The following is a 66,435-nucleotide window of genomic DNA, read 5'->3' on the forward strand; positions in this document are numbered from 1 at the left end:
CAATAAAGTAATTATATTCTATTCTATATTATTATGATACAACTAAGCTGCTGATGGTCGTAGAATAATCGACATGTTTGTGCTATTTTATAAAGATCCTTAACTTATCTGGTTAGAATTTGTTGTTTTCTTTTTAAAGGATAAATTCGCAACAAACAACGACAACGCACATACTTTTGTGTTGAGCGACATCTGATTTTGTTTTGAAGGCTAATCTTCATACTTCCGGTTTTGGACCAACTCATTGTGAGAGTTTTGACGCTTTTTCGTCTCTCCATCATTTCGCCTGCCGCCTGGATGACTGAAGGCTGAAGAAACGCCCCCGGGCATCAGCCATTGGTGGGATTCTTTTGTCACTACCAGATTGTTTACAGATTCATGAGGGATTTCTGGGTTTTTAACACATTAGGTTAGATCGAAAAATATTGAATCCTTGACTTTAATTGTGTAAAAAGGCTTGATGGCATTTGCCCTGAAATGATTTCTGCTTCATATGATCTATTTGCTCAAATATCCATTTGTTGTGTATGATTTCCCCAGAGAACACATTTTTTGGCTGAATGATGAATTATTTAATGGCAAGTTGACTTTTATCAATAGCACTTTAATTGGGTAAGACTTTCTTAAATCCAACAGCAGCCTATAGCAAAGTCATGTCAAAGATTTTGGATGAAAACACATCACACAACACATAGATCACAACACATAGATCAATCAGGACATCAGAGATTAAAAACTCCTCCTCTCAGGTTAGTGCTAATGAGCATGCAACTTCCTTTTCCTGCTCCTGTCACATTAATAAGTGAGTGTTAACCTTGTAGCCCTGCATGCCAGGGGGTCTTTTTCACATGTTAAGTGTAAATAAACCACCTATCCACTCAACAGAAATCAATATCCCTCCTCTCAACATACACAGCACACACACATAGCCACACATCCCTCACTGCCTGGATGTGACCACAGGCTTGTAAATGCATAGCAGGCAGGGGAAGCAGGAGGAAAGGCGCCAGCACTGCAAGGGAATACAATATGAAGCAGATTAATTTAATCTAAAAAACAAAAGATAGGGGCCTAATAACAGGAAATGGATTTCTCATCCTTTTATATGTTGCTTCAGGATATATGTATGCTGCAAGAGGGATGGTAGATTTGATTTTGTTTTCCATTTTTTGAAGGGGCTGGATGGTAGAGAGTCTGAAAACATCAGATAGATGGAGCAGAATATAATATATATATATATATATATATATATATATAATCTATAATATTTAAATAATATTAAATAATATATAATAATATAAATAATATTATATAAAATAAGGACCACTACTGAGCTCTACTGATTCTTTATGTTATTTACATACATTCACCCAGGAGTCAAATTTGCTCTTTTGGTGACCACAGAGATTTTAGTGGATATGATTGCACCTTTAAACATCCACAACACTGAACAATGAAAAATGAGCTTTGTGATTTGGATGGTTTTGCATTTTAGTCACAGAAAGAATGTTGACATTTTTGTTGTCCTGATGTAAAATAATGCCAACTTTAAAATTTCAAGGAAAGTTCCTCATCCAATTCTGACATTTGTAAATTGAAGTTGTATTTTTTTATTTTAATGTTATCAATAATTATCCCCAATTTAACAAAATTAGAAATATATGTTATGCTGTATGTTTTTTTAGGTCAACTATTAATTTCTATTAAACATTCAAAACACAAAGCAGTATTTCAGACCCGCTGTCATTCAATCATTTGTTAACTGAGAAAATTTGAGGGTTTAGGGTCAGAGCCGCTTTGACAGCAGGGGGCCTTCTGATCCTGCTGCACTGTGTTGCCTGTTTACATTTTATTCTGACAGATTACGGCAAATCCCCCTCCATGCGTAGAGGAATGCTTTGATGTGACAAATGACCCTGTGCTAAATGACGCTTTGTGTGTCTGCCCACATGTCAGCAAGGGCCTCATTTCATACATAACACAGGAGGGAGGACAGGGCTCGCTGCTGGTGTGTGTCTGCATCAAAGGAAGAGTGCATTAAAAAAAGACAGTGAGAGTAAGATGCAAAGGTCAAGTGGAGTCCTGTTTGCACACATCCTTCCTTTTTTTGTGCCTGATTCCTGAAAACACAAATGATCTACATCCCTCGTTCCAAAATGGCAATTTCCATTTTTATGCAGCTTTAATAGTTAAACTGTTGGGGAAAAAAACAGAGAAGGCAGATCCTCATAATCTCTCACAGCAAAAGCGATTTCATCCCTTAATCACTCTAACAACTTTAATGCTGCACAAGGGAATGGTTTCATTTGCAAACACATTCCTCTCAGTCTAAATCACAAAGCGGGGCTGCAGTAGAGTAGAGCGCTATCCCCCCAACTGAGATGTGCCCTATTTGGCCCAAATAAATTCTGGCTCTGGATACTGTTAGTTCTCAAGTCAGAGGAAATGATGAATTTGAAACTGACAGTGACTGTTGATAAACGATTACTTGATACATTGCAGTTCAAAAAGAGAAAAGTTTCAGCTCTTGATTTAAGTGTTTGTTTAGCTACACAAATTATTAAGTTATCCATGCAAAAAGACCATCTGCTCCTGCTACAAAACGCTTATTGCTTCCATTATTCTATGAATCACATTATCTGTGTTGCCCCATTGCACAATTTCTCAGTAGCAGCAGACTAATTTAAGGCTCCATATTGATCGTACAGTAATAATGTCTCCAACCCGCTGCACAGGGAGGGTGGAAGTTTCACACCTAACTTCACTCTCTGCTTCCCTTTGTTGAGAGCCAACAAAAATACATCCTCCTCCAGGATCTGAGCCAGCTCTTCAAGCACAGAGACTGTGGCGTTTGGTGTTAGACCACTTGAAAAGAGCTGTTAACAAAGCAGAGTTCTTTAGATATAAGCCAAGTGAGTCTGAGCCACTTCAGTGGAGCACAGATAGCCAAAAGTATCAACGCTGACAGCACTGCTGGAGCACTCCTTTTTTTACTTTACTGCTTTCTGTCTGCTGGAATGTATTGTGATTGATGCACTCTTACCTTCTCTTTAAGCTCCTCTGTGACTTGGTATTGTTCTCAAGAAATGCACCCTAATATCTAATAATTATGCAGTTGTATTGGGAAAGATGGGAAGTACATATATGTGCTGAAACTGACCCCTATTTATGGCAAGAAGTACACAAAATCAATCAGGCTTTAGGACAAACTAAGACACTTTAATTCACTAGAACGTCAAATGTGTATTCATTCACAGCTACAACACAACACAGTGCCAAGTTCTCTGGAAATCATTGAATCTTCCAAATAGGGGAAATCAGGACAATCTGTACATTTTAGTAGAAAGACTAGTGCCATGTTGGTTTTGGGCTGATTAAAAAGATTTCTGACTTAAACATTGTCACAAGGATTGCCAGACATGTTGTGACTGGAAATGATGCTCTAATGTTTGTTAAAGTAAAAGGTAGTGTTAGTGATTACGAAGAGAGGAGAACCCTTCATGTTTATCCCCCATCTATCATCTAGTCAAACCCATACACAAACCTGAACATCACTGACTGTATTCTAGCCCATGCATCAGACCATACTCTCCTCCTTCTTTATTGTGCTCGTCTCCCTGTGGAGATGTGAGTGCCATGCCTGCAGTGCACGATAAGCATCTTCTGCTTTGAACTGTTCCCACCCTGACTCACGGCAGATTGTCTGCTGGTATCTGCTGCTCGCCGCTCAGTTACAGGAAGTCTTGTGTTTCCGGGTGGATGACTGGACTTAAAGATGGATGAAGGGTATGGTGCTTTCCTCTTGGATTGCTGCCATCAAAGCAACAACTGGGTACAATATGGGTTTAATTGATATGCTATTTGGTATAAAAAAAAAAAAAGGACTGGATTGTATAATCTGAACACCCTCTTTAAAAAAAGTTGTAATACTAAATAAGGCTTGTTTTTCTCACAGTGTGAGTTCCATTAAAAGCTACAATGATAAGATGATCAAGAGTGTTTAAGTGGTGTGTCAAGCAAATAATTGACGTTCTCAGGTTTTGGATGTTTTGAATTTGTTGAGGGACAAAGTAAAACATTTAAAGATGTTTTGTTAAGCTTTGGGAAGTAACAGCTTTCTGGTTATAGATAAATGGAACCAAACAAAAAAAATCAATGGTTGCTGCCTAAATTCCATTTAAGGCTTCCTTGCTGAAAAAAAAAAGTAGTTTTTGGGTTCGATGACAAAGAAAAAACTTTTATAGCTCCAAAACATAAACAATAATTGCTAGATTTGTTTGTGTCAGTTCCTCACAATCAAATAGTGAAGGGTTCTTTCTAGAGGAGCCAATTGAAATGAACACACAGTACTCATAAATCCACCAGTTGTAGTAACATGCCAAACGCCCATTTTGTTCTTAGAGTAACAAAAAAACAGAAAGTTTCTCAACTGTGGTAAGCAAAAGTTTGGAAGAAAATAAAAGAGAACAGAAAAAATGGGAATTCTAACATATCTTATAACGTAGTTACTCTTGCAAAAAATGATGATATCCCATATGGATATTTGATGCATGAAAGTGGATCAGAGGAAGATTTTGCAATGAAAGAAAAAAGAAATGGAAGACACAATGCCTGTACTGGAGTTTGGAGACACTTTGAACTCAGTCGAAAATCTTGACAGTGTTACACCACTGCATTCCAAGCACCCCAATCTCCTATATCACTCTGCAATTAGAATTTAATTAATCGATTTCACCTCTGCTGCCGAGCAATGGCTTTTCGGGGAGGGAAAATTACCCACTTACATGCGTCTGGGCTGTTATCAGACCCTCTTCTGTGTGAAATTAAACCCACATTGAACCAGGGTGAGGGTCTGCACTGTGCACAAACTGAGCAATGATGCCTGATTTGAAGAATCACTTTCCCTGTCGAGAAACATGCTGCTGATTACATACAGCCTGCTAGCTGCTGATAGTGAGGGCCAATACATCACACTCCCATTTTTTATGCTGACGTGAGAGCGATACATATATGAAGGGGCCAGTATTGCTACCCAAAGATTACAAAATAAATGTTTACTCAAGCGGTCATGGTTTAAAATCCCATCATGTGCTGCGGGAGCAGGGGATCTGAATTATTTGAACACCTTTGGCACCAATTTTTTATTTAATCCAGAGCAATTCATGCATTCTATTCATTCATCACATTAATCTGTTGTTTTCTTAATATATGAGCACAAAACAACACGCTGGATGAACATGCTATCTTAAACTTGGTTAAAATCATGTTTGATCTAGTTTGAGGTTATACATTAAAGTTGGATATTTGCTTAACGTTTTTGAAATGTTTAAGCATCAGTGATTTTCCGTCAAAAAAAAAAATCATGATTTATCTGCCGTTGGAAGCCATCCACACTGTCTGTTATGAAATATGAGCCAGAAACATGCCTAAAATATGAACATAAATGTGTGAATTCACAGCAGTGTATCGCTGCCCTGTTAACCTCCCCTTGTTGGAAATGAAGAGAGAGAGAGACATAAAGGGAATGACCCAGAGAGATGTCACTGGATCAGCACACTGCTGCGAGATCATTAGCGAACAAGCGTCAGCCAGTATCAGCTCGGTGAATGAACAGCGAGAGTCTAGCAGACAAATCACTCTCCAGTTACTCTCCCCAAGAGAGAGAGAGAGAGAGAGAGAGAGAGAGAGAGAGAGAGCTTCACTTCCATTCACACATCCTGAACAAAGGATAAATTAGTCCCTGGATGGCTGTTTCTGGGCTTTTTGGGAGCCCAGTCAGGCGGGTCGGGTGCAGAATGACTTCCTCGTGAGCTCCAGCACCAGCAGCCTGGTTGAGACAGTTCCGCCTGCCTTTTTAAAAAGCCTGTTAATTAGCAGCAGGGTGGCTGGATGTAGTCATTAAGTGCTTCACTGCAGGAAGTAATTCATCAACACCACAGGGCATGTTTAATATGCTCAAATCAATACAGCCCTCTCTGCTCTCTGCTTGCCCTTATTGGTTTACTTCTTGTGGAACAAGAGCGGATCTGCCGCACTATTTCAGGCACGCTTTGAATGTTCTACCACTGAAAAAGTTTTGTCCATCAGGCTGAAATATCTCACCACTTCATCCAAATGACATCAACGGGTGGACATTTCGTTTGGTCAAAATCTTTGGGTTGTGATCAAATACCGCCAAACAAATCACATCCCTAGCAGCCTCAATTGTGCTATTTATATAGTCATGATTACAAGATTAACTTGAGTATGGTATCCATTACCCTGATTAAAATCAGCATCTTAGAGGTGACATTGTGAGCATGCTGATTTTAGCATTTAGCCAACAACAGCTTTACAGAGAGACCAAAGCCTGGCTGTTACCTGTTATTCTGAACACATGACTGTCCACTTCTCTATGAGTATATGAATTTAAGCTTACACACTAAAACTGCAAGAACTGGTACCAGAATGAGGAAACAGCCAGCACAGTAAAAGAGGGACATTCAGTTTGTATGGACAAACAAATGTTGAGAAAAATGTTAGCAGGACAGCCTGAAAATCCAACTGGGGAAGAAAGAAGCACTGATCAGTTCTGGGAATAGAGTCATCAGAGTGATGATAAATGAGCTATCTCCTATTAAACAAAAAATGAAAGTACTTCTATGGTGCTTAATATGTCGAAAAAGAAAGCTGATTGTATTTTTTTTTTTTTTTACATTTTTTCTAGAAGGTTTTCTCTTTTTGGGAGCCTTTTTGCTTTTATTGGATAGAACAGCTGAAGAGGGACAGGCAACATTGGGAGGAGAGAGTAGGAGATGACATGCAGCAAAGGACTGAGCGTGCAACATAACCGCTAGGTAGGCCATCGGCGCTCCAGCAGAAGGTATTTTAAAGATGTTTGCTAAGATGGTGTTAAGTGTTCAGAGGAAAACCGACACCTTTATGAAGACGTGTGTGAGCCTCTATACACAGATAAAATGTGACTTTATGACCACTTTTTTATGCTAATGTAAGATGCTACAGAGATATACGACTAACGTGGAAGGTAAATCCACTCTTCACTCATTTTTTAATACTTAATGGGTTTGTTTGGAGTCCTCTACCATCCATCAATGAGCTCCTGTGTGGGAGGTCTGGTGGCCTTTTTTAAAGAGGGAAATAAAAAGAACATTTAAGAGGGTAAAAGCTTTACACTACAAATATCAAGCATTCACGTCAGCTATTAGGGGCTAATCAGAAAATACATCCAGATGTGAAGGCCCTGCCTGACACTACAAGGCTTTCAGTGCTTGTTAATGGTCTCTTGTCTTTAACTACTGACTGAGTTAAATGACTGAGTACGTGGAGCATTCATATAGCACCATGTGGGGGTCTTTGATAGTGGTGGTTATGGGAGGGAAGAGCGTGCTATTCATGCTAGGTTTCAAGAAAGAGGAAATGATACTGGCCTTACTTTCGCTACCCAGATTTCTACAGATTTGGGAACTGGCCTATTTTTGTCTATTCCTCCCTTTCCCCTTAGTGTAAACGCAAGTATATATAGTATTAAAGGTTTAAGTCAGAGGTGTTCACGTGCTTATCCTCCTGAGTATGTTTATCATTTAGGTTTGACACAGCGAGGTGAGAGCCTGCAGCAGATGGTTGCTGGATTAGGTGAGACAGAGTTTAAAGACCTCACAAGAGTCTCTGAGGTTCACAACAGAGCAGCAGAGGTGAGAAACACAAGAATCAGATGTCAGCTCTGTGTATTTATTGCTTGGATGTCAAGCTCAGCGCAGGTGGCTGTGAATTCCCAAATTTCTCTCCAGCGCCATCAAGGAGAAAACATCTCCTGTCTGTGAAGCATCGGCTATAAAGTATTCCTCCAGGAGACAAGGAAGTAGACAGTGATTTATAACGTTCTGCTGAGGGAAAACAAATTGTGTCTGAGATAGAAGCGTCAAACCAAAAGAAAAAGATATGAACCAATAAATCTGAGCAAATCCCCCTTTTCCCTTGTTTCGTTTCACAACAGTTGTGAAATGTGTCAGCCTGAGGTTTGAGGAGCAGAGTATGTGAGGTCAGAAGTTCACATGTCAGACAGTTTCACTTCATGAATACACTTGAGTACGTTTATTACACTTTCACACTCTTTGTTTCTTTGTCATTTATGTAAAATGATTTGTAAAAAACAAAAAAGAATGGCAGTGTGGATGAGTAGAGCTCTGAGCAGGTCAAGTATAGTTAGTATTATTGTGTTACTCATTTAATCTCTTCTCTTCTCTTCTCTTTTTTATTCTTTAACTTTTGGTTTAGTTTTGCAATTTAGCTCGTCAGATTATTTTCTGGTGAAACAATCAAATGTATGATGCACAAGATGTCCATAATTCCAAAATGAGTGTCGCTTTACCTAATAGTACCAAACCCAGAAGATTATACACAATAAAGACATTTAGAAAATGATTGAAAAATGACTTTTTAAATGTATTTTGTAGTTTGTGTCAAAGAGTTGACGATTTTCTGTTTGTAAATCGAATCAAGTAAAGTTTTAATTACTCATTATTGTATAAAAAAACTGATACAAATATATAGCAAATCTTAAATACAAGAAGATGACTCAGCAGTCATGCTGATGAGAAACAATTAAAAAATATATAAAATATTTTATAATATCTAAGATAAGATAAGATAAACTTTACTGATCCCCATGGGGGAAATTTTTGCATTACAGCAGCTCAAGAAAACAGGAAACAGGAATATAATTATTAAAAATCAAAATAGAAGTTAAAAAAATGAGTCTGGTTGACTCATTAACACAGCTCTTGAAATCATGCTGATTTGTGCTTAGTCTGCAAAATCAGAAAGGTTGCTGAACTTCAGTGAAAAGCTTACACCCCTAACACACACACACACACACACACACACACACACACACACACACACACACAGAGAGAGAGAGAGAGAGAGAGAGCGAGAGAGCGAGAGAGAGATTGGCACAGGGGTAATTGATTTCTTCTGTAGTTTATTATCATGACTTTTTTGTTCCTTCCTGGCTGTCCAAACATATTGAAGGGAGGATCGAGGGCCAGACGACTTAATAGACTTGGCAGCATTCATGCCCAGAGAACAGGGAAGAGAAAAATATCAAGGCTTACTTAATGGCAAAAATGAAAGCACACATGGATTGGGCTGCACTCAATGTGGAGTCCCTTTAACTGTCAGAAAAAAATCAGAGAATCCATGCCAATCAAACACCCTTTGATGAGATCTTCTATAAAAAGTAATGGAATCAAACCAGCATGAAGTAAAGTTTGAGGAAGAAAAAAGGAGGATAAGCAGAGAAAGAGTGCATCTGTGGGAAGCCAAATATGCTCCTTTGTTGATCTTGCGAGCCCACTCATTGCTTGCAGGTGTAATAACACAGTCTGATCCAGCGCTCCTGCTGCTCACAGAGCAGATATTTCTACACCCCTCTCGTCCCTCTCCTCAGGAAAACAGCGGCTCAAAGTGATTCCAGCCAGCTCGGTGAGTAAAATTTCTCATATCTCCGTCTCTCTCTCTCTGACACAGTCTAGAGCCATTAGAGAGATGAGCCACCACTCCAGTCCTGTTTTATTATTACTGTTATGGCTTTTCTGCTGTATTCAATCATGCTCAGTGTCCTCAATTGGAGTTGAAGCCATAAAACTCCAATAACATGATCTCTTAAGGAGCTTTGATGGGCCATATTTAGAAAAAAACATTGAGAATCTAATATTAGTGGGGTGGTGGAGGTTTAGAATCCACATTATTTCTGATTCAAGCTTCAGATATGAGGAGATTATTTATCATATCTTGACATGTGTTTAATCTTTGGAGAGGCGCTCTCTCCTTTACGGAAGGTCAGACGTAAAAGGTCACATTTAAAGCTTCAGCGTCTTGTTTTGAACTGTTTCAGCCACACATGTAAATAATATGTTCAGTCATGCATTGCAGCAACAATGTTCCTCACTGTCTGTCACTGCATGTGCAGTTCTGCACTCTGTGTACCGTCACCTGTCAATCATGACCTACAGTTACATGTAAGATGACTATAATTCTCTGCACTCAAAAGTCTACAAACAGCTAAATAAATGTTGCATCATTTCTGCAAATCTAAAGTCTAAACGCTGCTTAGACAAAGTGATCAACCCCGATGACAAATTAAAAGATGATACAAGTGAGATAATCATTTAAAAGAAATTGCTGCAGGAAATTCAAACAAGGTGATGGTTGACTCTGGGTCACTGTGGCACCAGTTTCACATTGCGAGACCTTCCTCCTAAACCAATCGGGCAGTGCTTCAGAGTCTAGAAGGAAACTCGTTTCTGTGAAACTTATGCAGGATATGAGGTCATTCTTTTGGCATACAATGGCTAAATAATCACAAATAAAACCTTATGTGTAAGGGTAGAAGTCAAAGTGCTTGCTTTATTACACACTATACATTCGTTCTAGTTGAAATACACAAAACAGTCATGCAACTCAATAACACATAAACCTTATTTCATTGTTAAGACATCCCAGTCTAAAATGAGCCCCAAATGATTCATTGAACATTGTAGTCAGGATGGCAACTCTGTAACATAGAAACATGCCTTTTGTTTGAAGATGGGGAGAAGGTCTCAAAGGAGCATGATGGGACAAGTTATTCTGACCCATGTTTAGTGAGGCTACCTCCTTTGTGTAAGATAAACAGGGGTGAAATGGAGACAAATGTTTGAAGATAAAGGTCTTAAATGGTAAGAATTTCAGCAAATAGGCTCCATGATTATTTCACTTTCTAAACACGATAAGCCCGAGAGCTTGTACTTTGAGAGTGAGTTCATTTAGCCTCTATTTAATAAGCATATCAACTCTACTACTTTGCTCATTATGTAGCAGAGTGATCACACAGGGTCATGCAGCACACTGTGCAGCCCAGCAGGACTGGAGAGGTTGTGTGGTTCCCATTCATCACTGTTTAAATCACGCTCCGTCTCCATCAGTGCTACGAGATGATTACACGCGATAGCAGCAGCAAACAAGTTCTCCAAAGACAACCAAACTAATTGCAGATTATGATCCAAAATATGACATCAATGATGAGATGCTCGCTGTATCACGGACATGCTGCATTAGTTGAACGTGTCTGAACAGCTACAGTCTAAAAGGTTGATCAAAGAGACCCTGAGGTCCAAATATTTGCTAGATCAATGACAAAGTGCCTATCCTCTTCCCCTTGTATGTGTATGAAATCCAGATATGTGTCAGTGTACTTTTACTGTGAAAAATGACAAAAAAAACAAAACTTAAAAGAACTGCTGGCTCTTCTTTCTCACCTTGTGTTCCTCTGAGCAAACAAACATTTAAAACGCTGCAAACAACTAACCAACACAATTCTGTCCAGCACGCAGCAGCCTCCTGAGTAACTCGATCAGAATAATTCAATTCATTACTTCTCCAAACGGACTGCTCTGCCGTAAGTGAATTTAAATGAGTTTACGCAACGTAACTAACAGACAGCTGATACAGACTTTAGACAAGCTGCTGCAGAGTCGCTTCTTATTTGGTTATTCCACCAGAATATGGGATATCGCAAAAGTCTAGAATTATTCGGCGTTAAAATCGAGGTACTCTCTTGAGTTCTGATATTTGTTTCAACTCAATTCATGACACAGACCCCAAAATGCAAACTGAGTGGAAATAGGAATCTTTCCAGCCAGAAAAAAAGACCTTATCCAACCTCAGCATCCTACACTTTATTATAAAAATCCCGTTGTTGCTGCATGGTACTTGCTTGGTCTCCACAAAGCAAAACGACTAAAAACAGAGTCGCACGCGTCAGATTCTTTGATAAGACTTCTTACAAACAGTTGTGAAGTGTGCGGACATCATGAACATAAAATACAGGTGGTGCAGAGTCCGTTGGCTTCTTATATCGTCTTCACACACAGAAAACATCTTCAGATATATTGCTCTTAGAGACCAGGTGGTTTGTGACGGAGTCAGAGTTGGAGAAAAGTCAGATTACATGATTGAATTACAGCATGGTCTATTAACTGAGAGCCCTGACACATTCTTTCACACACAGCAGAGCCAGATTTATACCTGATACAGATACAGAGCGAGCAGGCCAAATTCGGCTTACCATCAGATTCCCCAAATGTTAATCTGTTTGAGGAGAAATAAGAAGAACTCAGAGGTCTAGTTTGGAGTGTGAAACCCGGAAATGAAACACCACATGTAGACCGAATGCAATCGACAGTTATTAAGGAATAAGAAAGAGTAAGGAGAACAAGTAGGAGAGACATGAAGGAGATATTCTCTCCCTTAAATCAGTTTCTTCCATTGGGAATGCTGTAGCACACCTTTCCTTCATGGCGGTGTTAAAACCATGTGTTTTTACTGAGGGAGGGAGATTCAGATTCAGCTCGCTTTACTGTGTTTATGTGCTTTGATACAATGAGAAGGCCGTCTGACGCAGGTGGAGCTGCACGGTGAGAGAGGGATGGCAGAGCAAACAGCCCTCACAGCAAGCAGGTCAGAGGGAAGGAGTGAAGAGAGGAGAAGGCAGGGGCACAGGAGGAAAATAAGCACAGGATGGTTGAGACGGTTTATAGAACTTTGCTTAAGAGAAGAAGATGGGAAAAGACGGTGGAGGAGAGGGTTCAGTCTGGCCGAATACAAGAGAGGGAGAGAAGGCTGCGCTGCCAGTTAAAGATGATTAAAGATGGTAAAGATAACTTTCATAAATACTTATGACACACTTGAAATAAATGAAAAAGGTGATGTGATATGAGAACCAATACAGAGCCAAGATAAGCAAAATGTTTTCTCAACTTTGCCCCAAAATATATCAAATTTCTTTCATTTTAAAATGATTATACGTGATGGAGGCTACAAAAACATGTGCACTGATTATGAGACGAAAGAACAAAAAAAAAAAATGAATGGCAGAGATGATTACTCACATCAGTTAGTTAATCGTGTTTATTACTTGTCCAGTTTGAAAACAGCGTCTGCCTTCAGTGTTTTTTTAAAGATTGATGTTTGGGCTTTTTGACAGAGGACAGAGTCAGAAATCAGGGACAGAGATAGATTAGGGAACGACATGCGGGAAAGGAGCCAAAGGTCAAACTGAACCTGGGTTGCCCGCTCTCGAGTATAAAAGCCTCTGTAAATGGGGCGTCATGTGCACTAACCCCTAGGCTACCTGTGCCCCCTGGCCTCAGTAAACGCCTGCCCTGATTATCTCAATAAAGCCGATTTATTTACTCCTTTGTTGCCCTCCTCAGTTGCTGGATTGTCTTTGTCCCTAGACTGTGCATTGTTTTGTTATTCATGGTTTCGACTCTGCCTGTTTCTTGGGTTAGTGTATTTATGCCCTCTCCCTTTCAGGATCTGTTAGCTATTTCGTACTGCTTTTAAGTGTATAACCTCCCTTTTTTTTTGTCAGTAGATGACCAAGTCTGTCATTTTTTTAAACTTCAACCTGTGTCCTTTTCATTTCTGCATTTGAGTCTTAAATTGCCTGGTATCTTTACGTCATATGGGCATGACACCAGCCGGCAGATAACAGACAGCTGGTACCAAGAAAAGGCTGAAGAGCAACGACACAGTGTCTCTATTCTTCCCCAGGTAGGACCCAAATGCAGACCGCACACTGCAGGATGACTTCAAAGAATTATTAAGACAACAAGGCTCAGGTCAACTGTAGAAAAGAGGACAAGGAAACAGGGAGCAGGTAACTAACACACATGTTCAAGGTGGAAAAAAACCATTCATACTCTTTTTTTTTTTGGCAGTAGAATTAATAAAAAAGTAGGAGAAGGATATTCTCCTATATGCAGCAGTTGGGTGAAGTGCTGTTAGGAGCATAATGTAAGTCTGGACACTTTGCTGCAGCACCACCTGGAATTGCATTTTTGCATTTTCTTCTGAAAATCAGTGTGAAGATATCCTCATCTACAACTCCCCAGGGCTGCTCCAGTAGTGTTTATAATGTTTTTTTCTGATTGCTGCACCACTTTCTGTCCCTCACTTTGGTCTCCACTTGCTTTTTTCTCTCTCCTGACTTTTATCTCTCTCATACATTGTTTTCCTCAATCCCTTCTTCTTTCTCTGTTTCTTCTGTATTGCCTCCCATGTTGTCATCATCCTTTCATTATTTCTCTTCTCCCCAAAGGATGCAGAGATTTAGAGCAGCATTTCCTCCCTCGGACTGGAGGAGCTGTAAGCTATCTGATCATTAAAAACAAGAGTTGGATCATCCATCACACATGCCTTAACCTCCAGGACACTGTTTCAACACTAGGTTGGCGGTAAATTGCCTTTTTTCCCCCTCTCTGTGTGTCCTCCTTGGATCGGAAAATGCTTCATGCTGATGTTCATTAATATTCATTATGACTGCAATCACTCGTCACTCCCTGGTTTCAATTCATTTTGATTTAAAGTGTAGAGAGATCCACAGCGTTCACGTCTCAGATACACATATTCTTGCATTGGGCTGTTAATGGGAAACAGCAGTCAAAATTGAAAGTTTGATTCCCTCAGGTAATCATTGGGTAAAGCAAGGCACTAAAATGCTTGGTTTTGGGATTCTAAAAAGTATACTAAAGACCTCTTCTTGGCTGAACCACTACCTGTCATACGGAGGCATTTCTGCAAACAGACATTTCCTGCGTTTCAGGGATTTGGCTGGAAAGTTGAGACTTTTGGATCAGAGAGGTGAGTCACTCCCTCCAGGTCACATCCTCCATCGGGTAAACATCCACACTCACTGTGACGGACTTTTTCCCTTCACTTTGCTTGTTCCAGTTTAGAAAAAGAGGATAAAACTCGACATTCTTCCATTGATAAAACATTGATAAGAACGGTTTCTGATATATAGCACACAATATTGTATAAACAAAAGAGTAGAAGTAAGTAGAAGTAACATTCATTCACTAAAATGCTGTGGGACTCAGACCCTTTCAGCCGGAAAGACTCGTCCTCTTCCTTTTAATCTGCAACCATCAGAGGCTCTCTAAAAGCTTTACAAATGTATGCTGTGTGTGTGTGTGTGTGTGTGTGTGTGTGTGTGTGTGTGTGTGTGTGTGTGTGTGTGTGTGTGTGTGTGTGTGTGTGTGTGAGTGTGTGTGTGGGAAACAAAAAGCAATAGGTGCAGCATCTTTTCCTAGAGTCTGAGAGGGTTTAAATTCATTTTGATGACAGATGAGGAATGAGATCATCCAAGGACCCTAAAGTACAGATCAGCTCATCAGTGTGTGTGTGTGTGCGTGCGTGTGTGCTCGTTTGTACGTGTGCGTGTGTGTTTGTGTGCGTGTGCCTGTATGTGCATGCATGTCTGTTTGTGTGTGTACTTTTGAAAATTGCTGTTCACATCAATTTCCGGGAATAAAAGCTCCAGTTTGCCATGCTGGCTTCCTGGCAGGGTGATGATGATGTCATCTTGAGTCAGGATGTGGTCAGCTCTTCTCTGTTCAGACGTGTTCATCATCTCATGCTGTCAGACTTTTTTTTAGATATTTTATCTTATTAAACCATGTCCGAAGATGACTGGGTGAACAGACATTAAGGGACATAAAGTGCTAAAACTGGAAAAAATGTTGCAGGGCAATGGGGGATACAAACTGCTAGTTTTATGAGAGTAGGGTTAAAAGTTAATAAACTGAACAACGTCTAAAGGAGTATCTCCAAATCGAGCTGGATTGCAATCTTTCTGCTCCCACTTGGCATTTGTTTCAATTATAAAGCACACCAGTTCTCAGGACAATGAACTGAATAACAAATAATGAATGCATTCAACAATGTACGTCAATGGCACGCCACTGATGGAGTTAGTAATATGCTTTATGCATGAGCCAAATGTATTAAGAACTGTATTAAAATACAGGAATTACGAGGGGTACCAAAAAATGTCCCAAAAGTCAAACATATTTTTTGAAGGAAATCAAAGTCAAGTGTTTCATATCAAATGTAAGAAGGTTTAAACTGAGCATTAAAGTAGACCAGAAAGAGTTGAGACCAGAACAGAGAGAGAATTGATTCTAGTCTGCGAGAGAGTGGAATTAAATGTTTAATTCTTGTATTTCAGTATAAATTTAGAATTGTGCCAGAAAGTATAATGGAAAACCGCTCAGTGGTCAGAATGACTCAGCTGCCACTCAGTTGGATTAGAAAGCAGTTAGATATGATTCCTTGTGTTTGTTTTACCCTGCAGGGCAAACCAGGCAGGTGGAGTTTATTCTGTATCCAGAAGCTTTATGGGCTTTCACTTAAAGAGGCAGAGAATCAATGAACTCCAGCAGCTTAACTGTGTCTGTTTGAGCTTTATGGAGTGTCTATGCTGTATTCACTTTTTTCCCGGCTCCGTTCTCATGAGGAGCATCCTATAATCCTGAACTTTCCATCAAGGATATGAAGCACAAGAATGGATGTTTTTGTATCCCACAAAAGAAAAAAAAGATGGGGGAAAAAGAAAGCTGCAATTGGCAACATAATTGTTGGAAAATGTTCTCTAAAGTGACTAATCAAGTAGACTCAATGTCCTTTTTGGTTTCCTACAGTACATTTTAACCACTTTTGCCACCAGTGGTGCTCCCTCTGCTGGTCATCATAAAGAATGCATCTTAAAGGAACTTCCACATTGGCTTTACTTTTAAAACAAGTACTTGCTACCACTTCTTATATACACTCTATGATAAGAATGTTTTTTTTTAAAAAGGACAAATCCTGTCTGTTTTGTTCATGTTATCATAGTTGATGGTACTCTGCTTTACTATGAATGTATGGATTCAATGAATATGTTTCTGTGTTGAAACAGGATGCCCTGACAGGACATGATGCTAAAAGAGAAGTTTGAAGAAAAAGTCATTCTGAGATGCTAAATGTGTTGCAGTCTTCCGTGGAATAAATCCCTGTCAACAAGAAGCAACAGTATATTCTCAAAAAGGAAAAGGAAGTAGTTTGCAAGGGCGGGGACCTAACATAAACAAAATGAAGCCACACAAGCCACTGAGATAGCTGTGAAGATGTTGATCAATCTGATGATGTGTGAACACTGTGAGCAGGATGAGCCATCAACTGGACCAAGATGCAGTCCCCTTACAAAGTTTCAATTCAATGAAGCAGACCGAAGCGCAGTATTGTCACTCACTGACTTGCCATGAGGAACTCTGATTAACACGTGTACAATGAAATAAAAGAAATCACTGGCTGGGTGATGTTTCTTTTGGATTAGACAGCTTCACAAAGTGCTTTCTGTATCTCCTCTGTCAAAGAAAAAGTGTGTTAAAACAGGGCAGAAGCCCGAAAATACATTTGTCTTTTGAAATCCTCTTTACCATATAAGGTAATTGGATCATTACCAGTAAGATTATATTACAGTTAAAACCACATTCTCACACACACACACAGTCGTCATGAAAACCATGTAGTCTTTCCCTTGTGTGTTTGAGTAGTAGGTCAACACTTTTGGGAGGAAAGGGTAACAAGTGTCTTGAGTGTGAAACCCAGTGACTCTTCATTAAGGAATGTCGAGATGTGTTTCTGCCACATCTACAATTTATTTATCTTTTAACAGCAGTGATCCGCTTCTTTATTCCCTTTGTGCATTGCATTGTGGGAGAAAAGTGAGGTGATAGCACTAAAACTGTATTTTGGTGGGCATGCTTTCTGCTTGGAGTACACTTCATTAATTTAAATGTGAAGACGACACTGCAGAAACCTGCACAGCCAGTGTTGTGTTAAGTTTGTGTTCACTGCTGCCCTCTACTGTTCACAAACGTTCACTGCACAAGCTTAATAAACAGGGTCTTATATTGAAGTTTGTTTGCTTAAATATTTATGTTATTAATACTTGAGATTATTTTCTCTTCAACTTTCAACTGTTCTTTTTGCTATGTTATAATCATAATCCTCCTCGGGGGATTATCTCAAATTCAGAATCCTTTTATCCACTTTTGTTGATAATATTAAGTAATCAAAAATGCCATTTAAAAAAACCCCAAAAACTTCATCAATCCCTTTATCGCTAATCTCTGGTTTACACCATGTCATTTAGAGACATGCTTCTCACACACATAGGCCTGAATCACACACATGCACAAACATGTATTAATGGAGAGACGTCATAGTGGGGCTGCTACACACTGCTACACAGGGAGCACACCAGAGTGGTTGGGGGTTCAGTGTCTTGCTGAAGGGCACCTTGACAGTACTCGGGAAGTGCCCTGGCACCTCTCCAGCTACCAGAACAACTTCCGTACTTTGGTCTGCACAGGGACTTGGATCGGCAACCCTCCGGTTCTCAACCCAAGTCCCTACAGACTGAGCTACTGCCGCCCCAAATGTTAATTAATAATCTCAATAAAGATGAAACAAGATCAGCAGATACAGAAATACAGATTTTTTTTCTAACTTTGCTTTATTTCCTCATGAAATGCTGAATACTTCAACCTCTATTTTTTCAATTGAATAAATATAGCAGAAGAATCCCTTCTTGGGGAAAACTTGTTCAGACAGCTGCCTTACGAGGGATCACAAGCAGCTATTACTTCATTTTAAAGGCTCCTAAGCCAAACAGGTCAAAACTCAGTTTAGTAGGTGTACAAGATACTGCAGAATGCTGATCCTAAATGTATTTATCAGGAGTCTTCAGGCCAAAATGATGTGAAAGATTACATTAGGGTGTGTTGGCTCTAAAATGAAGACTAAGTACTAAGATGACTTTCACTTGCATGTAAAGCGTCTTGTGATGCAAGCAGATGAACACGTTCACTTCATTCTGATTTCACGTCTTTTATTTGTTTTTCTTACAAAATAATGCATAGAACAATTATACAGCAAAATATAACTTTATTGAAATTATCACGTCATTCTGTATTAAAAAAAAGCGATCACGCTGAACATACAAACAAGAGGCACAGATTTGGTGATCAACTCTGACTAGTGCAGGTGTTGTGTAACACAGTAATGACAAGTTTCTGAAATACAGACACGTAATGCAAATATGTAAAGTAAAAAAAACAACAACTTATAAATATGTGAAGGCGATGATGGATCAAAAAAATAACTAAAAATGTGTTTGAAAATGTCCCCTCAGGGTAACGGAGCAGACATATTTGATCCCGATTTGATGATAATTGACAAATTAAAGAAGGCATGAATAACGATATAACAACACTCAGCTTTTTGTTGGTCAACTTGACGGGTGTGTGGACGAGAAATCTTGCCTCTAACACAGGATTTCTCCAGACAATTATGCCTACCGTGTTAACCACTACATTGCCCTATCGTTACAATTCTTGAGCTTTAGTGACATTTCATGAATTAATCAATGGTCATATGACATTCTTCTATGCCATCTTGTTGTCGGTCTTGCCTTTATAACAACACCAGCATGTACAGAAGTTCTAATATACAACTTAACTGAGACCAGAGAAACACTGACTGTGCAAACACACAGCTGAGTTGTGTGCTCAAAATGACCAAACAAAAACTGTGAGGCATGAAACCAAATTAAAGCACAGTGAGGGATTAAACTCCAACATACAAGGCACAAGGATAGTATATTATTAAGGCAAAATTCTGTCATCAGATGAACAATTCAACAATATACATGAGTGATGATACATTTTTAAAACACCTAAATTTCAAGTAGCCCCAAACTGTGCAGCAATGATAGTATGCAACCTATGACTGGTTTTGTGAGCGACAGGGAACCACAGTGAAGATGTTGAGACATGACCCGAAGAACATGAAGTGGACAGGGATGCTTAACCTCTGCTCGGCTCCTATTTTTACTGTTCTTTTTTTTTTATCTTGCATTCAGATTCTACAAAAATGTGATCATCCAAGAGTAAATTTAAAAAAAGGCCTAAAATTCAGAATGTCACTGTGATTGTCTGGAAATATCTGACACGTGTAGGTGATGGACAAAATGGGTGTAGAAATTCCACAATACAGTGACACAAAACAGTTAACCGGAGGGATAGGTTGTCATGAGTGATCCATCAGAGATTCAATAAATTAATATTTGGTTAAACTGTGACATGGAAAATAGGGTCCAGGAGAACAGTTTTGGGTCATGGAGTTGCCAGTGTCTGTCAAGCTGAAGCTCACCATCCTGACCAGCAGGGGGAGAGCTAACAGAGGCGCAGGAACATCAGCCGCCTTCAAGGATCTAAATTTCTGTATCACAATCAAAAAAACATATATTTTGTTTAGTGTTGACCTTATGGACCAGAACCTGATCAGAAATACTGAAAAAAGTCCACTTTTTATACGTAAATGACTGAAAACAGACTGATCCTAAACCTGGGTAAAGATATTCTTACAGATTTAACAGATTTCATCTGACCTTATCCTATCAGGGACAAACGGCGAATCTCCTTCTCTCTAGTTATTCAACTCTCTGAAAAGAGTTGTATCACACAGAAGCATCTAAGATCCCTACAGTCTGACTGTGTCTCACACACAGCTGAAAAGGAGCATTACGTAACATATGTGCAGCACCCATGTCATAAAATGAGAACAGCATTTGTGCTATAAAGCCAGACAGTAGTGAGCTGAGCAGGGATTTTCAAATCATTCCAAAAGGACTTATCGGTCATAATAAACAGCAAAGAATGAACAGATAAAGAGCAAAGAATGATCATCATAAGCAGTAAGTTTAGACAATAAGAAACAAATTCCTCCTGAAATAGAAATGTAACATTTTGAAACGTGACCTTTACAACGATCAGTGAACACTCATTTGTCAAGTAATGAAAGCTTACGTGTCTTGGACACGATGATACACCATGTTCCACCCGTGTTTAAAGCATTTTATAACTCTTATTCACTGAGAACACATTAAAGCAAACATAAACAGTATTCAACACTTTCACACAGCAGCTGCAGACACTCGTGAGGCAAGTTAAGTCGAGGATTTTCAGACAGACGCTCTACCCTGGCCGATTAAATAAACATATCTGAAAATGCACTTTTCTACGAGCAGTTTTTTGTTGTTGTCTAAAGTGAGATTCTGAAGCAATATTGGACAGCATTTGGATTTCTCTTTTCATTTCAACACCAAGTTCAGACCTGCAGTGCTCTACAGAGCTGAACTCAAATTCCTCCCGTTTCCTGAAAGCAAAGCGTGTATTCACTCAACTTAAAAGCCCAATTCTAAACTCTACATCAATTTGAAGTATTGTTGTTGTAACATGAACAAGTAAAAAAAAAAGGAAACTATCATTACTCAACGGAAGTGAGAAACTTTGTCATTCAGTCTCTCTGAATCCAAAAAGGTAAAGAAAAAATATTCTCCCAAGGATTGACAAATGGTTTTTAAATAGTCACAAGATCCTCCAGATCTTCAAGGAGGAAAAACTGGTTAAGTTGGAGTTGGAACAAGTCCCAAGTCAATACTTTAGGGAGTGTGGATGAGAATAGCAGCGCAAACTAAGCAACCAGCAACAATTAGCAGGAGGTGTTCACCAGGACACTCTTTTAAAACTAGCTGCAACAAACTGCTGCAAACAGGGACCGCTGATTGTTACCAAGATGTGAAGTTTAAGAGCTTCACTCTTTTACTTACATTTGAAATATTTAGACACTCAAGAGTGCTGAAAACATTTTCGTTTTCTACTATGTCAAAAACCTGACACCATTTCCCTTAACCAAATAACAAAGAGAGTCCCAGGTGGACACATCCAAGCTCTTAGTCTCCTTATTTCTACAATACAGCATCGATAGGCTCCATCTCAGAGCTGACACACAGTGTTAAAGCATCTAAAGGCCATATAAATAGTCTTGTTATAAATATGTGCACGCAAAGACAGACACAGTCACTCTCAACAGTAAAGCAGATTTAGCTCGTCAATGGAAGCCTGACGTCAAGTCAAAATACTATGGTGGCCGACTTTAAAATGGAGTTAACAAATCCTTCCTCATTTCTTAAAGGATCAGTCCAATCTGAGGCTCCGAGTGAATATGACCATATCTTCACTTAAAGCTGCCAACTATTATGTCCAGACCCTGTTCAAAATGTGTTTTTTTTTCATTGACCTCTGGGAACAACATCAAGGTGTCTTGTATAGGGCAGAGGTGCCATAGTGCCTGTTTCAGAACCATCACTGGCAGTTAAGATCAGGACTACTGAGCCAGGCCCAGATCTGGATCATCTCCTGCGGGGTCCTTGGGTGAACCAGCATTAAACTCTTGTAGGCGCAGGGGTTGGACCTGTACTTCTCCTCTATGTTAAAGGTCCTGAAGCCTTTGTGCTTCTCGGGGGCCAACCCGAGCTTCCTGAGACACATCCCCGTGTAGACATCATCAATCGGGTAGAGTGACACGTGTTGCGACACGTTGTGCAAACGAGCAGCAATGTCACCAGAGTAAAGGTACCCACCTCCTCCTGCATATGGAGGGTATGTTCCAACGTACATGCTCTCTGGGATGAAGTATTTGACCTTTTTGTCTCTGTGTGGCCCCGCGTTGGTGATCACGTCACCCACAAACAGGTCCCTGGCTTTGGGCTCAGAGAGGCCCTTGAGGAAGTCCAGGATGCGGTAGGTGTTGACGAAGACATCATCGTCGCCTTTGAAGATGAAGCGAGCACCCGAGCAACGAGTCTGGATCCACTCCAGGAAAAGGACCTCTTTAACCGTCAAGTTAAAGAATGAATCTCTGTAGTCCCACTGGATGATGTCTTTATGGCGGATGCTCTCGTATTGCAACATCCCGGAGAGATCAGGGTGATGGTCCCCTGCAGTGGCATTGCCCAGGAGAAAGATGGTAACCACTGTCCGATTGGCAATAAAACCCGCCCGTCCCCAGGACTGCCTGATGGCTTGGCGGCGGTCAAAATGCGGTGCCAGGGATTTGACCGCCAGAAGCAGGAACGGTGACTCCCTGCAGATATCAGGCTGGTCCACTGTGATCGGGTAGGAGCGGCACTGCATGTAAAGCAGGAAGTCTTTGAAGCGGTCTGGAAGGGAATTGTAGTCTTTTACCCGAGTCGTAACCTTGAAATTAGGCTTGCAGGGGTCAGAGGTTAAACTGGTGTCATTAAGCCAATCAGGCAGCTCTACATTGCTGTAGTTCGCCATCAGAACAGGGTTGTTTTGAAAGTCCAGAAACTGCTGCTGGCGGTTCCAGTAAGCCGAGCTTGGAGCCAGTTTGGTCCAGAAAGGTTTGGAAGGGATGTTGACTTTTTGATGCCCGTTTTTGTCTTGGCTGCTGTGTCGGGAGATGATGATGAAGATGAAGAGGTTGACCATCGTCACCGTTACCACAAGTTTGAGCCTCCTCCGCAGCAGCGCCATGACACTGTCCTGCACCCTTCACCACCTGAGCAGACACACAAAGGGAAGAAGTGAAGATGTGAGGGATGGAAAACACAATGATGGTAAATACAGTCTGTGGGACAGAAGGTGTCAATAGTCTGGATATTAGATAGAGGAACACCAAAACTCTTCTCCCTTCTATTATACAATGTGGCCAGGGCTTTATTTTTCTCCATCCTGTAAAGAGCCCTGCTATCTCCTGCGCTTTTTCATTGTTGCCATTTATTTTGGTGGTGCAGCCTTTTTGTGTGTGTTTTGCTTTAAACAAAAAAGGCAAACTATCAGTTCAGTGATGGATAATTATTGTAGAAAACCTGACTCCTCCATTAAGGCTGACCAAGCTCTAAAAGCTAATATGCATGAAAGATCTGTTAAAAGTCGGGATGGAAAAAGCAATTGATTTCTCAGGGAAATTATCATGTGCTTTCCATTTCAGGGAAAACAAGACCGTCATCACTTCTTTTACGACCAGTTATGGCGGGCAGCACAATGCTTAAGTGTGTAGTTATGCCACATCTCTATTTGATAAGAAAGAACAGAGAGAGAGGAAAAGGAGAAGAAATATCATAGTGTTGTAGCTTTCTGCCTCAGACTTCTTATGAATCACACGTTTTTGGTCAAATTTAATATCATCATATAGACCGAACGTTGTAGTTACAGAGAAAATCATTGATCTCTGGAAGAGCCGGGTTAAAAGTCAGGCTTAGCTAACAAACTGTATCCATGGAGATGACACGAATTAAGAGCATATTGATTAAAAAAACAAAAACTGCATCATGTCAGTCAGTATAGACGTATGTAATCATCCTTGAGCATTACATGAATTTAAATCAGAAAGTCCCTTTCCCATGTTTACCTTCATCCTCCTTGTGTTCTTTATTCTATTTACAGAGGAGCTTATGTCTCTCGCAAAACTATTCAAAAGAGTGGCATTTGGAAAAGGGCCTTTAACCTGTAAACTACATTTTTTAATTATAAATGATGTCTTCTAACCCACTGCTTACCTGCTATTCCACTAAACCCAACACTTTTCATACCGGTTATCATTAAGTTAGAAAATATGCCTGCAAGCTTTACGAATCATCATCCAGTAGATAACATTCCGGTCATCCAGCAGGGTGTGCGAGCGTGTGTTTGTGTGTGTGTCTCATATTTGCACTTCCAAGATAAGCAGTTACCATAATCATTAACATGCCCATATGCATATACTGGTAGTCCTGGCTTAACTCCAAACTAAATGTAATAAACACATTAGACAATTATCCACCATAAAAATGTGTCACCTGAGGTCATACATGATAAATAGTTACATAGTGGGCTATTGTAGTAAGCCTACAATTACAGCCATTATGTTAACATGCACTCCAATGAAAGCACAGTTCAATGCATCTTTGTCTGCTGATGACATTTAGGTTCGACGTTCACTTAATTGAAATAAAAAAGCAGAGGACAGCTTTTTGATGTCATCTTAGATTTGATCTTCTTTCAAACAAAAGAAATGAGGAGAACATTAGAAGACAACAGAGCCTTTCAGGAGGCAAGCACCGCCTCAGGTTTCTGCTTTTGAAAGCTCACACATTTTCACTGATAATGTTTCTTTGCCATGTTTCACTTTCCTTTTTTGTTGGATAACTGAAAACTGCCATATTTGGCCTTCTTCCTCTAATTTTCTATAATTCCTTCTTTTTGTTCAGGCCAGTGAGGCAGCCACATTGACAGAATACCTGCTCGAGCCACGGTAGTTTTCATTTAGTATTTCTACTCCAGATGATCATAAAAACACTGAGATCAAAATGATCTATAATTATCAAAATAACTTGTGTTTAAATGTAGATATATTGCAATAGAGAGATGACGATGATGATGGCGAAAGAGAGAGGAGGTATGACATGCAACGAGAAAAGTCCGGGCCAAACTGTTGCCTGCATGCTCAATCACTTAAACATAAAGGCCATCAGGATGCCCCCATTGACCTTGATCATACACTCTGAAGCTGTACATATATCCTATGTAAAACAACACTCTGAAACCAATAAAAGAAAAAATGAATAGAAAATAAAAAATTGTAAAATGGCAGTAAGAACGCAACTTTTTATTTGAAACTGAGCCAAGAAGCCAGAGGGGTAGCTTGAAAAACTGAAAGTCTTGACATCTGGGAGAAATTGTGATCATTTGGTTGCAGTACATTTTTCCCCTTGACCCTTTTTGTCAAATCCTAATAAAAAAAGAAAAGAGAAACACATCAGCCATGCTTGTATTGCTGAGAAGCTAAAATCAAGTTATTGAGTTTCAAGCTAATCTACTTTTCTTCAGCAGACAAAACGTTGAGCATGTTTACAATCTTAATTTAGTGTACGTTAAGCAAGTGTCAGCATGCCCACATCTTCCTCCTAAATGACTGTACAAATGTCACAGCAAACAATCCACTGCAGAGATGTTTCGGCTTGGTTTAGGGATGCAACACTGACGATTTTCAGGACTCATTAGAAAATCATCATCTTCAAATGATTTTATGATTAAATCGATAAATCATTGAGTCTGCAGTATTTTCAAAAGGAGTTAAGATTCACATAACTTACTGTGATGTCCTAAAGTTCTTGTTTTTTATATATATATATATATATATATATATATGTATATATATAAGCTCAAGTACATTTACATGGAAAATATATATATACATATATAAAAAAGTTCAAACCCCTGATAAATGTAATTGATAATTCTGCTGTGTATATTTAAATCCTCAGGAAAGCTCTTATGAGGGAAATCTTATTATTTGGACTATTTGTTTGAAAGATAACAGACAATAATAATTACCTAAATCAGATAAAGGTGAATGAGGCCTGAACAGTTGAAAGGTGAGAAAACGCTACTTGATCCCTTTAAATGGATTAGTGACATGAGCTCCAGTGGGGATTCTCTTCCTTTGCACCACTGCTTGCATCCTTCCTGCCTCTGTATCATGTTGCTCTCTCAGCCTCCTAGCAACAACTCTGCTCTGCTGCGCCCCTGTTTGCTCACTTTCTTACTCCCAATCCCTTGTTTACCCCATCTTTTTCCATCCACTTCACTGCCTTCTTCTATCCTCCTACTGGTTATTTGTCCTACTTTCTCTTTAATTGTGCTCATATTTATGTGAAAACAGGACAGAGACAGAGTCACCTCCCCATAGGATGATGCTACATAATTCTGAAGTTATATCAATATTGTATTATCAACAAGGACAAGCACAGACATGCAGCTTTTTCTCTATTTACCCCCTCCTTTCCTTCTCCTTTTCTCATGGATAATTACTCTTTCCCCTTAAGTGTGTCTCTCCGTACAGACAAGGGGACTTCTGGGAAACAACTGGGTGGGGGAAGGGGGGCTTCCGAAGAATGAAGCTAAACAACATGTGGACAAGACAACAGCTTCCAGAAACCTACCAAACCAATGTGACGTGAGGTTAAACGTGCCTACGTGCATTAGCCTGAGTGTTTTCCCTGTAATACTCAAATGCTTACATCATCTTCTCATTGTAACGCAGTTGTGGTTTACAGTTGTGGATACCTTGGTGCAAATTTTGCATCACACAGGTCAAAAAAAGGTAAGGGAAGCTTAGCAAGTTATGGTGGTACGGAGTTCTGGTAAAAGACAAACACAGGAAGAAGGAGAGAGTGATGCGTCTGTTCAGGGGAACATCTTCCTCTCTCTAACTGACTTTTTTTTTTTTTACTGCATGCAGACTCTTGTTTGATTCATGAGCAGTAATGGATAATATTGATCATTTATAAAACATTAACAGAGTGGTGTCTCCTTCCCTGAGTGTAACCATTAGTTCTTGTTGCTGCTGTTATTGGCCTAAGTGTTTACATTAGTGTGCGGAACCATCAGCAGCAGTTTTATTTGCCGTCTAATATGGGCTGGCATTTCCTGTGGCGAAGGTGTAAAATGTTGAATGGCTTTGCAGAGAACAAAATTGTGACCTCTTAAAGTTATCCACCAGTGTAACATGTTGTAATCAGCATATGTTTTTTGTTGAAATGTTAATATAACATGAAATACTCAGCTACAGGGAAATGTCAGTGTAAAAGTGCCAATAAATATGTAGGTATCAGGCTAACTCAAGAACTATATCTTCAACCACAACTCTTCTTTATGTAAATAGATGGGACTAAATTACACCTGTCACTGTGTGAAAAAATATTATTGCCACAGTATTTACAATGACTCTCTCTTGAGTTTGCAGTTCCACCATGAGTTAATGCTAGACATGTTGCTACTAAGTGCACCAGTGAAAAATGCTAACAGCGTAAAGAGCAAATAGCAGAAGTTTCAAATATTAGTGGAGATTATATTTTGTTGTTAACATTTTTCTTACTAAAATTTCAACAGAAGTAACAAAGGGGAAAATCCTTTGAACCGCAATTTGGACTTAAAAACAGAATTTTTTTTTATCAAGGTTGGATCGAGGCAGGCTGCTGGACAATGCCAAGCTGTGTTTGACTAAATGTGGTTTCTGCCTGATAAAAGGTTCAGTCGGGTGTGGCGTCTCACCTGTGTGGGGGAGGGCTGTAGGGCATCAACTCATATTGGCAAGAATCACTAAAAGGTTGGTGTGTGAGTGTCACTGAGTAGATCTAATGGAGTTCAAAAATTCTTTTTAACAGAGCATTTTCTAATTCTGCCGGCAGACTTTGAAGTGCTTAAGGAATTATTTTTTCAACAAGCTTTGCAGTTTAAACTGTTTTTAAAAGCACAATGTGACTTCTCAGAATCAGAATCGGGGTTTATTGCCAAGTACATTTACACATACAAGGAATTTGACTTGGTGTATTGGTGCTAAACAACTAACAAGGAAATAAAGCAGAACTATATGTATGTTTCACTTTAACTCACTCTCAACAGGTATTTGTCACAGTATTGATTGCTACATTCACAACAATGTTTTTGAATCTGTGAGTACACGTTGTACGATCTTACCTGTGCAGGTAAGAAGGCCTCCTCAGCTCGAGTCGTTTTGGTGTCTCCTGCCGCCAGCTCTCTTACCCCATACTTAGCCCCGCCCTCAGGGAAACAGCAGCCAACAGGGAAAAGGGATCAGGAAGGGAGGATGAGGAGGGGGAGAGGAGTGTAGGTTGAACCTAAAAACATAGCACACAACGTGAGACAACAGCTGTGAGGAGCTTGAGCAGAACAAAGCAACAAAACAACTATCAGCCACATGAAAACTACACATGCTAGTAAACAAAAATGTAACATTAAAAGCAAAAGCTATCATGTGTGAACATAACATTGCAGTCAATTATCAAAAACAGGAAGAAGAGATAAGAATATGTTCTCTCAGGCAAACTGACTTTTTTTTTTTTTTTTTAGATCACCCTATCCTGTTCGATCTGCATTAGCCAGTACGATGAGAGAGATTAAGCTTTGAAGTGCAGAGTATGAAAAACACACACAAGAGCTGTAATTTTCCTGAATCCAATTAAAATAAATAGAACCTATGCATCTCCATTTAAATTAAACTAACAACAAGCGGTGCAGCTTGTGTTTCCATCATGTTCATGTGTTTACAGCGGGGTGAGACATCCACCTTCATTAAGTTATTATTCTTTAGAAACACGAGCAGATGTCACACCCTGAAGTACTATTAACAGAAATATATATTCTAGTTCTATGACCTAAACACATACTTGGGAAGAAGTTAACACGTCATTTATAAAATGTTATTCATTAGAACATTTTGAATGAAAAATGTCTTAAAAGTAGGCAGGGAAATCAACAACACATGGCCAAGGCATCAGTTTTCTCCAGAGGGTTCTGGCTGGGGATATACGGCTTCTCTATCTAATTGAAGAAAACATTTCTCATTTATAAAATGCACAGGAATCAGATTACACCAGGAAACCAACCGCAGCCGGGAAACTTAATTGCATGACAATGTCCTAAATGAGAGCTATGTACAAAGAGAAACAGGTGGAATAAAGACAACAAAGAAGTCCAGTTTTGCACAAGGGTGACATTAAAGACATGAAAAAGTCATGACCTTGTAATAAATATACAATGCAGACAACCTAACTGCTATACTAGTGGAAAACTGCAGCATTTACCAGAAGACAGATAGCAGACGCCTCTCTTACAGTTTTTTTTTAGGGATTTGATTAGTTTATAATCATGTGTATTGCCCGTGATCTTTCCCCCTCCTCAGGCTTAAGTCTTTCGTTTGAGCTTCTCTTACTCACATGCATGCTGTGGACATGCTGCTTTAGTCAATGTGGAAAGCTTCTTTCATACACATGAATGGGTTTTGTTAATTATCAATCTGCTGGTTAGATATTAGAGGTTACCTTGTCACCTTTCACAGCGCTGTGTCAATATGCAAACTGCCCAGACAATTCACTTAAAGATTATCCAACACAAAACCATTAAAGGAAGGTTTAAATTAATCAACAATGGAATGTCTGGGTACGCATGCACAGACTAACCTAAACATGACCTGTGTACTCAAGATTTCACTCCGTGCTTTTTTGACTGGATGTTCTCCTTTTTTTCCGGGCATCTATTTCTCAATCTTAAATTACAGTTTAAAGTCAGTGATGTATCATAAAAACCTTTTTGTTATTGGTTTTGAATGATAGAGTTTGTATAAAGCTAATTATATATATATATATATCACACTACCAATTACTTACATTCATCAACTTCATCTTCATTGAAATACAAGCCTCTACAAGCTAAAAGAACATTTCTTAAGTCCAGACACTTCATTATCTGCCTCAAAGCATTAAGGGTGCCCTGGTAGCTTGCCTGTTAAAGCATGAGTCCCTGTGGTCAAAGGCTAAGTTCTTAATCGCAGCGGCTTGAGTTTTATTCAAACCCAGGCCCTTTGGTGCCTATCATCCTCTCTCTCCCTCTCTATTCCCTGCATTTCCTTTCTGTCTTTGGCCATTGTATCGAATAAAGGCAACACTAAAAAAAATGTCCCAAGGCATTTACAACTGCAGTGGAAACAAGTTTTAAACTAAACGTAACGGGAAATAATATAGAACACATGACACTACACTGATCAGTAAAACCTGCTTTTCTGATAGCCAGCACTCAGGTGTAGCAGTCATTAACAAACACTGTATTCACAGAGGCTGGAAAAGTATACCGGTGTTTCCTCCGCCTTTTCTTGTTAATATTAAAGAGCTTAGAGAGAGAGAGAGAGAGAGAGAGAGAGAGAAAGTATCTTTCTACATGTTTTTAGGAGATCTACTTCGTTCACATTCTGCAAGATACTGTATGATACAATAAGCTATTGAAGGCTGAAGATAAAAGTCGTACTCTAATGCAGCTAGAGGTGCGCGATAAGACAATCTTAGATTGTGAAGGTTTTGAATGTGTTGACAATCTGCTAAAGCTACAGAGTACATTATATCTGATGCAGTTCTCTGCACCTACACAGACGCCCCCTGTTGGGATATCAGTGAGGTCCGGACCTCGGTTGTTAAAAAAAAAATGCCAATACAGTACAATAGTTTATATCCATACATAGATTTCCATGCATGCTGCTTGAAGTGATGTCAGTCAGCAGTTCTTTCTCCTCTGGTTCAGTGTGTAGCAAGCAGATTTGAGTTAGTAAGCAAGCTTACCACTTGTCTGTCAATCAACATTGTCCCGCCCCTCTACGAATAAAACTCGAGATTTCAGTAAAACTTACACAGAAAAACATTCTGGATTATGTTTATCTTATTTTGCCATTCTTACTAGTGTATAAACAAAGCCAAAGTCAAATCAGCCAATCTGTAAAATATAAACAGCCTATGAACAAATGCTACTTTTTTGAAGCTACAGCTGTAAGAATTCTGAAGGGCTAAAGTAGTAGGCTATAGAAACACAAGAAATTGAGGTCTACAAGTTTTCAAATCAATGCATCACTGTGTGAAAATGTAACTGATGAACACTAAAAAAGTCACATTGGCAGGGAAAAATGTTTAGAGTTCTGTATTTTGTTCAGCTGAAATCTTGGTACTTAAATACTTGTCTCACATGAGTCAGGCCAACAAAATATGATCGTTTCAATATTTTGTCCCACCCATACTTTCTAATGTCTGCAATTTTAAAATGTATCTTTGTGTGTCAGCTGTGCTACATGTGAATGCACTTTCTATACATATGTAGTTTAGTCTGTTGCATGCAGACATCATGCTGCACCTGTGCTGATAAATACAATCAAAAAGATATTTTTGAGCCATACTTGACCCGGGTCAGAAGAATATAAGAGGATGTTACGGCACGAGGGAATGTGGGCCTGATGGCAACATGGTGTGAAGAGAGAGCACCATAAATAGCCTGAGGGCCTCAGCAGAGAAAGGTGCTGCCTGAGCTTGAGTCTGCCCACCAAATATCGAAAGTCAACATCAGTATTCACAAAGGGCTAAAGGTCCCACCACAGCGAGTGCAGTCAGTCACACTTGCACTAGTTTGCACTAGTTGTTCTTTGCGGTCCTGGTGGCTTTTAATCCCTTAACTGCAAAACATGCACAACAGGGACCGATTAAATATTTAATTTGTGAGGATGCTGTTTGCAATATACTTAAGGTATCTTTTTATCCAGGTATTTTTCTGATTTAAAAAAAACAAAATGCTTTAAATGAAAAAGAGATACTTTGATCATGGAGGTAAGCTTAGCTAAGAAAAACTGTGTTCAACAGCATATTGTGTAGATTCAGTGACACTTCAGCAACTTTCTGCGAAATATAAACCACAACTTGATGACTTGAACCTGGTTCATCTGGCTGAAGGATGGTGTAACAACAACAACCCAGGACAGCCTGGTGAAATGTTTATCCCTTTGAATACCTGATTAAAGAGTCAATCTTTAAAAATGGTGTGTTTGAAAAGCGCAAAACAATCTGTGGATTGAAAAGAAAAACTTGCTTGAGCTGATAATAACCCCACCACACACACAACTTAAAATAGAATGGTATTTCTAATTATCAACAAATACTTGTCAGTCCAACTGCACATGCTAAAGGTCACCTCTCTCTTTGGCGTGACTCATCTGCTCACACTCAACATAATCTAAACATAAAGATGTGTGTCTAAAAGTGTGTGACAACTAGAGTCATTGCATTAAACCAACATGCCAAGTTTAATCAGGACACATGACTCACAGTGTGATCGGATGAGCAGAGACATGTACATATTTCAGGTTGAAAAAGCAATCATGTACTATATATACTGTCATGATTACAGTTTCCATCTGTAGAGTAGTGAGAAACAACAGCTAGTATAGAGTTAATGGCACTATGAAACATATGTTCAATAATTACTCTTCTTCTCTTATGTGGTCTCCATACGTTCCTGAGAAACCTTTTGTTGGCTAATTATCAGTCAAGTAGACGCAGAGTACAGTGGGTACATCAGAGCTTTTTGGCTTAAACTAGAAACTGAATTGGGGTTGATGGGAGCTTCTAAATCCAAGTACAACAGTTATGTTGCAGGTCAGAATCCAGATTTTTTTTAAAGGAGCTACTATAAAGAGGTCTGTGAAGTTTACAGAAACTGCAGATTTTTGTTAAAATTCACCAGTTTTTGACTCTCCCCCCCATTAAATACTAAAAAATGTACCAGTGCTTGTTTAAAGATGAATCTGAAGAGTTTGTCTATCCAAAGAAACTAGTTAGATAAAATAAAAAGTGACATAATTTTAAGTATATGTAAGTATTTATATAAAGTATTTATCATGCATGAAAATGTTTTTTATTTTGGTTTCAGCCTTCCTTGGATTTCCATAATACTAAGATTCAGCAGTGTTTCATTTTATGCATTCTGACAAAAAGTTTTCATGCAGATGTGGTCAATATGATTGTTCGACCTTTTGAAAATGGCAAAAAGCTACTTATGTGGGCAGTTAATGCATGGAGGAAAATTAATTTCCAGAGAAAACAATCTCAAGTCTCATTTATACTTACTAACGCGGACAGCGGAGAGGGAGTAAAGAGAGAACGTTATGATATATTTTCTTTTGAAAGTCAATGTAAGTTAGTGTGTTTTGGTGGTGGAGTTATCCTTCTTAGCTATGAAGCACACAACACTCAAGTCCTCACAAACATGTTGTTAGGTTTGTTTTGTCCTGATAATCTCTCTCATCCTGTGCACTTCCCCTCTTAACATGTAGACTACATTTCAAACAGGATACTAAAGATGTTGTGTTTAGGGTGCAGATAGACTGCTGTTCTGGAGTCGCTTGTGTCTGTGTAACTGTGTTTCATCTCAACAGAGATCAAAATCATATTAAGATAATAGAATTATTGTTTTTCCTGTGCATAAAGTGGGTGTGCGTGTGTGTGTAATCAAGTAAAAGAGAGACAGACCATTACTCACAAATGATGATGCTTTCACCCGGGATAACCTTACAGAGTCCAAGCTTGTTCCATACAACTCTCTTATTAGGGACCAAAGATCAAAAGCCTACATATTTTATAAATGAAGAGCAGTTTGGAAACAAGTTAAGGAGCTCTTATTGTGCAAACATCAGAGAACCAATTATATCTGGCATTAGGTCTGAATTGTGAACTATAAACGGAAAAGTTTGTTAAACATCCTCAGAGACTGAGGCAGGAAGAGGGTATGGGCTGCAGACAGAGGAAGAGCAGACAATAGTTTCAAACAAGAACCATGTTCCACTTTCTGCAAGACAAGAGGGACCTTAAGCTTGTTTAATAGTGTAGCATACCAAGTTTCCTGAGTTAAATCAATAATTTCACAGCAAATTCCTGGCTGTGACACTTCTTTGCACTGTTGTATTGATTAACAGTGTTGTGAAATCAACCTAGTTCCCCTGTCTCTGCGTTATATCCTTTCATTTGCGTGTGTAGTCTCTACTAGTCACATGTCGCCAAACGTCAAACAGTCATATCCTGTTACTCAAGCACCGGAGGCCTTCTCATCTTACTTTTGCCATCTCTGCAAAGCAGTTAACTAAAAAGGAAAAACCACCAGCCGCAGAAGAAAAGGATGAAAGATTTCGATTTGCACAGAGCAAGTTTCCAGTGAATTTAGTTATCCAAACTTGAAGCTGTCTATAACATGAACTTCCTTCATCACAGCTTCCGAAAAGAATACGTAAACCAGAAAATAATGCCATTAAGGAACACACGGATACTTTTGTGCTTAAAAATGACACACAATCACTTACTCTGAACTGTAGTTGAGTAGTATAAAGTTCTGAGTAACTGATTGTTGAGAATAGTTCTCTACAGCTTACTTTGATAAAAGCCATGTGACACTGCAAATTTGTAGTCCTACAGAAGAAAGCAGGACCATTCGGTGAAGTATCATGCATATATTGTAAGCTTAAATGTTTTAATAAATCTTATCTTTGTTTTTTTTTTTCAATAGTGCCATTCTGAGTGACCTCTCTCTGCACAGCCTGACTTCATGCCAATGATGCCATGCTAAATTTCAATCCAACACGATTACCTGAAATTGGGCAGGGGCATCAATGCCCTTGTATTTTCTTAGTGCCCAACTTAATTTTGCTCAGTGTGCTGGATTAATACAAGGTATGACTAACCTAACATCTCTCTATGTTGCTTTTCATCTCCATTAATGCCTTTAAATCCACTAATTGCCATATTCAGGAGCCAGTGCAATCTACAAAATAACTCTAACATTAAGCACCAATCATATCAATGCAGCAGTACAACCATGTAAGCTGTTTTTAATGGACCTAGGAAAAAACGTGGCAGCCAAGCACTTTAATAGCAGCAGCTGCTTCTGACTTTGGAAAATACACATTTGGTCTCCTTGGCTTGACTCCTGAAAAGCATTTTTGGTGATTAAGAAGAAAAAAGAAAAAAACCTGCCATTTTAATCAAAACCCTCATTCCATGGATGAAATGTGGATGGACAAATAACTAACTGATCTTCATATTCTTTTTTTAAAAGATTTATTTCTGGGCTTTTTGTGCCTCCATTGTAGAGATAGGACAGTGGACAGAGCCGGAAACCAGGGAGAGAGAGTGGGGAATGACATGCGGGAAAGGAGCCAAAGGCGGGACTCGAGCCCGGGCCGCCCACCCGAAAGACCACAGCCGCCATACATGGGGCACGCGCACCAACCACTGCGCCACCAGCGCACCACTAATCTTCATATTCTGACATGTACACACACTCCTTTAGTGTGTCATCAGACAACAGATGAAGTATGTCTTAAGATCACACTGGACAAAGGTACATCAAACAGTAGAGCTTCTGACTCCTCTTTAGGTACAACCCAGTCCATTGGTCATTTGTAACCAATACGCAAATCATTTTCAGAAAGAAAACAATGAACACCATAAAGACAGCAATGATTTAAAAATAAGCATTGTTAACAAAACAAGTCCAATACTCAAAGGTAGCAAAATAAGCATTAGTCAGTGCAAATTATTTGCACTGACTAATGACAGGAAGCCTTAGAACAATGGTCTAGTTATAAATTAACAGTACTATTCAGTGCATTTCTGGTTAGTCGTTAGCTCTCTCTCTCTCTCTCTCAATGAGAGTATTTATACTTGGATACTTTCCCATGATACCTGAAAATAAGTTTTATCAAGAGACTTATACATATTGTTGCTCTATAATTTTTTTTAATGCTCCTGTATTGGCCAAATTTAATAAAATATCTGCAGAGGTTATCAATTGAGATAATAAAGGGGATGTCCAATATCAATTTCCCATCTGCTCAACTGTAGACATTTTTCTGTTGTTCTGTATTGGAAACATCGGCACAGTTCCCGTTTGTTTCAAAGGTCTCTATGGTCAGCTTACAAAGTTGGCTGTGATTGGGAGCTTGGGCTAACAGCCACTCTGTAAAGTGAATCCTGTCTGAGGTGTCACAGGAGAAAACATTCGATGAAATTCAAACTAATGTTTGGTGACTGTTTGACACACATAGCAGATTTCTGTGTCAATGAATGACAACAGTGTGGTTATAGTACTGATTTAATAGGATGTCCCCATAATTAGCAGGAGCTCTGGTATTTCCACGTCTCCCATGTGTGATGTGCTAATTTTACTGACCTTGAAAGGAAGAAAGGAAGGGGGTGACTGGTGAAGGGCCTGATTTCTTAAAGGAAGAATGTGCAACTTTTTGATTCAGTAGATGTCGCCCTTGAGCACCAGCATGAAACCAAAACAAACGTCTGATTGGCGACAACTTCGCAATAGGAAAGCCTCTGCTCTCCCCCAGCAACACACCTCAAATCCCTCTCCACTTGCGTTCGCATAAAGGAGTTTAGCGCAAGCGGAAAAAAAAATGTCCTTGGGTCGAGCTACAATTGCCTGTGGCCTGCATTGTTGTGTTAGTGTGCTAATGTTAGAGCTCCTTAGTTAACCCCCCTTCTTTATATTGCATATAAATTGACACAGAATGTTTGTGATCTAAAAATGCTTACATTACATTCAAATAACCAGTGATTATGTTATTCTTCTTTTCTCTAATCCTTGACTAAAACATCTTTTATACACAAGGAGAGGAGCTGGCCATGTAATCATGTCCATGTTAACACAATGTAAACACTGTTCCGACAACAACACGGCCAGCAGGACTCACACTTCTCGCTCACTATAGACAGTCATGACTCACAGACATTTACATTAGGATAAACTTGATTTCTGCTATATTAGTGTTAAATGTCGCACAGTCTTCCTTTAAGAGGGAATTATGTTTTCTTTTTAAACTAAATGCAGTTCTTCGTTCAACACTTGAGAAGGCTTGAATTCTTAACAAGCAATTACTTTGAATTTTTATCCCACATAGATGTATTCTTAACTGCCTGCAACTTGACTGTTTTCTGCTATTAACATACAGATTGAATAAATGTGCCTAACATTTTGTGGTCATCACAGTTCTAGGAAGAAATTCTATGCATTCCTTTAATAAATGGCCGTTATAATTACTCCTCCCTCTTCCTCTCTACATCCTGTTCCTCCCTGTTCCTCTCTAAATATTAGTCAGCCACTATCAGGATGTCTGAAACTGTAGAAAGGAGGGGTTTATTTGGTGGCACAGATGAAGTGATTCTAAATCACAGATGTGTAGAGACAATATCTTCTTCAGTCAAAAGTCACAGGTTTGATTTAATCAAAACATTAAGTGACAAAGATTCTTTGATGCAGGAAACAGAAGCTAAAATGGATATGAGACAGGCAAAGAGGCTCTTCTAGACCAGTAAACCAACTCAAATCAATTTAAAAATTCAGGGGAAAAAGACATAAAACATAAAGCACGAGTTGCAATATTACGCTCAGTTAACTATTCATAAAAAACTAAAAATATACCCTACATCTCTATCGCTTACACAGGAACTTGAATATAAACTACAGATCACTTAAAAGAACAAACAGGGAACACAAAAAAATAATTCTCCTTTAACTTACAGAATCCATCCAAAGATATTTCATGCAAAGTGCTCTGTACTGGTCAACTTGTTTCACAGCCATGCAGGGCAGAGACAGAGTAAACAAATCCCACAAGGACCATCGCACATCACAGGAAAATAATAGTGTCATTATCATGGCTTCGACATGCTATGTACAACCGAAAGCTATTCATATCAAAACTTTTTTTTATGAGCTGAGATTGTGATAAACCACTGCCATGGTAAAGCAGAGCCAATAATGCGAATAATTTTGTTACAAATTTCAGTCCAACTAGATCAGGGGTGGGCAACTGGCGGCCCATCAACCCTCAACGTGGCCCTCGGGTCAATTTTTACACATCAATTAATTAAGGAAACATGAAGAAAAACATGAGAAAATCTGCCATGAATTCATGAAAACCAGAAATATGTCCATAATAATATTTGATCACTGGTATATGTTGAGTTAAATTTGAGACATTATTGACTGTAATCGTTTTTGTATCCTACAATTTGGCCCTCTGGCAGTGAGAATTAAATGAATGTTGCCCATCCCTGAACTAGACTAATCAATCGAAAAGGGTGTTGGCACTAGCAAAAACAGATTATATGACCAGTTTTGTGGAAGTTAAGCAGTCGTCTCCTTATGGTGTTCACTGCTTGGTTGTAATTTCTAACCATTTATATTCACCCAAAAGACAGAAACTCCCTTTTTTTTGCCTAGATGAAGGATTCTCATCCAAAGTGTGGTTTGGACTTTTCAGTCTAAACATAGCAGGGCTGACACACACACACACACATCTGTGCAGAAACTGTGGAAAATGTTGCTCATGCGATTAAGAACTTTTTATCTTGGAGAGCCCATGTGGGATCAGAGAGGAGGGAGAGAAGGCTAGATGGAAGACGAGATCTTAAGAAAAAAAAAAAAAAAAAGGAGTAGTTTCTCCAGGTTAGTTCTGGTAAACTATAGAGCTGAAAGGAGGGGGGGGGGGGGCTTGTCTGCTATCTCTTTCAAACATTAGTTTCACTTTATTCTGTTTTCCTGCCCAAAACTTTACATTTACTTGTTTGTTTTTAAGTTTTAAGGTACACTTGATACTCAGTAGGTATCTGTCAACACTCACCATGGCATCAACAATGATTACTTTCATGACTCATTAATTTTGTTGGTCCTTTACACACAATAGATCACTTAGTCTGATAATGGCGGAAAATTCTTAGATGACGGCTTCAAACTTCCCGCTTTATCCCAAAAACTAAAATATATTTGAGGTGCTTTAGGTCGATAATACATTAAATACATCAATGATTAACCTGCAAACGATAAACGAATCATTTTGTTTCAGCTGTGAAACTCCCATAACGCTACAACTTCAATGTTTGCTAGCTGTTTTTATATGGTCTGCTTTATCTGTCGTCCTTACTCTCGAAGTTTATTTTCCTTTACACAGTTCTGATAAGCTTCTTGGTAAGTGCACCAAAAGCAAGAACAGGTCCCTTATCGCATGAAGCATTTGTAGAACCTAAATGTACTTTCAAGGAGTAAGACAGCTAACTCTCTGCGTATGTTAGCTCACTTCACCGGGGCGGGTTAAATGGTCGACAGATATATTTTAAAACGTTAAAGTTAGCTCATTACTCCAGAATAGTACTAACAGGAGAAACTCCCTCCGGTGCTCGGTTAACTCACTTTTGTTTCCTACCGTCCTCGTCAGCCCACCAGTAACTCCATGGACCGCGGAAAACTTAGTAAATCCGGTGTTTTTCGGCGGTCAAATGTCGTTTTTCACTGTTTGTCATTCCTGCTTTTACCTCCGCCGACGACTGAACATCGCTTAAAGAATCGACTCCTTTCCGACGGTGTAATGACGCTACTGCGGTGGGTTCGGGGCGGAGCAAGGCAGTCTCCCCCTCTCAAACATGACCCACCCACTCACACACACACACACACACACACACACACACACACACACACACACACTCACACACCACACACACACACACACACACACACACACACACACACACTTCGGGCCACACATATTTTGTCAAGGTGCGTCCTGTTGGCCTAACTTTTACTTAAATTATGCTACCTAAGGATTAAGTGTAATGAAGCCCCCTGGCATTAAAAATAAATATCTCTTGTTGGAGCCTGAAATGCTTTAAAATAGGGAACCCTAAAGCCAACCTTTTGTTTCCTTACTATACGATGTTTTCAATGAGGCAGCCCCAACATGTTTTATCATAACCTACATTATCTTTAATATTGGTCATTCCAGTAAAAGCAACATATTTTAATGTCATTGGCTATACCTGTTGTTGATTTAAACTTGAAGTATGGCCCATTGAGTGTGACTTTTTTTTTTTTTTATCAGTGAGAGGGCTTGAATTAAAATGATTTTGTAAATAGCCTTAATAACTTTAGGGTTTGTATTGTAACAACCTGAACAAAGGTAGGCTACAACATCATAACACATAACTCCCCCCTCTGTGCGTCAGAGGAAAATGGTGGCCCAGTGATTAAGGCCTATATGGCTCAAATAGTCATCTTGTACGCTCCTAAAGATAAAATGTAACCTAACCCTAACCCAAAAGCGCAAGCAAATGTGACAAAGTTCTCTTCAGGTTTCCAGGCAGAAGATCATTTTTTTGGTGAAATGAATTAACGCACCATATTTACAAGGCATGCAGCCATCGTCCTCTAACACCAAGGCTCATGGTGGGGAGCTTTGCTGTGAGTAAATGATTTTGTTGCACATCTTTGTTCCAGGTTTCAAATTGTGTAAATGATGTAAAGTATTATCAAACAACTGCTTCCTGATATTTCATGGATTGTTAAGATAAGAAGGGACGATTGGGCCATATGGCAAATGAAAAATTAAAAAATTCGAATCATTGACCGTTACTGCGACTGCTACTATCAGTATTCAACCACTTCCCTCTAAACATCAGTTTGAGCTACAAGACATGATTTAGAATTGCATTTTCTTATCATATTGTGTAACACTATCTAACGGTCATCTTAGAATGACAAAGTGGTAACATAAAACAGAGAACAAAAATGGAGAATAAACTTACACATTATAACATTTGTCTTGTGAGCCTTACAGGTACAGAGCCAGGCATAATGATATACTAACTGAGTTCTGGGTTCACCTTCATAAAAACGTGAGAGTGGAATCAAACCTCTTACTGTAACTCACTCCGGGCAAGAGTCAGTAGTTTCTTTCTCACACTGTGAAACTTTTCCTTCAATAATGCGAAAGTGCTTAAAAACCAAACAAACAATGCTTCATGTTAGCCTTAGTCAGGTACTTTATCAATGCACACAGTTACCTTAAAGAGCCCATATTATGTCCTTTTTGGGGTTCGTATATTTAATCTATGTTCCTACTTTTGTACGTTCACAAAAGCTAAAGTTCGAAAAAAGTGTCTGTTTTCATGTACTGCTCCTCCTTGCTCCCTCTACGCTCTGAGTCCGTCAGCTACACTCTGCTGAGCCCCCACTGTTAGACCCCACGTGGGCCAAGTCTGTTCTGATTGGTCTGCCGATACGCTCTGTCGTTATTGGTCAGTTGCTCAGCACGCTTCTCGGAAATTTCAACATGAGCTGCAGGGCTTGCCACAACGAGCCAATGGGCTTAGATCAGTGATCTCACACTGACAATGACGCCGCACTGATAATTTTTTTTCGAGGGGGGCTAGAACCGAGCGTTACATGCAGCTAATGCTGCAGCTAACGGGAGGACGTAGGAGAAGCCGCGTTTCCGCGGACTTTGAATTTTTGCACATAGATGTGCCTAAACATGCACAGGACACTTGGAAAACACACTAAAGAGCATATAAAACCAGAAAAAGCATAATATGGGACCTTTAATTGTGGAACACAATCTTGAGTTGACCAATGACATAAATGGAAGGCAGGACAATCATAAACAATCTTTCCCATCTCTGCCATCCAACTCCTCTCACATGAACTATTCATCTTGACCTCTAAAAGGGTCCAATTAAAGCATCAAGAGTCCCCTTTGAAGTTAGCAATAGCAACTATGCCACTAGTATTCTTAGCTTTTAAAGACTCCTGACAGCTTAAGCTCTCAAAGTAAATGTTTAACCTTACATACGAGGAAAATTACCACTCTGATTCTGCATTAACTATGGACTTTGCTAGGAGTCAGTTCAAGCCAAAGGGATATCTTTCCATCATCTATTAATGATTCAGTAATCAGGTTGACATAACCCTTGTCAATGTTTGGTGAATTAAACAAACAAACAAAGATGCAACAGACTGTGAACTGAGATGGACCAGTTACACCTGTTAGATCTGAGTAGTGAGGGGAGTGACACGGCTCGGAACAAATTTCTAAGGTGCATGCTTCCATGTAAATTACTCTTTAATTGTGTCAAGTGGTTTATTATTAACATCATAGATATGTTTTTTCCAGACATTTGTTCATCACTTGGTTTGGTTGCTTTTTACATTCATAGAAAAGGCCTTTTTCATCATCTGGATTTTGCCAACCTGTGTTTTTTTTCTTGTTTTTCTTGTACTAGAATCTTCAAAAGTAAGCCTTGCTGGACCGGACCAAACAAGAGGCCCCAAGATGGCAGTTAGAAGTAGGAGGTATTGCGTGTGTGTGTGCGTATGGGTGCGGGGGTCTCGGAACAGCAGGGGGCCAGTCCCTAGGCTTTCCTGTTGTAATGACCCAGACCACAACAAAAGAGGGTCTGCTGTGTGGAGAACTGGAGGCTGTAACAGACCCACAGATGGTCACCCACTGGAAACAATGAACACCCAGCTTGTGCTCATAAATAAGAATTAAGCTCTATAGTTAATAAGAATATAATGGATTAGCAGTACATAAGATGACAATCTCCCTAGTTGAAAATGTGTCACTGTAATTACCTAGGGTGTAATTTTTCTTACAGATTACTGTCAACCATAAATACATGAATGTATACTGTACATATGGTCCACACCCTGCTGTGGGTCAAGTTTAATTGCCTCTTGTACATTAGAGCCCTCCACCAATCAGTGTGTCATTTTAGCAGAGCGCAGGTTGATAATCCTGGCTAACGATGTTAACTTGACAGGATAGGATGACCAGAGAGCAGCAGGGTGTGAAGGAGCCCAAAGACTGCCAGGGCTCAGGTGTCTCTTATGTCTCTCCCAGAGTCTCAGGTGGTCAGTGAGGCATTATTTGCAGTGTATGTGATCACCCAAGGGTGTCTGTGGATAACTGGCAGTTCTGTCACTTCTGCCACCCAGCTGCTCGTGTATCAGGTTAAGTCAAAGAGGAACAAGCACGTGCTGCTGGTAATGAGGTGGATTGATGTAGTAATTTTTCAAACAAGAGATTGCTTGTCATGCTGAGCTGCTATCTTCTGGGTGTTTATGGTGTATCAGGTTTTATACACATAACGTTTCCTGACGTCACAGAATTGACTCATCGGAAGACTTTGGCGAAACTCAATACGACATGGAACGCATGATGTGAGCACAGCAGATAATTTACATTAGCAATAAAGAGGGGCATTTTAATGATCAAAAGCAATAATGAGGATGTTTCAGCCGCACCAGCATTGACCCAAACTTTATAGAGACTTTATATTAATAAAACATAAACAAGAACTTTATTTCAAAAACTCGAGCAGAATCAGACTTATTTGTGAACAGGCGCTGTTGTGTTTTGTATCATATCTTGGTACGTAACTCTATTTTTCTTCAGAATCAAAAAATTAATTGCAGAATTTATTTCTTTTTTGGGGGGATTTCACAGCTCTGTCTGTGATTTTGGTTCTCAGGTCTAAGTGCCTTTTGTCTGTAATGTGAGTAAGCCCTTTCAGGTTTATACACAAGCCCGGGCATTATAGCTGGCGGGATTCACATGTGGGATTCACACGTCTCACACAGTCATGACTTAAAGAGTTATTTACAGAGGATATACTTGATTTCTTCTATATTTGTGTGAAAAATGTTGCACATTCTGCCTTTAAGGTAACTAAGCCTATAGACAATACATTTTTTCACAGTTCAACTAACAGCCAGGGGCTTGCACACAAACTCAACCTGTCTATCAAAATGTAAATTTGAAAGCATGAAGTGTGAAAAATTAGCAAAATGTATAGAATACAATTATCTTGGCTCTTACTGTTACAGTGATTATAGCCTTGTTAAACTGTCTCACATCATACAAACACTGTGAGTTTACCTGCTCTATCTGAGGACCCGAACTGTATCATTGTTTTACAGGGTAATAAATCTGTTTCAATATGGACATCAGCTGACACTGTTTGTCCAAGAGGACAACTTCTCTTTGAAGTGTGTAAATGTTTGACAGACTTGGCAATAATCTTATCTTTAAAGTCAGATAAAAGCCATATGATTAAGTAATTATAGATTACTGATGTGCAGAATTGACTCATTTAAAATCGGATTAGCTGAACACTAAGCAAATGTTTACATTTGAGTGTCTGAGTGCTCTCATGTAGAGGTAGTCCTAGAAACCCTTTGTTCATAAAATAATGTAGTTATTGTGACAACCTGCGATAACAGTAGAAAATGTGAAACCTCCCAGCAATGAAATTTAAGATTAACCTTTATTGATCCCCGCAAGGGGAAATTTCAGTTTTTACACTCTGTAGTCATGCAACACACACATAGGCTGAAGTATATATACACACATGCACACAAACAGGATCCTATGGACATGCACTAATGGAGAGATGTCAGAGTGACGGAGCTGCCCACGGGCGCTCCTGAGCTGATGGTGGGGGGGGGGGGGGGGGGGGGGAGGGGGGGGGCTTTGGTGCCTTGCTCAAGGGCACCTCTGCAGTGCTCAGGAAGTGATCTGGCACCTCTCCAGCTACCAGACCAACTTCCATATTTGGTCCGCACTGGGACCCAAGTCCCTACAGACTGAGCTACTGCCGCCCTGTTTTCGCACCTACAACAAACATTAAGGTACAGGTGACACACCCAAGTGATTTCCTGGCTTGTGATTTTTAAGAATGCTGAAAATAACGGCTGATCGTCATGGGCACGCATGTTTGCTGTACACGGAAGAAACCATGATGCAGGAAGTGAAACTTAACTTTATGCTGCTGCATACAGTATATGCTACTATTTGCAGACAGTAAGAAATTGTATGACTTGTGTTAAATATCTGGAGCTCTTAGTGTTCAAAATCAAATAAATAAACAAATCATTATGAAATTAAGAGTTCAAATACTCTTTGAAACCTTATTTTGGCCTCTTGTTTTTAGCAGAAATAAGGTGTGAACACATTATTGACATCATCACTTGTTGATAGGAGAAATTTGTTTGCAAACAGCTGCTTATTTACACATCAAGCTGTTAAGGAGACACATTCTCATTCAGTTGGAATCATGTTTCTGGCCAACTGAAGGCTCTATAGTTCAGTAATCAGTCTTCTTTGAAGCTCTGTTTATTGTCTCCACTATAAAACATCAATATGACTTTTAAACTGCGAAATGCTCCACTTTATGTCAGTGTCTTTCTGCTGTTTAGTGATGAACAGTGCTAAGCAGGTTTGAGGAGCTTCATTAGAAAAAAGAAATCAACTATAGTGTTACAAGAAGTAACTGTGGTGCTCAGGGTTAAAGAAACCACGACAACGTGCTGCAAAAACAGCAGTTGGGGACTTCACCAGGTTTATGATGGGAAATTCTCAAGACCTCTCTGAGCCGCAGAGATAATGTTCTTCTGGGTCAGGCTCATAATAGACAGACAGACACAAACACACACATAACAAAGATACATCCTGTAGTCATAAAACACACAAAAGGGGCTGTGAAGGTCTGCAGGGAAAAGTAGCAGTTGTATTTGCAACAGGTCAAACTCATGGGAAAATACTTGAGATAGTGTTGCAAGACGAATGGCACAAACTACCTTTACATTGATTAAGTCATGCAAGCAGCCATGCAAAATTAACTATTCAAGGGCAAATGGTTTAGAACACAGCTCCAACAGCTTACTCTATTTTAATGTAGGTCTGTTAATATTTTTAAGGGCACTGAAGTCATTTCCTCCATGTTTAATTGCTATGAGGTTAATAATAAGAAATTGAAAAAAGTAAAAATAAAAATGAAAAAAAACTTTTTTTTGCAAGTATTGTTTATTTTAGACTACATTCAAATGTTTTACATCTTCATGTTAGGAAATAAAATCGATATAAAATACCATTTTATTTAATAGAAAACATAAAGAATGCTACTAACGTGTGAAAACTCTTATGGTGTCTGATTAAAATCGTTTCCCTGTAAAACTGGTTATGCCAGTTTTTTCTCTTCAAGACATCGAGAGCTCCTGCAGAGGAATGCAACTACTGACAAATTAAGATCGACCACCTTATATTTTTTTTTACATGCATGATTCTCTGCCACTCAAGCTTTTAAATTTGAATTTAAATTGCAGTGCAATAGTGTCAAGATATAGGAGGCTTTAAAGCTTCCCAATTGGATTTCTTGCAGGGCTGCTGTACTGGATGACAATGAAACATATCTGCAAATTGCTACTCGTCTACCCAAACATGTTGCTGGGATGATTGTATGCATGTAAACCATGGAAGGAGTGCACATAAACTTACTCAACTCTATCCAACAAGTTATGGTTCAAATGACAAAAGTGCTGATTTGTAATTGTGTTCCTCTACAGTGACTAGTTGTATTTAAGGGGAGGGCTGGTTGAAATTCTTTGTTATTTGTCTGCTGAAGTTTCCTCTTTGAGCAACAATAGCCGCTTTGTAGCTCTTAGCACAGATCCTGGCAGCGATGTCCTTGCGTCCTGTGACTTTGGGTCCCGGTGTTTCCGTCTCTTGGTTTCTCTAGCACAAGCAAAGCCCTCTTTTGCTCTGAATGGTGCGGGTTGATCTGAAGGGCTGTCAGACTATTAATAGCTGATAAAACCTATCCCTGATCAGGCCGATAAGCTCTAGCCAAAGTTTGTGCAGTAAGACTATTTTCTGCATTCTGGTTTTATTGTATATTCTCATACTATTTTGTATACACTCCTTTACTCGTGCTCACAAATTTTCTGTAATAATCAGGTGTTCACATCTCCTGGACACACCTCTCCACTCCATCAATGTTAGCCTATCATATTGCTACTGTCTTTTTAAAATATGGCTTTTTCTTCCACCAAATCATTCATGCCTCCACCTCTCCATAACCAATTAGTCTTTGCAGTTTTTTTCACCTTCTTCATCCCATCAACCTTAGATCACATCATTATCTGGTCAACCTTAACTCAATTCTTCAGTTAGATTAGCTTTTCCTCCCATCCGCCTCAGATGACACCACCAACAGCCTTCCCATCAACCCTCTGTTCAAAGTGCTTCTCACGTAACATCAAAAGCATCATGACAAAGGGAAAAAGATGGACACAGATTCCCCTGCTGGTCTTCCCTAATAGAGATTGATTTAGGTTCACAGTTTGCTCCGTATGTGTCAGACATAGCCCTAAGGCACCCTGGAAACCCCAACCAGAGGTGCTGTGGCGGTGAAATCCACCCACAGTCGTTACAGTTCAACATTACACCAATTAGTTGTCGAGATCTGTGTTGGGTATGTGCCAAATGCCTCATTTGTATAGAGTGTTTGTATTGTATATACATTCTTAATGTAGAAGTTGTTTCATGTTTTCTCTCTTATACTATATTGTCTTTTCCTGAATAATAGACCCAGATGCCCTGGCTGCCATTCGCCAAAAGCATTGTCAGTAGTCGGTTTAAGTCAACTTAACCAAAATTAATTAATTTAAGTATTTAAAATTAAAATTCATTAAGTAAAGGAACATCTTTTTTTTAGGAGCAATTTCTTCTTATTATTTATGTTTATACATTTACACTTACAATAAAGAAAAAACTAAATGTTGTGGTTTCGTCAACAGTCCACAAATATACAGGAGAGGGGAATCACATGCAGTATATACATAATCCTGTATACAATACGTTTCAAAAGAGAGATGAAGACAGCAGACAAAAGAAGCAAACAAAGATTGAATTGTCTCTCTCCCCTGGATTGCCACAACGCAGAAAGTATACAAATAAGTAAAGAATAATGGCAATGAGGGGGGGCAAAGAATAAAATTCCCCCAATATATCCCACATCTACCTACCAAATCATTTTCTCACAGCAGCTTCTATAGCTAGTTACTGCTCTGTGGGTCTGAACAGGATGTCACATCTCACTTTGTACTGTATATCAGTATCACACTCCAAAACATCTCATGGTGACGTTTTTTTTCTTTCACTTCTTGATTGTGCATGCCTGTCTTATTTTTAAATTGGGGTTTTTATCATTATGTGTTATCACAGACCAACAGAGAATAAAGCTGTCTTGCTTACATTTTTCAGTTGTCAGTTTTATATCTTTTGAAAAAGATTCAGGGTAAACTTAAATCAGGGGAAAAACTTTTTTGATTTAATCTCTCACATTTGACCCACATGGTCATGGGACACGATCAGACGCCTTGACGTGTGGAACTTCTCATGACTTCATTTTTGTGCTGCATGTGTGAGTCTATCTTCCTCCAGATTGTCACACACATCCTCTTTGTAAAGCCACACAATTTGGTCAGACACAATGATGCACAGAGAAGGCAGAAATGAAAGTATATTCATATACAGAGAAAGCAAACTTGTGTGAAGACCTCACATGTGCAAATATGTGTCTCATTTCAGACACGTTGTGTTAGGTTTAAATAAATGTACCAAGAAAAGTGTAACTTTGGCACCAAATGGAGCTCTGTAAAATCTTATAAACGTGAAGTCACTTTAAAATAATTTTGTTCAAATGAGTAAAAATGCAACATTGTCTAAGTTATTCCCTTAGACTGTTTAAATAATAGACACAGCCACTGTGACATCAACCATTTCTTTGTTGACTTTGTGTACAAAGTTCCAGAAAAGAGCGAAGGGCCAGCAAACACCACAACAGTCAACACCCGTGGCAAATTTATCAGTTTCCTAAAGAGTGAGATTTTATTTGTGGTGAGCGCAGTTGTTTATTCATCAGGCTAAAGAAGCTAAGATAGCTTGTGGAATGTAGCTTATACTGCCACTTTCATGCGATCGACACATACTAGGTCACCTTAAATAATCGGTCTTCCCATCCTTATCCTAGACGTTGTCTCTCTGATGGTAAGCCAACAACTCTTCAAACTCCTACGCACTGGGCAGTAAATCAATAAAAGTATGATGAACAATGAACAAGCTAACAGTACAGTTTATTTATACATTTAAAAAAAATGTACAAACTATTTAGTCAAAGATCGTTGTTCAACTCACCATCATAAGTGTCTCATGTGGCTCATTGATAGAGTCAGTCAAAGGAAAGGTCGGGTCCCAAATAATATCCACTGATTGTATTTTCTGATAAGACAGTGGTATAAGCAGAAATTAAACAAAAATATTCACAATTAAGACATTTGATATATTTCCATTTTGCCAACATCTTGTCTGAAATGACATCAGTCTAACACAGCCTTCATCTGGTACAGCAAGCAAGTTTAATAAAGTCAAACAAACCTGACGGCATATTTGCAAAAGCTATTTAAACCATGTTTGTTTAGTCAAAAAAAACGAAGAATGCATATTAGATGGAAATTACCTTTTCTCCCAGTCAAGTGTGTAGATTTAGAGCCCATAAATGTCCCTGATTTGGATAGGAAAATAAATGTGTATGAGTGTGTGTGTGTGTGTGTGTGTGTGTGTGTGTTTGTGTGTGTGTATGTGTGTGTGTGTGTTCACAAGGTAAAAGGTGAGTGTTTGCATGCTTAGTTGCGCTGCTCTCACTTTTCGAAACTGATAGCAGAGGAAACAGTTTCAACAGAGATTTAGTCATTCCTTAAGGGATAAAAGAGGGTTACTTTTTGTGTCAGGTGACAATTGTTGTCTTGTTACTGAGAGGACAGAATTTAATTATACTTCAATTCTTGCTGTAGCAACCTCAATTTATAACAAAAATCAAATACAGAAACACAGGAACAAAACAAGTTTCCATTGAAGACCCTGTAACAAAATAATCTGTATGCCAAATGTAATTAGGAGAGTGTATAGTTGGCCAGATCTTCATCAGGGTTTAATTGATGAGTCTCTCTCTTTTACACCTCACACTCAGAATCTGGTAAAAAGGTCTGCGTTGGACTACGGTGATGTTTTATACATGCACGCCTCCCTCCTCACAAAGCTTACATGCTCTGGACATAGTGCATCATGGAGCTCTGAGGCTTATAACAAAATTTAAATCCCTCTCTTAACACTGTTTGTTGTATACCCGTGTTGGATAGACGTCTTTGAGCAGATCCGAGGAGCACCTGAATTTCTCCAAAGTGACTGCAGTCAAAGTATTGCAGAGGACATCGCTAAGGTATTTGACGAACAAAGTTATGCACCCTGCAACAAATACAAAAAGAAGAGTGACAAACTGACTTTGAAAAGGGTGGGCAACAAGATTAAGTCATTTTTTTTCAAAGAGCTTTGCCAAAATATCAATAGAGCGCATTTTGGCACAGCTGAAAAAGAAATGTTGCCGTGTCTACAAAGAGGAAAGCAATCTCTCAATGTTTTTATTGTCTGCTAGTGTTGACTCTTTGTTTTTGAAAAAGGATGAAAAAGAGTTTAAGTTTATTAAGGGAGCAAGTAATATTATTTCAAACAGTGATGTCGAAGTGTTTACAAGAGAACTAAGTGACTTCCTCTGTGAACTTGTGGCAGCTGAGCCTATGATAGCCAGTCGTCTGGACAGGGACAGAACCAGTAGCGACACAAAGATCCCTATCATCATCACCAGCAGTCTAAACACAGAGACGACCTCCGTAAAAAGCGGAATATCAGCAACACCAAAATAGTTACTAGAGGTCTCCAAGAGTGTACCTTCTGTTACTGAGTCAGTGTCTGATCTTGAGCAGGATGAAACAACCAAAAGAGACATTGAGACGTCCTCTCCAGAAGAAGGACAATTAATAACACTGAAAACGTTTCTTAGGGCCACCATGAATGCAACTTCCGTCACTAAGTCAGTGTTTAATTGCATGCAGGATGAAATAGCATCCAAATGCAGCAGGGTGAGCTCCTCTTTTAAAAACAGTAAGTCAGTAACACCAAGACAGAAACCATCAGTGACTGAAATTAAAAATTTGACATACACAGAGTTTACAAGCCAGTTACCAGAGGTCACTGAGAGTCAATATGAGTGTCCAAACTGGTACAAGATTTCACGGCACAGGAATATAGCAAATGATCAACTGTCAGAGTAGTTGTGGAGCAGGTAGTTACCCTTGCTTTTCAAAAAGCAAAGGTTGATTACAGCTTGGTACCACCAAATAACATAATCGAAAGCTTGTTTAGGAAAATATGGGAAGAAGTCAAAGATTTAGATTTTCTGATAATCAAAGAAACTGTGACGAACCTCCATGAGGCTATTTTTAAAGACCTATCCAAGAAGTTGGGAGGTAAAAAATTGGTGCTGATTTCCATGAATATGGAGGTACCAGAAATTGAAAATAGCATTTTAATCTCTGTCAAAACTCACCTGATGGCGCAAAAGAGGCCCAACGCATTGTGCAGGTTCTGTGGCTCTGTCAAAGAAGGCTTTTTAACACTCTGAAAAAAAAGAATTAATTTCTTTGGTGAAATTTTAGCCCATTAGTTAAAATATTGCATCATCATGAGTTTTACTCTGGGAAAGCTCTGTTTTTTTCTGTTCCTACAATAAAATAAAAATAAAATAAGAAAAATAAAAAAGATATGAACTCTATTTCGCTCTGATTCACTTTCATTAAGGTCCATATTTTTTTGAAAAAAAAACCTTTCTTCTTATGTACCAGTGTTTATTCATGTATACCTTCCCTGGAATTTAACTTATTATCATTCAAAATAGATGACTGATAAGTATGGGTGATACGGTTGTTTAGCCAGTAAATGTTTGCAATTCTTGTTTCATTATCAAATTCATTTTCTAAAGGGTTCGCCACAAAACATCCACCTTACATCACAGACCTGTTGGAGTGGAATTCGGGCACCTACGTGACCCGTTCTTCTGATTGGCTCGTTCTTAGAGTCCTTTGTGCTTTTACTGAACTTGGTAAAACTGTATTTTCTTTTGATGCCCCAATTTCATGGAATGCCCTCCAGCAAACTCTAAAAACTAGAGTTCTTCCCTCTCTTGCAGAGTTTAGGCAATTGATTTCCTAGCCACTTTGTTTCGAACTGTAACTGTTTTAATGGATCTCAGCGGTTTTTGTAATTGATTCGAATTGGAAATGAGAGAAACCTCAATGTCCTTTCAAGAATAAATAAAGGCTTGATTGAATGATTGAAAGTATATAAAGTCTTCTATACACTGTCTTCCAGAGTAATAAAAAGTAAATCATTTACACACAAACAAGGTAAAAGCAACAACTGTGTCCTATCTCTAGGGCATAAAAAGCATTATTGAAGATTTCCAGTCATCTTCCTTGTGCCTCTCCTCTGTGATTAGTGCCTCAATCCCAGCTTGAGTGAAGTGTTCGGGATCGCTTGCTTCAGATGTCAGTGGATCCTCAGCTATGTTTGGACCCAAAACAGCTTCATTGTTGCAGCAGGCACGTAACAGTCGCCACTGCACACGAGGCTTGTGGGGGACTTACTGGGGTTCTAGGCAGATGAGAGCATCCATGCCATGTCAATACCAGTAATCCCAACATGGGAGCCAGGGTGGACTTGACGCTTTTTCCGTAGGTCATCAAGATAACTGTAAGGGGTAGCCTTGAGTCATGGTAAAGATCACCCTCGGGTCTGCCCCAGAGGCTAACCAATCATCCCTGTAGCATACTGGCAGGGGAGGATGGCCGGGGCTCTCGAATGGTTGGTGGTGTTGGTGGGGGAGTCATCTTAAGCCTTAGTAGGCAGCCCCTGGGGACAGAGCGGGGAATGGTAGGGGGTATCTTGCAGACCTATGGCATAAGCGTGTCAACCTAAAGGGCAAAGCTGTGATTGAATGTCAGAATGTGGAGTCCATGCTGGGCATAGACTGTTGGCTACTGTAGACATCCATCTCCCTCGATGAGCTGATCAGGTAGGAAGTGAGTGTAAGAGACCTTGCATGCTTCCTTGCTCCAGGCAAGCAGGATTCTTTTCCATTCTTTGGTGGAGTGGGGCTCAGATAGTATAGGGTCTGGCACCAGAGAGGGACAGGCTTCTCGCTTTAGGTTTGTTTACCAGAGCCTTTAGTGAGAGCAGGCAGCCTGTGGTGAGTACTGGCAGCCTGGGCACCATGCTCCTACCAGCGAGGTGTGTTGTTGCAACCAGGTGTGGAGCTCACAAAGACTAATTCCCAGCTGGAGAGCATGGCAAAAGTCTGCTGTTACCCTGCAGGGCATGCCAGCAACCAAGGTGGTCTTGCATTGGTGAATACGCTCTGGATGAAGAAAGACGTTTCTCACTGTAAAAAGCAAAAGTCCTGTAGTGATGCCCCAAGGCTTGTAATGTGTAGAACTGGATCTTCAGTCATGTCCTGGGACCGAGATTTAGCCCTCAGTGCACTGCGGCATCCTCTTTTGAGCCTCTTGGGGAAGCAGTCTCAGAATGGCTTTCCTTAAAAGTTGCATTCTAGTAGCCTTTATTCTGCCAGAAGGGTAAGCAAGCTACCTGCAATGGCTGTTCACGGTGACTGCTGCAGGTTTGCCGGAGGGGTCAAGCTTAGTCCTTTGTCCAGATCTAACAGCCAGAGGTCCTCCTCTCCCAGCTGGTAATCTTGTGCCCAGCTAGGGCTTTTCCACAGTACACCTGGTGTAGACTGGCCATCAGCTCTTCACATGCTCTAACTCTGGGCATTTGGGTGGATCCTTGCTAAAGTCTCGACCGTCTCACTGGGTTGTTGATGCTATCCAGCATGTTTTAAAGACTGTTGGCTCTTTGGTGTGTCTGTCCCATCCAAAATTTTAGGCACACTTGACTTAAGTGTGGCTACCTCATGGGCCTTGTGGTAATGAGCTTCACTTGCTGCCAATGTGCAGCTCACAAGTGTCATCTAAGTGTACCATCTCTCGGTGTATGTCATTGGTAGGGTCTACCCACATCAGGCACCCACATTTGGGTAATTTCTTGTTTTTATTTACCAAAAAACTGCAGGCACACTGTCCGAATCTTAAAATTACGTTGGCAGGGTTTCTGTTCATTAAATCCACAAGAATTCAACCACTTGCTGGTTCATTACTTGCAATTTTGGCTAATTACTGCAAATATGTCCAAACACCCCACTAACACTATTTATATTTTGAGCAATGTTTTAAACCATTCAATTATTTCTATATGCTGTTTATTGCTATGTTTGCACTTTATTTAAGAAAAGATGAAAAAGGATAAACATGTAAATCTCAACCTCTGCTCGCATTAGAATTTCTCTCCACGGAGGAAATGCCTCAGACACCACCTACTGTAACCCCCACGCTGCACAACACTGTCTGCATATGCGGTCTTCCTACTTACCTCAAAGCACTGCAATTATCCATGATGGGCCTCCTCCATGGTTATCACATGTGTTTTAGGAATGTCTTTTGGAGACAGAAAAGAACTGAAGAGGATAAACATGTTTAAACTATGACTGTTTAATATCATATTTAACTTGGTTCATCGCAGTTTTATAGTGAAACAGATTGAAATTCCATGAAAATGTCAAAACCTGGCTCATAAGACGATGATGAGGTGGGAGACACCTTGTCAAAGTTAACCAAATTATATTAATTACATAAAAAAGAACATAAACACACAGAGACTGGAGGTTAGAAACATTTGTGCTAGGTCTGCTTAAGTAGTGGTAGTGTTGAGTGTTGTGAGTCATGTGGGAATAAAAAGACTGAGAGAAACAAGAACTGCAGCCAAATGTGTGCCTGCAATGACGAAGAGATGGGGAACAGTACATGTGAGTGCTTTATAGTAATACAAACACTCTATAGTAATACAAACACATGCTGATGATTCCCTGACTTACACTACAGGTATCTGAAATAAACAGGCAGACAAGAGACTGGTTACCAGTTATGGACAGAGCTCATCAGGTTCCTACTGGCCAAATACTTAAGTCAGGATGTGACTATGAAATAAAAAGTTACATTAGTAAATTTGACAAAGTGGCACCAAATGTCATATGAAAATATACATTCTGATATTCAATACAGATCTCTCAAAATGTCACTTTTTTCCCCTCTTGCAAGAATAAAAATTGGGGTGATATTATTATTTCATTAAAAATAAATTATAAACAACAATTATGTTCAATGTAGTTTTGAGTTTAGAAATTATTTTATGATCAATTTTAATGGATCTTTTTTATATTTCACACATTTTTGTTATGAATTGTTTCTTTTACTTAACTTAAAAAAAACCTTTGGGTGCATTTATGGTGCCACATTCTAGCCGATGTTCTTTTGGTTTACTCTTTGTGTCACTGTATTCAATTTGTTTTTGATACAAGAAGCCCAGATAATTTGAGTGTAGGACGTTGGTGCTTTCTTCATAGTGTATTCATTTGTCTTTGTTCCTGCTTTTGTATGTAAAACACAGTCATGGGAATTACAAAGCAAATCAGCTCAGCCCCATGCCCCAGAGACACATGAGCCCAGGTGCAGCTACCAAAGACTCCGCTGTCCCCTGTGTGTACGGCTGTCTGTTTGTGTCTGCAGAGCTTTTCTTCACCTGGTTAAGCACTAAAGAGCTCAGCAATATGAACAGTTAGAGATCAATGAGGGATAACCAGAACAGTTTATCACTCTTTTAAATTAAATGATAGATGTTCCAAACTATATTAATTAGTTTCATGTAAGAAACAGCAGAATTACAAATTCCTCTTTTGGCTGTATCTGTGGCTCAGTTGGTAGAGTCATTGTCTGTCAACCTTAAGGTTGAGGGTTCGATCCCCGGCTCCTGCAGCAAATTCATCATGAATCATTCTCAGTCTTTAGGGACTTCGGTTGGGAACTCGAAGGTCGCCGGTTCCAGTTCAGGTTTGGATCAACTTTGGTAAATTGGTCTGGTAGCTGGAGAGGTGTCAGTTCACTTCCTGAGCACTGCTGCGGTGCCCCTGTGCAAGGTACTGAACTCCCAACAGCTTGATCGCTCTTTCATGTGCAGCCCCTCACTCTGACATCTTTCCATTGATGCATACCCATAGGATCCTGTTTGTGCATGTGTGTGTTTTTCAGCCTATGTGAGTGTAGCGTGTCTCAACAGCAGAGTGTAAAAGTGAATTTCCCCTCGGGGGATTAAGAAAGGATATCTTCTTCTAAACGGAACACTGGAGTTCAAGGGATCTCTAAAATAACCCCAAGTGTGTAATTTGGTCTCGAAGAACATTAAGTTATCATGGACTTAGATGACGAGATAATAAATATATAGAGACATACAAGAACACAAAAATGAAGGCATACAAGCCTTTATTCTTTAATTCAGGGGTAAAGGTTTCAGGTTTCGTTTTACAATTTTGCTTTCACTTCTTCAGAAAAACAAGAACATACACATACCAGCAGCTGCTTCACTCATCTGTACATTAACCATGTACAACTTTTTGGGCTTTTAAAGCAGATGCGGACACATTTTGATTTACTATTTTAACTGCTGCATGTACTTTTACCTTTTTCTTTTGTGCATGACAGCTCAAAGCACACAGCGAAGGTAATGTGATGCAACACAGCTCACACATGCACTCTGATCAAATTACATCACATGTGTGCTTAAAGGCAAATATATGCACGAACAATAAACTCGTTTGAATATGCCTTGATGTTTAAATGAGAGGACCAGACAAACCAGTATGTGATGTGCCAGTTACCATTTCTGTTTTTTCTTCACAGGCCTGATATGTACTCATACCCTCATATCACGGAACAGGCTTAAGGGCTTTAAAATCAGAGGCAATACAAACCCATGTGGCAGGGCTGAGCGGTATATCATTTGACCATCACAATTGCAATGTTCACATGTGTAATAGTTTGTTTATTTGTATTATTTGTTAGGATACCCATTAGCAATACCCTAGCGCTCAGCTATGTTTCCTGGTAGTCCATGTTAAAAAACAGGAATATAAAAATGTACATTGAAAACAGAATTAAGCACTACAGTCCATACAAACCATCACATTACATTGAATGGTGCAATAGTGAGGTGGCAGTATCAGTCTGTTGGGACTTGGGTGGGAACTGGAGGGTCACCGGTTCAAAACCTTTTTTTGTTTCAAAACGTAAAACTTGTCAGGTTCTCATTCTCAAGTCTCAGACTTATCAACAAGAAAGTCTGCAGTACATAACATAAGTGCACCTCTTCATTAGACTACAGTGTGACCCAACTGCTGTGTATGCAGACTCTGCTTGTCACATGACTGTGAAATGTAAACAAGCACACCATCGCTGCTGCTGCCAAAGAAAATGAGTAAGGGTATTCTTGTCAGTGCACATCGTCCTGGCTTCGTATGTGGGCGGCTAATGGGGTTCACAAGCCACAAGAGTGTGTACTTTCAGCGGCTACACCTGCAGCACAGTTTGGTTTAGTATTGATATGAGTCACAGGTCATATGACTCATGCTTCTTGTCAAAAAGTTGCAGACAGAGGGCTGGAAAACTAGCATGCAAATGAACATCGAAATGGTTGATGCAGCCAACATGTCTCCTTGTAAAGTTTAACGAAGAAACGTGTCCCTTCACCTATTTTTTTCTCCACCTGTTGTCGCATTACTTTTATGCACCTGTCAGAGTGAGAGAGTTGATTCAAATGTGATAAACTGATGGGATATTTAGTTTGTTAGAAAATTAAAAATTAGTCACAACTCTTGAGAGCAGACTATTTTTTGCGTAAGATAATAACAAAAAGAATATAAATTCAAATCAAGAGGTTTTTAAAAAACTAGTTTCATTCATTTTCTCAATATATCCCGCAGGGAATGTCAGTTTTCCCAAATTGTTCAGCCCTCGTATATGATGTATTCCTTCTTACTTTCACTCAGAAGTGTCTATACCACTTGTGTGCCATGTGATGTGTATCACTCAAGAGGGGTTAACTTGCAAAGTGGATGGTCATGTTAATGTTAGATTAGTAAATAGAAGAACTGGGTGTGGGCATTGTGCTACTGGTTTGGTATTAAGCAAAAGTTGTTTGTGTAGGATCAGTAGTATTTGCAGACTATCCAACATAGTTTTGGTTGGGAGAAAGAAATGTGCTGTAGTCTTCTTACATGTTGCCATTTATGTTGCTAGGACGCTAATCTGTTGCTACTAAACTGTTTGTGCAGATGAAATGCCAGGAGGAGACTGATGGAAATAAAAAAAAGTAAGGGAGCAGAGGGTTTGGTTACCAGACAGGGATATGTTATTTAAAACTGGCAGACAAAAGACACAGTAAAAGAAATAGAGAAGTCATTTTTGAACACAGAAAAGCCACATTTAGTTGTCACTCAGTTCACATGCCCTCTTTGTGACCTTTGTAACTTTATCTGCCTGACAACCAATCAGAAATGTGAAACCAACCCGAGCATTACGATGCAGAAGGCCATTTCACGCTTTTCAGAAAAATGCTGACTGGGGGAAATGTTGGTAATGCTAGAGAGGAGCTTCTTCCTTGCCTACCAAAACACTCAAACGCTAATGTATGCTGCTGTTGAGTCGCTGCCTGCCCTTGACTGTAATATATCCATCCTCTGCTATGCTGACATGGACAGCATGAATTAAGATGTAAGAAGGCTGACAGGTGGACTGATACTAATAAGCTGGTGGAGATTGGATGAGTAACAAATAACAGTTCGTTACTATGATGACAAAAGTCCTTATAGCAGTTGTGTTGCAGTTCTAATAATTTTTTTTTTGACAGGTAAATGTACAGCCACTTAGCTCTAGTTAGCTATGAGCTAAATATAGGCTACATCTGTAGTCCCTGGGCAGGAGACAGAGACGACGTCTCTGTTAAGATATAAAATATAAACTAAAACATCTACACAACTATACATAACAACTGTACAGCAGCATTACATTAATCATTGCCTGTTACAAGCTGCATTTCAGCTAGTTTTTTTTTACTTAACAGGCTTTGACAAGTTCTTCAGGTATATTCTAATAAAGTAATGAATCATTGACTTCATTTAAAGGTTTCTAATACTTGCGCTGCCCATGTGTCAACCTGACAAGTGCTCACTCTTAACACTTTTGTTGTAATGTTAGCTATAATGCTTCACCACTTTAATATGTCTCAGAGGATATAATTAGACATTCATGTTCCTCAGAGGATGAACCTTTCCGATGATCATCTTACACCACCAGCAAGTCCATGTTTTTGACTTTGCAAAACTTTATACAACTATTTGATGGATTGTCATGCAATTTTGGACAGATATGTATAAAATCATAGTGGCTTTTCGATAGTGTTAAATTTTATGTAAGCATTTTAACATTCACGTTAGCATTTAGCACAGATCCCCTTATCGTTTCCTTTTTTTTAATTCAGGTCAAAGATTCCATATATTGCTTGAATTATCTCAACATGATTTGTTCTCTTATTGTATTGTAAAGATGTTGGTGATTTGTGGATTCAAGAACAAAAAAAAATGTACCATACTGTATGGCCCAGGTCTATTTTTCGTAGCCACTCAAATATAGCATGGGTGAAAAAACCCTTCTAACCTCAGTAAAATATTTTAAGTGGCATAAACCTTACCATGAACTAAACAGACTGCCGATGCTTCATGCAAGAAACTCCTTATTTCAGTCAACTTTAAAATAAAAAACAAAGACCTCATATCTCCTTCTTCTTTTTTAAATGCCCAAGTTAACACAATAGTACTGCCTTTTGCATTTTCATTTTCTAAAACAACCCCATAAATAGTTTCCCCAGGACAAACTTACTATGAAAAATACTGTTGCAAAACCAATGAGGCATAAAACCAGCACTTTTCTGGCAAACAACATACATACAGATGTCACAACATCTGTGCTAGCTTTCTGGAACACACAAGATACCATTAAATGACATGTTGTGCTCAAACTTCCCCCTTAAAGTTCCCTTCACTGATCAACGAGACAACAAAATCTTCTGACTGTATGAATGAAAATCTACCAGAACATGAGAGTGAATGGTTGTCTCCTTAGCTATTTTCTGTAGAGATTTTACTCCACCATAGGAAGAGATACAGAAAAGGAAGAACACTTTTCAGGCTTGTTTTTTTTTTTTCTCGACCTGAATTGAAGTGAGTTCACTCTTAGGCTCTCTTCATTATTTGTACTTTGTTACTGACACAGTTTTGCTTGCACATTGTGGCTTCTTTTGACATACCATGTTGCAAAAACCAAAGAACTGAGGTTCAGAAGTTCACATAAAGAGCGGGTCCTTGAAAACATTATAACTGTTTGCAACACAAGTTAAGGCAAGGATCCATTGATGAATGAAAAATATATTATTTTATTTGTAAGTATTTCATTTGTTCTTTAATTCCACCTAACTTTCATATTTCTTCTCCCTCTCCAGCATCTCATTGTTCACTTTTTCACAGATTTGAAATAATTTTCTTTAGAAATTGCTTCCCCATTTGTGTTGTGTGCATTTGTGTTTTGAAAAATCTTACTGCGCTGTTTATGCTAAATTTTTATCTTAAAATCTGCACAAAAAAGTATCCCATAATGTAGATAGTTTTGCTGTTCATATCAGTTTATAAATCTGTGTATGAGGTTTTCTTTGATCATGCAAAGACTTTTAAAACAATGGCTTTTTAAGGAGCATTTAAGTCCACAGACCTGAACATATTTATTACTTTTATTGATTAATTTGTTGTTTAATCAACACTAAGCACTCCAAGGAACAGCACAAAAGCAAAGTGAGAGATGTAAAGAAGGCATCAAGCTGAAGCTAATCATTATAAACAGATTCTGCATGGGATTGCAAAATCTGAAGGCAAGTGACACATTGATGTTGTAAGGGGTCGTCTTTCTCTTTTTAGTTGGAGTGGCGCTTGTAGAGGAATCGGCTGTATACAGGTAAGCAGTCCTAATGGAGGACAAAAGAGGCAGAACATATCAACATGATGCAAACCCAGTGTCATGATTTTGTCTTGTTTGTTTAGTATTTATTGTCATGCGTTGTTCTTGTTTGATTTACATGTAGTTTTTGTTATGAATTCTGACTCTTTGATTTAGTATTTACTCAGATTACATTTTCTCTTTTGTTATTGCTATCCTCATGTTTCCTTACAAACTCCCTGCCTGTGAATTTCTACCTTAGTTTAGAGTTTAAGCTGCTGTTATGAAAGGTTCTACAATTCTACAGTTCATTTCGGAGATGCTTTTGTCCAGTCGACGTTCATCTGAGATTAGGCACAACACAAGCAAGGAGCTTGAAAGGAGGAAACGATGCCAGTTTGTGCCAACAAAATGCTTTCATTCTGATGGGATACGGGCAATGCACAGTTTCTTGAAAATAGTATTCTAATATTGTCATCATCATCAACAACAACGAAAGCTTCCCATGAATATTCTAAACAACATTTTCATCATCATCATCATCAAAATCATCAAGTGCATAGGTGTTCATGAAAGAGCTGGGTCTTTAGCTTTTTCTTAAAGGTGCAAAGGGACTCAGTTTGGTAAGTAATTTCGCCACCGGATGGCGACAGAGGAGGAGACTTGAGATGCGCAGTCACATCGGAGAACAACACAGAGAACATGACAGCTACTTTGTGGCTTATCCAGAACACTCTGGATTTCTCCACAATAAAGGCTTTTAACGTTCTGTACCCGCTTGCTTCTGCTCGTGCATGAACTGTACCGTGTCAAAGCACGCCTCGGAGAACGGAGCACTCACACAGGTCAAACGAAGTAGTAGTAGGCTGGAGGGAGTGTAGACCTGGATGATAGAGTTTATTTAAAGGAAGAGTCAGTTGTTTCCGCTGTTATGTAAAGCCGTTTTCACATGTGCACTCCAGATAATATCTAGATAATTACAGGAGGACTTCTCCGGAGGGTCTGCTGACCTAGCAGTTCACATATGCTCCTCACAGCGGGAGACTATCCCTGTCAGAGGGGAGGGGGGTCGGGGGATATCCTGAGGTAAGACATGGCGTGAAAAAACAATGCGGTAGTAGCCGCTGAAGCAACAGAGTCCGCTACACGACGCTATAATGAGAATATTTGCCTTTATGTCAATGCTATGTGTAATCCAATGGAATGACAACATCCACAAAAGAGAGGAGAACAACATACTAACGAACAGAAAACATAATGCAGCCGTTTAATTACGTGCACGGAGATCATAGTGGTCGCGTGCAGACACTTTAGGCAGTCACTGTAAACGTCATTCTCTTTCTATTGGCTCCAGGTGAATTCTCCGGAGTATATGCTGCTGCGTTCTCACATCGGCTCACTCTGACTTTCTGCGGCAAAATACTAGGGGTCTGGCCGGAGAAACTCCAGGTAAAGTTTGAGAGAAGAATCCGGCTGTTTGCATTCACATATAGCCTAAAGCCACTCCAGGTAGCCTAATGTCAGCAGTTTTTAAGGAGATTTCCACATGTGTGAAAAGGGTTTGAGTGAGCATAAGGGGGTTTAAATTTTATGCAAAAGGAATCAAAGGTTAAAGGTTAACCTAACCGGAGTCAATCTTGTGCCTCAACCTAAACATGTCAATATACTATTCAGTTGTTTTGGCAAAATTACCCTTTAATGGTGACACGATATGGAGTAAATGTAAAAAAATACTTTTAAAAGCAGAAGGACAAAAATCAGAGCAACAGCAGTGACTTGTTTGAAGCATCTTACAATATTCTTCCTGCTGTTCTGTAGGACACAAGCCAGGCACCACATAAACACAGTCAGTATGTAGCAGATTAATAAGCCTTCAGTTCAGTCCAGACTTGGCGTCTCTGCCAGTGACACACAGTAAGGAGCCAGGCAGTCTAATCAGGGCAAGAACAGAGCAGTCAGATTGTGTTTTAGAGATTACACCACGAGATGAGAGGAGCAGCTCGACTGTACCCCAGCGTGAAACACTGCTGGAAAAGCATCAAGGTCCTTTTGTCAAGAGCCACAAACAAAACAGAGCTGCGGGGAAATACTGTACACACACAACGCTCATGTGTACACACAAACATAGGAAACGTTAACATCCTCGACACAGATACACAACAGAGACTCACATTCCCAAACGTCAACGCATAAACAGTTTCAAATCAAACCTCAGTCTCTAATGGGCCACTTCCTGTGTAGTAAAACCAAAGACTCCCTCTCGGACTATTATCAGCAGTGTATGGGTGTGTCTGAAGAGAGTGTGTATCTACAGAGGGACATCACACAGGAGAAACACTGAAAAACTTCACGTTCACACTGTCAGAGTGCACAGAACGTCACACACAGCATCAAGGATTGAGCAGATGAAAAAATCATTACTGAGTGATATTTAGACAAGCTGGTAGGTGGGTTTCGGTTGGAGTCAGTTTTGCTGGTGACCCCTTTTTCCTCATATCTATGCTAAGCTATATGTCAACTATCTGCTGCTGCTATCAGTGGTATGAATCGTCTCATTCAACTCTCTGCCAGATGTTATTCGTGTTTGCTGTTTCTTCTCTCTTTTTTTTTATCATTGTCATTTCCTGTTTTATTTTGGTACTTCCACTTGGCTTCCAGATCCATACTCTTCATGTTTTCCACCTTGTGTGTTGCTCCATGGCAAAGAGATTTGATGACCAGAAGTAAAACAGAGAGTATCACTAAAACAAGCACTAATTTCAGAATAAATATGACTACAAATAACATCTATAACTTTCACATGGTCTGATGTGGGGCTTGGGGATAGAGAATTGTACACTCTTAATCTTTTGCTGCTCTCTGACGTTTTATGGGCCCTTTGAGGACAGAGGAGAATTGGAGACATAAACAAAAGCTGCTTAGCGCAAACATCCTCAATAAATATTGAGAGGACAAAGTAAGAGAGGACAGACCACTGCTGCCTGATTTATTTATATCCAACTCTTATACTCTTCAGATGAGCTATTGTTCTGCCCATAAAATGTAAAAGGAGTCATTGTCTTTCTTCTGACAATGGTAGAAGAGACCCCCCTCTCACTGCAAAAAAAGTGGGATTTTCAGAAGGCATCATTGGTGTATTTTGCCATGAAAAAAATCATCATGGCCAGAATTATCATTACTAAGTGTTCTGGTTTTTCCCTCTCCATCTCGCACGTTAGGATAGTCTTCCTTTTGGTCCTCTGCAAGGCTGCCCCCCTCTTCGTCCCACTCAGCCACGTAATCATCCTATGCAAGTATAAAACACAAATTCAATGAGGTTATATAATGTTTAAAATAAAAGCAGAGAACAATTACCAAACATTATTATATTAAGTACAATATAAATATAAGATATATTGTTGTTGGTAAAGGCCATTCCATGACAACCCAACCCAACTCACCTTACACTTCTATCAAGGTTTTCTTTTTTAAAGATTGATTTTTTTGTGGGCTTTTTTTTCGTGTGCCTTTATTTAAGAGATAGGTTTTCTTTTTTAATCCTTAATTTACCCCTAAAGCTTACATGTATTCACTTCCTTATGTACTTTTAAAGTTATTAATTCAAATATTGAGTTTGTTGAGATATTGTGAAACTTGAAGTTGGTATGGTATGAAATGGAGACGTATAACCACAGTTGGAAGCCGTTGAATTTAAGTTATAAAAAAAGATACCATTGAAATCAAATGCTTATTAGAGCCATTCTCACCTCTGGAGATGCCTATCATTTTGCTTTTAGCCTCACCTTCAGCTGTGGAAGTAGTCCCAAGATATTTGACTCACTTTCAGGAGCTCTGTGTTGAAATCTGACCAACAATTACAGATTCCCATTCTATATGATTTTCTCGTTGTTACACCACCAACCTCACCTATGGACTCCCCACCCTCACAAAAGCCGACTCAGAGCTAAGTGTCCCTCTTTCTGAAAATAAACTTCTAGGACCTAGTACCTCCATCATCTAGACTCTGTTTTCTTCCAGGCATCACTAGCTCAGGATAAATACAGCAAATCACTGTTGTCCTCTCTATCCTCTGCCAGATAGATGCACCAAACGCCAGCTACTTGCTCTCCTTGGCCACCTCAAACATGCCATTCACATTATTCCTCAGGTCAACTCCTTCCTCTTCAATACGTGACAAAAGCCACAGCCGTTCCTTCTCTCCATGACAGAGTAGTCCTTGACAACGCTTGCAAAATGGAAATACGCATGTGGCAACATTTCCTGTCTTTTTTGGAACAGCATTTCCTTTTTCTATAAGGGCTTCATAACCCAACCACAAGACATTCAGCTTTATACAGATGCTTCCTCAGCAAGCTGGCTAAAATGAAGGAAGATGGTTTGCCTCCACCATGGCCCCCAGAAATAAAAACTCTAGAGTCCAAATCCCACACTCCTTCATCTGCCCTTCACAAGTTCTGCCAATTATCATCGTCGCCACTTTAAGTCGTTTGAGTCATTGAAAGCTTTGCCAAAGCCTACAACATTCTACAGTCGACAACATCCTCTTCCATAATCATTATCTCAACATAACATTAATCTGTCTTAACATTCACATGATCTATCATTGTTCTAGCTTTGAATATCTTTAATACATCTTATTGTGGCGTGGTCCTTGCTGGTGAATTTCATCACAACTCTTCAAATTCAAATTGTTCTGGTTTGGTCTACGCTGTAGCAGGATATGTTTGGCTATGTCTGTCCTGGAACAATGATCCTTACTGTATTGCTTTTCTTGCAAATTTTTCCCCATTAATTTTTTTTTAGTTCAGAAAACCCCAAAACTGAATCAAGTTGATGATTACATTTACAACACAGATTTAAAGTTTCTTTTGACACATTATGGATCTTTATACTTGGTTGGTAATATTACTTTGTATCACTGTGTAGATTAATTTTTGAAAATAGCATCTGTAACACAGAAACAGTTCTCAAAAATTCAATTTTTAAATACTATGAGGATCTCTTTTGTTTTCTTGCATTGGTTGCACGAGCCTTCCTATCCGGAGCATCAGAGCCTGACCAAAACAAGTTTGTGGTAATCTAAGTGAATCTGGAAGTAGTGATGGCTGAGCTGACCACAATGCTTTCAGTTCCAAGTGAGAAGCTCAATTATAAAAGCTATTGCTTGTTCTGTATGTTGGTTTGCTTTGCATATTTGATATACATAAACCTGAAGCAAAAACGGCCTGACCTTCTGCAGAGGAAAAATACATCCTGCCATTCTCCTTCAGTCACAAAGGAAACAGAAGCACTTTCTCACAAGCATATTTTTACTGTTGCAAAGAAAACTTTAACAATAAGGGTGATGTGTGGCTGAGAAGTTTAAGGCATAAAAAGACATAAATCGTCTGTCTTGCCTGCAGCAAGAGTTCTTGTGAGAGCCAGGGAAAGAAAAAATAACAATATATATGAGTAAAGATACTGAACAAATACTGGGCCAGTGTGCAGGATCCCATGAATATATATATATATATTTATTTTTTTTTAATGTGTGATATTCAAGTTTTTGTTTCATTATCACTCTCTCGTGTGAAACCACCAACCAAAATTCCAGCAGGGTTATATTTGCTCTCTAAGGGCTGTCACAAGGCATTCTGGAAAATGTGGGAAAAAAAGCCACAGGAGAGCAGAGATAAATAGATAAAGCAAAAACTCCAAACTCTTCACCCCAAAAGGAATCACTGGAATGTGTCCGCCGTCACAGTTGAGAATAAAACCAGGAAGGATGTGTAATGTCATC

General features: G+C 39.3%; 1 protein-coding gene and 1 long non-coding RNA gene across 2 annotated transcripts; one reads left to right on the plus strand and one right to left on the minus strand.

Moving 5' to 3' along the window:
* Positions 1–8,877: 8,877 nt before the first annotated feature.
* Positions 8,878–17,093, plus strand: LOC132975598 (uncharacterized). The gene is made up of 4 exons (XR_009673290.1): positions 8,878–9,487; positions 12,426–12,498; positions 13,597–13,702; positions 16,784–17,093. It is a non-coding gene; the product is annotated as an uncharacterized LOC132975598 (long non-coding RNA).
* Positions 17,094–18,743: 1,650 nt separating this feature from the next.
* Positions 18,744–39,524, minus strand: b3gnt2b (UDP-GlcNAc:betaGal beta-1,3-N-acetylglucosaminyltransferase 2b). The gene is made up of 3 exons (XM_061040270.1): positions 39,357–39,524; positions 28,257–28,417; positions 18,744–23,295 (listed from the first exon to the last, which is right to left on the minus strand). Exon 3 carries the CDS (start codon positions 23,268–23,270, stop codon positions 22,077–22,079), a length of 1,194 nt encoding a protein of 397 aa, XP_060896253.1. The 5' UTR covers positions 23,271–23,295; positions 28,257–28,417; positions 39,357–39,524; the 3' UTR covers positions 18,744–22,076.
* Between the last annotated feature and the right edge of the window lie 26,911 nt (positions 39,525–66,435).

This window comes from Labrus mixtus, chromosome 6 (assembly GCF_963584025.1).
Source record: "Labrus mixtus chromosome 6, fLabMix1.1, whole genome shotgun sequence".
In the NCBI taxonomy this organism is placed as follows: Eukaryota; Metazoa; Chordata; class Actinopteri; order Labriformes; family Labridae; genus Labrus; species Labrus mixtus.

Coding starts and splice junctions, on each gene's coding strand:
- b3gnt2b (XM_061040270.1), bottom strand. CDS start 23,270: ATGGCGCTGCTGCGGAGGAGGCTCAAACTTGTGGTAACGGTGACGATG.